Raw genomic sequence first — 72089 nt, forward strand, 5'->3', positions numbered from 1 at the left:
TTACTTAGTTATTCCAAAGGTCTGTATGATGGCACACCTATTGTTTTCTTCTTTAAATCATTTAGATCATAGATGTGGTCATTTATTTTGTAATCAATGCAGAAGTGATTTCTTCTGGTCTAGCTTGCTAAATATTTTCTCAAAACTTTTGCCCAGGTGTACCACTTCCATTCTTTACAAAAACATTGCGAGATATATGATTGTCATAGGAACTATATTGAGCAATAGCTAATTTGATTTATTTACCTCATTCCTCGACTAATAATGATATAAGATCTGCAGTGTATGTGTATATATATATATATATATATATATATATATATATATATATATATATATCAGTATCAAGGTGGCTAAACTTACCGGGTGTAACACGAGGGGGTCATTTCAACCTTGAAGTCAGAGTCAAGGACGCACGGTGGAGGAAAGAATTCTTCAGGGCGTGGCTCCGCCGCTGGTTCCTCGCCCGCGGGCCTCGATGAGGAAGCTTTTTTTCTTTTGAGGAATGGTTTTCGAAGTTTTAGCCATGTAATAGATGAAGAAAAGCGAAAGATGAGGAGAAATACTTGGTATTTTGCAATGGAACGAATAAAGAAACCACAAAAATTGGAAACACAAAGATCTAAAGAAGGTGAAGAAACTGAGAAAGTTGGAATGAGAAAGAGTTGAAGGTAAAGTTTGAAAGATGAAGAACGACACATTTATAGGTTGAAGGCAACAGTTCAGTACCAGTGGTGGCCGACCATCAACTAACAAGCATTAAATGCCTAGAGAACTGTACCGACGAGGCATTTTGGTCACCTCTGTCACTTACGTCACGATGATGATGTCATGACAAATTGGGTTAAAGATCGAGGACTCAATTCGTTTCTTGTCCTTTTACTCCAAAAAACGAGGGGGCTATCTGTATACGGTCAAAACCGGACCCACCCGATTTTACTGATTAACCGAGACTAGGGGATGAATCGAGGATCAACCCCATAGCATATCAAATCGAGACATGAGGATAGAGTACCAAGCTCGGGATTCAAGGTATTTGTTGAAATAGAGACCAGTAATGATCTAAGTCGAACGGTACAAGCATCGAACAAGGCCGAATAACGGAAAGGCGAAATATCCGTGACTGGTCGAAGATCATGGCGGAAATCTCGGAATAGATCAAATCAAGGGCGGTAGTTTAGCTAATCATGCGATTTCCTTCTGTAATTAGAATTGTACCATAAATATGATTCTTCTACTATATAAAGAGGGTTCTAATCATTTTGTAACCATCTGACATTCACGCATATCAAAGCAATATAATACTCTTTTTCTCTTATACTCTCTTGTTCATTAGTTTATTCCATAATTATACTCTCATTCACTCAGTTCGAGGGCGACCTAGCTCGATGGCTAAATTGCATTTCAATACTGGTTTGCTTTACTTTGTTGTTTATTTTTACTATTAATCATCGTATTTATCAACTGAAATTACGTATCCTTAAAATTAAACCACCTATAAATTTAATTGTTATCCGATTTTAAGGGTAAACAGAATCAAACTTGTAAATCTTTTCAAGAATAAATAAACAGTAGGACAAAAATAATTGTTAGTATTATTAAAATGGGGTTATACTACTATCGAGATACTAGGTAAATGAATAATCTGAAGAAAAAAAACTTGTAATTTGGGGTTTGAGAGTATTAGCATCATCTCTTGTCAGTCAAACCAATTATCGCGCGCGGCACTATTAATTAATACTCGTGCCATTTTAATTTGCTTGAATCTTTTCGGAGTACGAGAATCAAATTGATTTATTTTCGATGTGAATTCGGACGTAGGTTCTTTTAAGTTTTTTGAAATATAATTTCATATTTAAAAGTCACATAAAAGTACCATAAGTTACGATAGTTAATAATTCAAAATATCTTAAAATTATTTACAAAAAATATAGTCAAAGAGAATCTTATTTGCATCCCCACATAGTAATAAATTCATTTTTTTTTTAAACGGAGGAAGTATCATTTTAAAGTTGACATAAGTATGTTGTTTCGTAATTGAGTGGCTAAAATTCTTAACTTGCTATTCGTATATTGATTCAAATGAAAAACTCTGACTTGTATACACATTGTTTAAACTTAATTCAGAGCAGAGTGATGATAGTTGACTTGCTATAAGATTCAAAGCAGCAACTAAAGAGTACTAGTTACGTTATACGAAATACAATAATGGTTGTCGAATAATACTTTGGACGGAGGTGTTGGAACGACGTAATGGTAAAAAAGTTTCTTTTTTTTCAACAAGAAGCAAATTATTAGGAGAAAAAAAAAGACATAAAAAGTGTACGTGAACAACTTTTCTCGTATTCGTCTATCCCTTGTATAGTATTGTAAGGTAGAAGAAGTTAGCCATAATATAAGCAAGGATGCGATCAACAAATTAGAAAGAATGGACTATGCTCTGAACTCAATCTTAACTAATTTGCGTGTCAACACAACAACCAATTGAATGGAAGCCAAATATTTAAAGAGTAGTTGGATTCCAAATATGCAGCCAACTTTATATCGGAAAATAAAATAAAATCATACAACATGATATAATTCTTTGTTATTTTTAGTAAATACATGGCAATTTATTCGAAAACTATTAGTTCACCTGTTTTATTTTGTGTGTCATTCTTTTTTTATTTCCATTATTAAGACAATGACTTCTTTCTATTATTTAAAAATAGTTTAACCTTAAATTTTTCATTTACTATTAATAACATACTATACATCGATAAAAATATTGTTAGTTGTGACATATTCAAAACTACAATTTTTTAAAAGTACTTTTGATACTCCCTCCGGTCACTTTTACTTGGCACCTTTTGACTTTTCATGGCCCTTAAGAAATACTCCATAAATAAAATGTACAATTTACCATGATACTCATATTAATTGATGCATATTTTATTGGATTTGCGAAAATGATTTGAAATGAGTAATAAATACTATGGGTAAAACAGGAAAAAATTTATTGTCTTCTCCTAATATACGTAAAGTGTCAAGTAAAAGTGAACATCTATTTTTAGTATATATGCTAAGTAAAAGTGATCGGAGTGAGTATTTGCTAAAGTTCTTTCTTTACGTTTTGAACTCCGTATCCAATTAAATATTGCCCTATAAAATAAAACATAGAGCGTATGTAAAATTAACAACCCCTTTACTTTGCTTGTTTTGTTTTGGTAGTAGAGAAAGAATCAAAGTGGTAGTTGGAGTTTTGTTAAGATATTACTTTGATCGGTAAAGTACCAAATCATGGTTGTTAAACTTTGAGTTATTTAATGAGCTAGAGTCTAAAACTTTTATATAAAGTAGACTATCGTTTTCTTCCCTTTTTTTAGGAATACCGCAATAATTAGTAGACATCGTGACTTGTATAGCATTTTTGTTTGGTTTCAAAGATTCTTCAAAAATATTTAAGCAAAGGGAGAAACCTTGTATAATTTAGGAAGATGCATGTATTTCACGATCACTGTGTCTTTCCCTTAGCTTCAAAAAGGCCTCGAAGACCCGGGGGCGCAGCTCGAAGTTTCGGCCTCGAGGGTTCTCCACACTCGACCTTGATGCAGCACGAGTCGATGGTTATCAAGGATAAGCGGAAAGTTCCCTAGGCATGTGGTCCGAACTAACATCACCTACAAAATAGTACCAGTCTGCCCCAGACTGCTAGGTAGCTGTGCCAGCTACTTTGTAATAAATACATACGTACTATGATGGGGTTCCCTCCTCCTATATAAACGGGATCTTTACTGTTTTTTGCATAGATAGAAGATATCATTCTTACAACATTGAATATACAAGAATATTCTTTTTGCTCTCTAATACATTCTCTCTTGACCCCTTTATTTACATTTATTGCTAGAATTCATCATGTTCTATTTTATTGTTCTTCTGTTATTGCTCATTATTGGCCATAAAGAGCCGCCATCAAATTTATCACAACTGTTAACCCTTCATCGACTGCCCTTAGTCGGGCATCCGACTCAACCTCGAGGCCCAGAATACGCAAGCCCGAGGCCCCGATTTCCAGCCATTTGGTTTGCTTATTGCACTGTCCACGAGCTCTTGTCATATCTTTCGATCTTTCATTTAGCATCTATTGTCTAAGAAACTAGCATACAAATAGATCACGTATTTTTTGAACTATAAAATCAAATCTAATTGTTATTACCATTTTCACGGTAAACATTTTGGCGCACACCGTGGGGCTAAAAATAATAGTGATTGTTTTCTTGTTGGTTTACTACATAACGTAAGTTATCTTTCACATTTTTTCTTGTCCAAGATCTTTGATTTTAGGTCAAAATGTCTAACCCAGTAAACGCACTTGAAAATAATGGCCTTAAGGACTATGGAGAAGACGGTATGGTTACTCCAGGTATGGGTGTGCCACCGCAAAACCCTGAGAGTGTACCAGAACCGATTCCCAAGGGTACGGCCTCATGCAACGCCCAGTCCCCACATCAACGGGAGCGCATGCCACGAAATTCAGCGAGAAACTCGAAAAAATCCCACCCGGGAAAAAAAGAGAAATTCCTCAGCATGTCGTGACACGTAGTGACAAACAAAACCTGAACAGGTAATACCATTTAATTGTACAGAAAAGTAGGCATGCTTGCAGTTCAAGTAAAAACTCAACAGTAAATAAATACAGCTTGAACAGTACGGAGTATAAAACACAGGAACTCCCTATGTGCCAATGCACATCTAGCATGATCAATGTTCCATGTACTCCACTCACAAGTGCTCAACCACTCGGTACTGTATGTGGCCATCCAGCCTAGGGAAGATCCATCCCGGAATATATATGTCACTGAACGTAGTCATCCAGTACCGAGGAAGGCCATTCCAGTCCTATGGAGAAGATCCATCTCCAAGTATAAATACTTCCGACAAGATCCATGTCCAAGGAAGATCCATCCCTCAATATCATCAACTGCGCTCACTGGGAGTGTGTTACAGACTCTGGAGGGCCTTCTACAGCCCAAGCGCTATCATAATCATCAATATAACCGCTGCGGCGTGCAACCCGATCCCACAACTGTCACTCATAATCAGGCTCTCGGCCTCACTCAGTCATCACTCTCCAGTCTCACACTCACGGGCTCACAATATCATGAAACTAGCCCGAGACAAAAATATGACGTGCCAAATAACAATAATCGAGACTGAGGCATGATACAAAATGCATGAACATGACTGAGTACAGAATATCAATGAACCTAATGATATGAAAGCAAGAAACGACCTCTCAGGTCTCAACAGTATCGGCGTGAAGCCTTAACAGGATATCTAGCATGTTTTCACAACACATTTACTTAATCACATGATAGAAACATGGATATCAACAAGAAAGAGTTACTAAGTGGTGCCATGGAATGATCCAGGCTGCAATTCTCATGGTACACGCCCACACGCCTGTCACTTGGCATTTGCGTCACCTCAATAGTAATCATAGAACACATAGTTCGGAGTTTCGAACCCTCAGAACCAAGCTTGGAAGCGTTACTTACCTCAAGCAAAGCCAAACTCTAGCCCGCGATACCCTTGCCTCTCGATTCGGTCTCCAAATTCCTTGAATCTAACCAAAATCAGTATATAACCATCAATATAGGCTAACGGAATGAAACTCATACGAAAATTATCAAATTAACTAAAAAATCCCGAAATTGGCCAAACCCAACCTCCGGGCACACGTCTCGAAATTCGATAAAAATCACATCACAAGAATCATCATCCTCTCACGAGTTCATACATATCAAGAATATCAAAATCGGACCTCAAATGTCCCCTCAAATCCCCAATTTAAACTCTCTAATTCCAAGCCCTAATTCCCCAATTTTGACCCTTAAATTCCACTAATTTTATGCCTAATCAGTTAGAAAATGATCCTAGGATCGAGTATTGATTTCATGAATCTTACCTCCAAATGTTATACCTTGAATGCCTCTTCAAATCCTCTCAAAAAGCTCTCAACCCATCTCAAACATCGAGGAAATAAGCTGAAAATCGCGAAGATGACCTTTTATACTTTCTACTCAGGCATCTCGCACATGCGGCTCCAATTCCGCATCTGTGGACAGCTTCTGCAATCAAAATAGCCGCACCTGCGATTTTTCCCTTAAAGGACAAATGATCATCGGGGGGATCGACATTCCCCAAGGACCCGTGATCAAACAGATAAAAACGTCCGCTGCAACAGATGGACTGATCCAGGGCCGCATGACTGAAGACACCCTTGCATTCAGCAAAGAAGATTTCGAGACCTTGATGCAACCATACAACGATGCGCTGGTAATTTCATTTCTTTTAAGTAACGTTCAAATTAAATGTGTACTCGTGGATCTAGGTAGCTCGGCCAACGTAATCAGGTCAAACTCCTTAAAACACGCATCGACTAAGTGTCGACCCCAAGTTCAAACCGGTGAAGCAAAAAGAAAACCCAGTCCGAAGTAAACCACGTATAATCAAGGACGAGGTAACAAAACTCCTTAAAATAGGGTCTATTAGAGAGGTAAAATATTCTGAATGGCTGGCTAATGTGGTGGTAGTTCCCAAAAAGGGAAATAAGTTAAGAATGTGCGTAGATTATAAAGACTTAAATAAGGCATGCCCCAAGGATTCGTTCCCATTGCCTAACATCGATCGTTTGATCGATTCCATGGCCGGCCATGAGACCCTCACTTTTCTCGATGCCTACTCGGGGTATAATCAAATTCAGATGAACCCTGAGGATAGGGAAAAGACTTTGTTCATCACGAAGTACAGTACATACTGTTACAATGTAATGCCCTTTGGACTGAAAAATGCAGGAGCTAAGTACCAACGCCTAGTTAATAAAATGTTCGAGCATCAAATAGGCAAATCCATGGAAGTTTATATTGATGACATGCTCATTTGCAGGAGACATTCGACATCCTCAGAAGCTACAACATGAAGCTCAACCCCGAGAAATGTGCCTTCAAAGTGGGTTCGGGCAAATTCTTAGGCTTCATGGTGTCGAACATGGGAATCGAGATCAACCCCGACAAAATCAATGCCATCGAAGAAATCACGGTGATAAATAATGTAAAGGTCGTGAAACACTGATATGGCGGATAATGGCTTTGGGCCGATTCATATCGAGGTCATCTGACAGGAGTCATCATTTCTTCTTTTTATTAAAAAAACAACTTCGAATGGACTCTAGAATGTCAACGCGCCTTGTAGCAGTTGAAGCGATATCTGACTAACCCGCCTTTACTCCACATACCAAAGGAGGATGAAACACTGTATTTATACCTGGCTGTATCCGAGATAACGGTAAGTGGTGTGCTAGTTCGAGAAGAGCAAGGTACGCAATTCCCTATTTATTATGTAAGTCAGACCGTGGGAGATGCTGAAACTAGGTATCCGCACCTAGAAAAATTAGCTCTTGCATTAATAAGTACATCACGAAAATTGAAACCTTATTTTCAATGCCATCGTATTTGTGTTTTAACAACATATCCTCTCTGAAGCATATTGCATAAGCCCGAACTATCGGGCCGATTGGCCAAATGGTCCATCGAACTCGAAGGGTATGATATCGAGTATCAACCCCAAACGGCTATCAAGTCCCAAATTCTAGCGGACTTCATGGCCAACTTCTCGCCCTCCCTCGTGCCCGAGGTAGAAAAGGAACTTTTACTAAAAACGGGCACATCTTCCGGGGTGTGGACCATGTTCACTGATGGCACCTCGAACATGAGAGGATCTGGGCTCGATGTAGTTCTAAAGCCGCCTACGGGCGGCATAATCAGACAATCTATAAAAACTGCAAGATTGACTAACAACGAAGTTGAAGATGAGTCTATGATTGCAGGTCTGTAATTGGCCAAAAGCCTAGGAGCTGAAATCGTGGAAGCAAGATGCAATTCGCTCCTAGTAGTAAATGAGGTAAATGGGAGCTTCGAGGTCCGAGAAGACAAGATGCAAAGATACTTGGACAAAATTCAAGTCACATTACACCGTTTCAAAGAATGGACTCTGGTCCACATACCTCGAGAGCAGAATAGCGAGGCTAATGCCCTAGCAAACCTGTGATCGTCTGTCGAAGAAGATGACCTACTCCCCGGGGCTGTTGTTCAGCTATCCAAATCAGTGGTCGAGGAAGGTTATGCCAAGATCAACTCCACTAGCCTGACATGGTATTGAAGAAATAAATATATTGACTATTTGAAAGATGGGAAACTGCCCAAAGATCCAAAAGAATCGAGGACCCTACAAACCAAAGCAGCCTGATTCTCGCTCGACAAAAATGGGACTCTGTACAGAATAACCTTCGATGGCCCTCTAGCAGTATGTCTGGGGCCGGGAGACACAGATTATGTACTCCGAGAAATCCACGAGGGCACCTGCGGAAACCATTCCAGTGTCGATTCCTTAGTTCGAAAGGTGATCAAGGCAGGATACTATTGGGACAACATGGAAAAAGACACCAAGGAATTTGTTCGAAAGTGCGACAAATGCCAGAGATTTGCCCTTATGATTCACCAACCCGGTGAACAACTACATTCGGTCTTATCGCCATGGTCGTTCATCAAATGGGGGATAAACATCGTCGGACCTCTACCAACGGCACCAGGTAAAGCTAGATTTATTTTATTTATGACTGACTATTTCTCAAAATGGGTGGAAGTGCAGGCTTTCGAAAAGGTAAGAGAAAAAGAAGTCATTAACTTCATCTGGGACCATATTATGTGCCGATTCGGGATTCCTTCCGAGATATCATGCGATGACGGGAAGTAGTTCATCGGAAGCAAAGTAACATAGTTCCTCGAGGATCACAAAATCAAGAGAATCCTATCGACACCCTACCACTTGTGTACAAACGGTCAGGCCAAGTATACAAACAAAACCATCATTTAAAACTTAAAAAAGAAGTTGGAAAGCGCTAAGGGAAAGTGGAGAGAAATATTGCCCGAAGTGCTATGGGCATACTGAACAACTACAAAATCAAGCACATGAGAAACACCTTTCTCCCTAGTATATGGTGCCGAGGCTTTAATACCCGTGGAAGTTGGAGAGCTAAGCGCCAGATTCCAACACACCACCGAGAGCTCGAACAACAAGGCCACGACTATGGCCCTCTAACTATTGGATGAAAAGCGAGAAGCTTCACTGGTCCGAATGACCGCCCAAAAACAAAATATCGAAATGTATTATAACAGGAGAACAAATCTCCGACATCTCGGGGTCAGGGACTTGGTCCTAAGGAAATTAAGCCTCAACACCTGAAACCCTAATGAAGGAAAGTTAGGCCAAAACTGGGAAGGACCGTACCGCATCCTCGGAGTGATCGACAAAGGGTCCTACAAGATCGGTACCATAGAAGGCGAACAACTTCCAAGCAATTGGAACATATCAATGCTCAAACGATATTACTGCTAAGGTGTCCGATGGAAGACTCCGAAACACCCTCCAGCTCGAAGACCTTAAAGTTTCAAAGCATACGCTGCACTCTTTTCCTTCGACCGGGTTTTTATCGGCAAGGTTTTTAATGAGGCAACACCCATATGCTACCTAAGGAAGACTAAACAAGTATTCAAGGCTTCTCTTCAATCAACCTAGAATACTGGGGGGCATCCCCATGGAAGGTCACCTCCTCGGAGAAGCTAAGATGTGCTAAATAGGGTCTCGATAGGGAAATGATGTACCGGGCCAAACAGTCGAATGGACCGTGTCCGTATAGAATAACCGAGCACTTGATAGAAAAAACATGTATACTTGTACCAATGTTACTATTTCGAAGGAGTTCGGTATTTTTACAAAAATGGCTCCAGAGCCAAAAACATCCCGAACACTCGGGGACTGACGTCAAAAACCCGGAGCCGTATGACCACCGGATCAGAAGCTTTGAACTTGTAAGCCCTCAATGAGGCAACATCAAGGTTACAAAATGGCTCCAGAGCTAAAAATGTCCCGAACACTCGGGGACTAACGTCAAAAACTCGAAATCGTACGACCCCCGAGTCAGAAGCTTCAAACTCATAAGCCCTCAACGAGGCAATGCCAAGTCTACAATAACAGCTCCAGGGCCAACTAAACTTTCAATGTCCCGGGGACTGCCGAGGCCATAAGACCCCATATGGGCAACCTCAACCTCGTAAGACCTTTATAAGGCAACACTAAAACTGTAAGACCTCAAGCAAGGCATGAACCATACTTGTACCAAGTAACCAAAACTGTAAGACCTCAAAGGCATGTAAAAATTATAAGACCTTAAGAAAAGGCATTATCCTGACCTTAAAGTTAAGGCTATATATTTGAACTTGTAAGACCCCTAAAAATACATACCCTCGATATAGACGTCGAACTACTTCACTCGGGGACTGAAAGGTTCCGGCCAAACACAATGACTACGGTAACAAGGCTGTACAAGCCAAACTAACGCGATTCGGGGATGCCCAACTGTCGCTATAAAATCACAAGCCTTCAAATACTTCAAAAGTACTTCGAAAAGAACCGGTTAAACAGGCTACACTCGATATAGGCAAAAGAGCTTCGACCATGTCAGCTTCAAACTATAGGCTTCGAAACATTCAACCACCGAGCAAAACCTCCCGAGGTGCTCGTTCATTGCTACATAACGACTCACAATTGAGGATCTTAGAAAGCCATCGAAGATTTGGGCGAACACAAAAATTCAAAATCTTTGACGAGGGAAAGAAAAGCCTAAAGAGGTTATACTGACCATACACGTAAGAGCCACTATCGCCATCCCATATTAAAAGGTCGTATCGACCCTATGCGTAAGAGCCACTATCGCCAGCCCATATGAGAGGTCGTATCGACCTAACGCGTCAGTGCCTAAGGGCCAACTTTAAATTCAAAAACTTAAGGGCCAATGAGCTCGAGTCGAAACCCGACTTGGAGACCGAGCCCAAAATAGTTAACAAAAAAAGCCTACGGGCAAACGCGTAAGAGCCACTGTCGCCAGCCTAAAATCAAAGGTCGCACTGACCCAATGCATAAGAGCCACTATCGCCAGGACTGGTTTCTAGACCTAAGGGTCAGTAAACTTGCGTCGAGGTCCCGATACGGGGACTGGGCCCCCAACATTCGACCTTAAACCGTTACGAATCGCTCAGCAATAGCAAAAACCCAAGGGTCTCACCCAAGGTCTAAGACCTCGGATCGAGTATCAAAAAACATCACACATTATTCATGAAAGGCCAAGGAAAAAAGAAGTGATAAAAAACGAAAAGCCTTCTATATATATTGCTCACAAAGGTATGTTTACAAGGCCTTTAAAAGCCCTTACAATGAAGAATTCAAATAGAACCCTAATCTATCATCGGGTCTGCACCTTCGACGACTCCATCGGAGGTTGTGTCCCAACGGTTTCGGCCACGACCCCAGGACCTTCAACGACCTCTTTCCCTCTAGGGATTCCGCCTTCATTCTCATCGTCTCTTAAACCACTGCTTGACACACCTCTAGAAGCAAACATGGTAGCAGCCTTCTTCTCTAGGGTTTTCACCCTCTCGAGCTCGGCAGGCAGATCAATGCCCCTCGCGTGTATATCCTCAAGAGTCCACCTCCGAGATTCTAATCGAGCATGCTCCACGGCTCGAGTCAATTTCAGTTCGGCCCCCTCAGGAACTCTCCTAGCTTGAGCATTTATTACAACGACATCCTCTTTTTGCAAGGATAAAAGCTCTCAGCTTCAGTTTTGATCCCGGATAGCGCATCAATTAACTCAGTATGGAGACCTCTACACTTGTCTCTATCCGCGCTCGTATCATGAAGTTGGTTCCCGACTAAGGCCATCTCTCCTTGGAGGGTATCCCTCTCGGAAGTTATCTCTATCATATGCCATTTTAGTTCGAGAATTTCAGAGTCTCTGACTCAGAGCTCTTCCCTCAGTAGGGCATTTTTCTTCTCAAACTGCACAAATCAGATCAAAGCTGTCAAAACGCTGAGATCTGGCAAACATTCAAACAAAAGCAAACGGAAACTAGTTAACTTGTTCAACAAGATGAGTCTTCTCATGCTTGTGACGGGTCATCTCAGCTTGAAACCGGGCGAAGGTCTGATTATAAAGCGCCCTAGCCTAGAGCCATGAAAGAGACAAGTTAGAGAGACGAAGATCAGGACGACGAGCAGAATTTACAAAAACTACTTGCTCACAAAGCCTATTCATCTCACTGAAAATGAGTAAGGCATCGAGCTCGGGAATTTTCTCAGGTGCGGTTAAAGGCCTCTCAAATGCATCTCTACCTCCGAGGGGCACCCCTACATTGGAAGGTTCTTCATTCTAGGCATCTTGCGTTTCCTTAGGAGGTAAGGTCGTTCCCAGAGGAGAATCACTCACGTCAATAACACCAACGGGATCAATTAGGGTCGTCTCTTGTCCCCGCAGGGCTTTAGAACTGGTTTCCTCCGAACCACCTACCAAATGCGTCTTAGCTCGAGGAATATTTTGGCCATCACCCGGTTCGGGGACATTATTCAATACCTCTTCGGTGGCCTCTTTAGCCCGAGGTTGGACAACGACGGCACCAAGCTCCAACTTGGGAGCCACCGTCTCTGCGGTATAAGGGTCGATCAGGTTTTTCTTCCCTCGGATGCTATCGAGACATCATTTTTCCCCTCGCCTTCAGCTCGGGGACTCCCCGCTACTTCTGGAGTTAAGGCTGTTGGGTCAGCTTTAAGTTCTTCCACTTTGGTCTTCTTGGATTCCAAAGGCTCATTCGACGATTCGCTTTGTCTTTTCTTCCCTTCGTCGGGTTTCGAGGTATTCGTTTCACCAAGCGGAGTTTCCCTCATCAAGGGGACCTCCCCTAGACTTGCACAAATGCAAAAGGTAAACACAGGGGATAAGAACGCTATCAGCAACAGTTCTATTAAAGGGTACGACTACAGTAGGGGTAAAGGCTCACCGTGGTCCTTGGTTTCCCATAGAGCTTGGGATAGATCACGCCACACACGCTCAACGTATGGGTAAATTGAATCCAGCCGGTCAACCCAGCCCGAGAGGTCTTTAACCACGCCAGGGTAAACTACAATGGCTGCTTCAGTAGAGGAAGTTAGCACATAAGGAGATGCATCTAAAGAGAAGCAAGGGAACGTTAAATAATGTATCTACTTACGTTCCATGTTCCACCTTTCGGGGAACGACATCCTTTCCACCGGAATCAGGTCCAAAGTTCTAACTTGGACAAAACGGCTCATCCATCCTCGGTTCCCAACTTCGTCGGTACAAGCAAAAAGGGCCCTCGAAGCTCGACAGTGGAGCTTAATCAGGCCCCCATGGAAGAAGGTTTTTCGATTTTGAAGTCGGAAGCCGTTGCAAAGGACCCTGGAATACATTCCCCAATACGAGGGGGCAGTGCTGCTTTGCCTATAGACAAAAGTGAGGAAGAGGAGGCTACACTTTCCTAAGGGATAGAGGTGGAAGTTTTTGCCATTCTCAAAAGATTTCAGAGGGGAAAAGAAAATTGCGTTTCAAAAAGAAAACAAAAGGGAGAGGTAGAAAGAACTTTTTTGAGGGCTTGGTGGTGCCGAACAATAAAGAGCGAGAGAAGAAGTATTTATAGAGGCCTAACACACACGTTGGAGCAGGCCAAAGGACAACCAACCACTGTAATCAATTCGAAGGCTTTTAAGGGCTGTGTGTACGCGACCTTTTGGCGCCTCATTTTGTCGTACCAATCATTTGGCAGGGCGTGACTACTATCGTGAAGGAAGTATCGAAGTGGCAGGAATTCGAGATCGTTTCTTATCGTTTTATTCTAAAAAACGCGGGGACTATCTGTATACGGGTGAAATCGGGAGGCCTGATTTCACGATCACTGTGTCTTTCCCTTAGCTTCAAAAAGGACTCGAAGACCCGGGGGCGCAGCTCAAAGTTTCGGCCTCGAGGGTTCTCCACACTCGACCTCGATGCAGCACGAGTCGACGATTATCAAGGGTAAGCGGAAAGTTTCCTAGGCATGTGGTCCGAACTGACATCATCTACAAGAATAGTACCAGTCTGCCCCAGACTGCTAGGTAGCTGTGCCAGCTACTTTACTTTGTTATAAATACATACATACTATTATGGGGTTCCCTCCTCCTATATAAAGGGGACCTTTATTATTTTTTGCACATATAGAAGATATCATTCTTACAACATTGACTATACAAGAACATTCTCTTTGCTCTCTAACACATTCTCTCTTGACCCTTTTATTTACATTTATTGCTAGCATTCATCGTGTTCTATTTATTGTTCTTCTATTGTTGCTCATTATTGGACATAAAGAGCCGCCATCAAATTTATCACAACTGTTAATCCTTCATCGACTGCCCTTAGTCGGGCATCCGACTCGACCTCGAGGCCCCGATTTTCAGCCATTTGGTTTGCTTATTGCACTATCCACGAGCTCTTGTCTTATCTTTCGATCTTTCACTTAGCATCTATTGTCTAAGCAACTAACATATAAATAGATCATGTATTTTTAGAACTACAAAATCAAATCTAATTGTTATTACCATTTTTACGATAAAGAGTGCAGATACAATGTGGCTAAGGGTACAACAAGTTTTCTGTGGACTAGTAGGAAGGTGATAGCTCCACTCGAAGTTAATTGGCAAATGAGAGGATGTGGTGGTTTAATTTGTCTTTACATAATAATGAACTCTGAGCAAATAAATGGAAGAAAAATTCTCAAAGTGAAATCAGGAGAAAAATGTACCGTCAAATCTCTCTTTAACAACTTTATTTGTTCCGAATATTTTTGGATGTTATAGCGAAATACTGTTATAGAGAACATATGTTATAACATAACATGAAAATTCCGGAAAAACTTGACTTTTCTAATAAAATGTTGTTATATAGGGATGCTGTTATAAAGAGGTCTGTAATTGAAAGGTTAATAATGATTAAATAGTAACACTTCCATGCTTTGCTTTTTATTTTATAATAATAGTGAGCGTTATTTCACTGAACATGTATTATAAGACGGATGGAAAGAAATTATTTATTATCGTTTCCTAAAGAATACTTCCTACTCTTTCATCTTAAAAATGAAGTTCAATTTTGTACCGGCAATCTGGAACAATTTGATATAAACTTTAATGAAGTACATTGCAACATTTTTCAAACGCAGTATTTTTCAGGAGATTCAAATTATTGTTATTATAACTTTGAATTTAATAAACGCTTACTTATGGCAACTTAGTTGGATTCCTTGTTAATTCCATCGCACATCTATTAGCCATTGCTTCCCGAATTGTCAACCCCTCTAATTACGTTATCTATAACATGTTCCTTGAATTTATATTTTGTTTCCTCGAAAAAGTTGGACTGGTCAAGACATTACAAAGTTTTTTTTTTTTTTTAAATAAAGAAAAGGAGTAAAAGAAAGACCTTAAAAAGCAAGAAACCAATTGGAAACCAAACTCATTAATGGACCATTGACCATAAAGGGATCAGTCAACCTTCTTGGTTGTTCTCTCTACATAATTAATCATTATACTCTATTCTCTGTGTGTTTTAAATATCAAACACAGAAACCTATTTCTACCATTAGAAAAAGACATACACTGATTTTTCTAAAAGACAGAATTTTGAAGTGAATATTACTTCTCAATTTATGTATGCATTTTCATTTTTAGTCTATCCTAAAAGATATATATATATATATATATATTGAAAATAATGTTACTTTAATTTTTTAATTTACTCTCATTGAAATAATCTATTCACGCTAATACTTATGTTTTGCTTTAGACAATAAATTTCAAGAGTATTCTTATTTTTTACTTTGATTGTACCACATAAAATAGGATTGAGTAAGTAATTATTATAATAATTAAAATAATTCTGATACTTTTTCTATATTTTTATGTCTCAAAAGTCCAAATTTTTTGTTTAGTCAATTATTGTCATATATATATATAATAAAAACGAAGAAAGCATTTTTGGCGGATAAAGTTACCAATACCTACATTAATTAATATAATATGGCAATGTCCAAAAGAATAATTTAATTTGAACATCAATGTTATAAAATATTAAAAATAAAAGGAGGTGATATTCCGATCATATTCAAAATTTTCCAAAACCGCTTTTGACGTAAACCACAAAAACCATATACTTGCAAAAAGAAGTCATTCATTGTTGTTTTTGACCAATTTGTGACACGCTCTATCTCCTTCTCTCTCCCATTTAGTTTTTTTTTTTCATTTTAACAACAATTTCCCAGTATATTATTCAACACGTCTTTCCTTTTTGCATCTTCATGTTTATATTATTTGGTTCCACAACACTTGGTTTTCTCTAAAAAAAAATGAAGACATCGCTGAAGAAATTACGAGGATTGGCTAATCTTCGACATGATAAAAAAGAACGGAGGCTTCGCCAGCCATCTGACGAGCTCGCTTTGGCTGCTCAGGTTTTTTCCCCATTTGTTTCTTTATGTATTTATTTTCCCTGAATTGATTATTGATTTTGGTTAATAAATCCCAGATGCATTGAAAAAAAAGTCAACCCCATTAGTTTTCTTGTTGAATGATGTGGGTTCGAACAGAAATGAATGAATTTGGAGGATTTTTTTTATGATGGTTGTGTCCGAGCAGTTTGAGGATACTTTGACTATTCCGTTGGTACCTGCTATCTGCTATCGAACAAGTATAGGTACCGTGTAACTCTAGCCACCTCAAATATCGAAGATTTATATATAACGGACTCCAACTAGTTTGGAAGTGAGTTGCAGTTGATTAATTGATTGGTTTGTTATGAGAACGTTGATTAATTGATGATGTGCTAAGGTATTTTGTTCTAATGGAGGCATTATTTGGAACACGAACTTCACAATTGAGATTTGGATTTGTGCTATAAGGAAACGTTTGTTTCGAAACGAAGTGCATTCTTCCCATTTACCTAGGTCTTAGTGGAGAGAGTTACCGGGTAGATGGGTACCCATGTTGGTAGAAGCAGTAGGTACCCGTGGATTAGTTAAGGTTTCCTGAGGCTAGCCCTGACACCATTGTTATTAAAAATGTCTGTCGTGACTTTGCTTCTTCATAATATTTTCTGTGAACAAATTGTCATTCTTGTAAGAACATGGGAGACCCTGCTAATATAAAAGAATGTTACCTTTTGTTTGCATTACAATAACAACAAACCCAGTGAATTCCCACAAGTGGGGCCTGGGTAGGATAAAGATGTACGCAGCCTTACCCCTACCTTTGAAGGGCAGAGAAGCTGTTTCCGATAGACCCTCGGCTAAAGAAAGGATGAAAGGAAGTGAAGGCAGTAAGTAGTAACAACAAGAAGATAAAAGGAGAAGACCGAAGCCAAGATAACAATTATACGTTAGGTAGTAATAACAATCTACGAATAAAAAATAACATACTAATACTTTTGCATTAAAATAATTAATTTTGAGCCCCGGTATGTGTTACTAGTCTAGCTTAAAACAAGGTTCTCAGTGCAGTAATCTGAGGGGGTGTAAACTTGGGCATGTGTAGGTCCTATTCTCATAGTGAACCCTCAAGAAGTAATGAATTAATGTTCATCACATGCTGCAATGTTGCGAATTGTTTTAGGCTTTTAGCATACACTATAAGAAAAACATTGTATGTTGTAGTGAATGGTGGGATGTAAGTAAAACCTTCATTCTCTACCACTTGAGGTCTCCTTCAAAATGCCAGCACTGTTTGTAGGTCATTTGACTCGGGAATCAACTATAAATATTTGATGTCGTAACCCCCAGTTCTAATCTTCACTTATTTATCAAAGATCTTCACTTTATTTATCTATAGATGAGACTTGAGAGCTATGAGAAGTATCTTGTCAAATTTTCTGGTTAAATTTATTACAGTTTGGTCTTTAACAGCTGCTTTCTTCTCTTAGGATATGGAAGAAATGAAAGATTGCTACGATAGGTTACTTTCTGCAGCTGCTGCAACTGCAAATGGTGCATATGGTAATTTATCGCCATTTTCTTCCCTCTAGCTTCTGACTAGTGCATGTTATCTTTTGGAGTAACTTTACTATCAGATAGTATCTGAATTATCTTCTTGAAGTAGCTTCAACTTGTAGTACCTTTTTATGAATATTTTCATATTTTTTTTGATAATCGAGAAATCCCCGAAATAGCTAGTTGGCACATAGTCCGAAACTTGGTGGATAATGGGCCCACCCTCTACCCTTCTCCACTTATCTATGATGTTGTTGTCTATGTCAGCGTGCATATTTCCATCATTTGTACATTATCTTTAAACATTGTGGTGGTCATATAACATGACAATGGTCCCTGGCTCCCTGCCCTTCCTTTTTGATAAGAGGCCTTTGAGAATTTCTCCCCTTACGTGATTGATCTATATTATGACTCTTTTAAACTGAATAAAGTTAGTTAATGTTCTTCTTGTTAATAATTATGTTCTCTTTGGTACTTCTCGTAGCTGTTTGGGATAGTTGCACTTTGGGTTCCTCACATTTGACAAATTCCAATTCTGGTCCTTGTGATGTTTGACTAAGCTCAGTTTGTTAATGAATTGACTAGACAAAATTAACATTCAACTGATAGAAATGTATGCTTTTGATCTCACCAATCACGAATTCCCACAAACATGGTGATATTTTAACTGTTAAATCTTGTGACTACCCATGTGTTGGGCTAAGTGGAGTATAAGTATCAATATAACCTACACTTAGCATAACAGGTGTGTTCACTTTAGCTGTTAAAAAGTTTGTTAACTTTGTGAAATCAGGAGAACTAAACAGAAATTTTGGGAATAATTGATGGTCTAGAAGCATACTTATGCCTAACTTTTTTTCACCTCTTTATATGACCTAGATAGAGCCGCTGTAAACATAAAATACTCCAAGCAGAGACGTATGTTTCATTTTGCATCTGCGATAAGTTCAAGCATTTAGCTCCAGGGGAACACATTGGTGACCTCATCTTCCGTTTCGGCGCTCCTTGAAGTGTTATTGCAACTCATTCAGCCGAATTAGAAAAGAGTTATTGGTTAACAAAGTTACTTATAAAAAAAGAAGTTATTAGTTAACACAGGCTTTAATGAATCAAATAAAGAAGCAAGAGAATTACATATAAGAAATTGAAGACTTGAATGGCTAATGAGTTACTGCAAGGAGCCAAGGACGTGCAGGCCCTGAAAAATTATGAAATAACTTAGCAAAGGGAAGCCTAACTAAATGCCGTTTTATCCATCAAACCAATCTAATTTTAATCTTGCTTGGCTGAACTTTTCAAAAAACGGATTATACTTGCAAGCTTGAATGCATATTTTATTCTTTGGGCTGTCAAAAGAAAACAAATTAGCTTAAGAAGCTCAGTTTCTGTGTACTTCCATCAGTTATCACATTAACATTATAATGTGTTTTACACATGGAACTTTACTGGTTTAACGTAATATCCATGTTTATTGTAGCTTAGTGCGCATACAGATGTGTTTATTATTAATTAGCAAGGATTATCCTCGGCTTTCGATTTGTTTCTTACCCGTTGGATTTGGATAACTTTTTGGTTCAATTGTATTTAATTGAGAGTCTATTTTCAGAATTTTCTGAATCATTGCGAGAAATGGGCGATTGTCTTCTTGAGAAAACAGCATTGAATGATGATGAAGAAAGCGGTGAGTATGAAGCATTATTATGTTTATTGATCAATTGTATGACCAACTCGACTAATATTATTTTACAAGCATAACTCAACTAAGTTTTAAGCTGTTATAGAGAGGACATTTTTATTTATTTATGTTATGAATACAATCATTCACATGTGGTTGTAATTCTTTTCCTTAGGCCAAGCACGTTGAACAATTGAAGTATCTCTTTATTACGGATGTTGCTGAAACTTGAACCTAGAGTTGTTGCATGCATCAGTACCATGTTGAATTGTTAAATCGCCTCATCTAAAGCATAAACTATTAGACAGGGGATTCTTACTTATTTGAATCAGATCTACAAAATTAATAAATAGTTATCAAATAAAATACCCCAAAATAAAAGTTCTATGATGTCCGCTCTGTTGAAGGTCCTCATTGCATGATAGCTGATCTTGTTAGTTGCCAAATCAAAAGAAATAGATTTTGTTAATTGTGGTTTCTTTTGTTCTTAAATCATAATGTGCACATCTTTGGATTGTTAGAACTCATTATACTGTTACTTTAGTCTTTATACTGCCTTGCTAAGAGATCAGCTGCAATTCTCCTTAACACCTCCCCCCCCTCCCCTCCTTCTTTTTTCTATTTTCAATTTGGATTGTTAAAATTGAGCTTGTTTCATATGAACAGGTAAGGTATTGCTAATGCTGGGTAAAATGCAGTTTCAGCTTCAGAGACTTGTAGATAACTATGTGAGTGCTTAATTTGAATTGATTTTTTTTAAAGTTCTTGAAAGTACCCTATTTTGATGAGTATTTCTGTTCTCTTATCAGCGATCACATATTATCAGGACAATCGCAGTCCCCTCAGAATCCCTTCTCAACGAACTGCGCATAGTTGAGGTTAGTCATCTGGATAAAGCAACTCTAGCTATGGGCTACACCTGCAGATTGTGTTATTGACTGACAATGTATTATTCTTCTTATGCTTCTATCTGCATTTTTCTAGAGCTTCAGTGTTCTCTTAGAAAAGGAAAAAGTTTATGGTGCTTTGTTTTTAGTTTGCCGCACCTCCCCATTGTCTTGGTACTTTTGCTTGTCTGACCTCGGGTACCTGTTTTATGGAAATTTTATTTTACTAGATGAAAACAAAGTGCAAAACTCTTGCTACTTATACAGACTTCTACCCTGAATACATGCTTTCTGCAATATGAAGACTAGGGAGTCTGATGATTACCAAAATTCACAAGGATAAATTATCATTTTGTCTTCCCTTTGATGGTAGATAGTAACTACTGGGACTAGGCTTTCACAATTAGAAACATAATTTATCTGTTGAATAGATATTGTTGCATTTTTCTTATGCTTAAAAGTCTTCCGAACTTTGACTGTTGATGTTTTTTCCCCTCTTTGTGAAGGAGATGAAGCTGCAATGTGATAACAAGAGGTAAAACTAGATCACTTTTAATCTTATGTTTAGCTTTTCCCTTTGTGAGAGTGTCTTCTCACTCTCTCTTCTTCTTCAGAGAAGTTTATGAGCAGATGGTGCAAAAATACAGAGATAAAGGCAGGATAAAAGGCGCTAAAGGAGAATGTATTTCATCTCACCAGCTGCAAGCAGCTTATGAAGAATATGATGAGGGGGCCACTGTTTTTGTATTCCGTATGAAGTCCCTCAAGCAAGGACAATCCCGCAGCCTTTTAACACAGGCAGCTCGACACCATGCTGCTCAGGTTCTTTTTTCCTTTGGTGTTAATGAAATCCCTTGAGTTTCATAGTGAATCAAAGCATATGCTTGCCCCTTATTTAGGGTGGTTGTTCATGAGCTTTGGCTTGTTTGTTTAATCAGTTGTCTTTCTTCAAGAAAGCCGTCAAGTCTCTTGAGGAGATTGAGCCACATGTCAAATTGGTGACGGAACTGCATCATATTGATTATCACTTCCATGGGCTTGAAGAAGATGATGGAGATGATGCTGGCAATGATGATGATGATGATGAAAATGATTACGACGATGACTCTGATGACGGATCTGAGTCACTTGATGATGGTGAACTGAGTTTTGACTATGGACAGAATGACCAGGTTAATCCATCAACCCATTCAATGGAGGTATGTTTTTGTCCTTTTTTGGAATTGATGTGGAACTTCATGAAATTGTTCTCTTTATTTTAATAGTGGTAGTTATGAACTGTGGATGATCTGTGTACATGTCTCTCGGAGAGGGGGAGAAAATTGATTATACCCTTGCAGGTGAGTGATCATATTAATTGCCGTATCAGTAATTTTAAGATACATAGGAGGAAGAAATCTTGTTGGTTTCTGTCTGGATAGATTACCCCCATTACATTTTGTTAAACCTAATTTGAATTTTGATCTTCAATAACATTCCATTTGACTGTAAACTTTTAAAGGGTTTTCAAATAATATTTTAGTTCAAGAAATTAGTGTTCTGTAGTGATATTGATGCAGTATTGCATTTTTTAATAAATAAGTAAAATTCCTAGAGTAGATTATACATTTTTTGGAATGGGAGGTTGGAAACTACCAATAATCATTCGTCATGTAGAATATTTGATTCTTGTTGCTAGCTCTCAATCATATCTTGAAATCAATTTGTGGAGAGCCTCTTTTATGCACATTACTCGTATCAATTGAAGCCATACCAGGATTAAACCTCAGACACTGGTGTTGATGCGATGAATAAAGACTATTCTTCATTCTGTACAGTAGTTCATTGTTTGTATCATCTGCTTGTATACTATCCTCGTTGAATCATTTATTTTACATTTAGTTACTATAATGATACATGCACCGTGCAATACTTTCAATGATGAAGTGGTTGTTGACAACATGACGTTTATGCAGTTGGATAAGGTGGAGGTTACAGTTCCTGAAGCTGCTACAAAGGGTGCATCAAAGGTACTATACTTTATCTTCACTGACCTCCTTTATGAGATCATATCCTTTCTTGGAGCTCTGCATCGATCTATTCTCTTTCATCTTATCAAAAAATGAATTGGGGCCTTCATCTTTTTAGATAAAAACAAATGACGAATTCTGTCTTTCTCAGTTTAATTTATTATGGTTTCTCCTCTCGTATGAGATTGCTGAAGCCAACCTGTCACTTTCTGGAGATTAATAATATTTCTTCTATGGGTTTCTATAGGAAAATCTCAATAAGAGTCATGGTGGAAACTCTTTTTCCTTCTTCAGGGATGTTAACAGCACCAAGTCAGCACCACTTTTGTCTGGGAGGAAACAAGATCCTGCTGAGGGGGGTGCCACACGAATGACTTCGTCACTCTCAAACAAGTTTCAACCATATGTTTTACCCACACCAGTTGAGGCAAAAACTACAGATTCAGTAAAATCATATAGCGTACACCCTCAAACAAGGCGAACTGGCCAGACTGCTAGTGTACTTCACTCATGGCATTCGTCCCCTTTGGATCAGTTCAAACATGAAAAGCTTGTGGGATATGAGAAGTTATCTGGACCTATCACCTTGAATACACAATCAGTTCTCACAGAGAGCAACAATTATGCAAAATCTGGTCCGCTGCCCCCTCCACTGTCAGAAGGCCTCTCATCTTTGCAGCATGATTGGTCCAATGCTAAAAAGGTCAAGAGACAAGCTTTTTCTGGTCCTTTGACCGCGAAGCCGTGGCCAAAGAAGCCTGTTGTTTCTGCTGGTAGTCCAATTGCTTCAACTGGATACCCTCAGCATTTTTCTCTGCCTTTCTTGCATACTTCAACGCCTGAACCTTCATCGGCCCCTAAATTATCTTCACGTACTTCTCCTCCTCTCATGTCATCACCTAAAATAAGTGAGTTACATGAACTACCTAGACCACCAGCTAATTTAGCCTCCAAAAGACCCCCACGTCAGATTGCTCATTCAGGACCTTTGGTGTCAAAAGTCCAGGAGCTTTCTTCCACAAATAAAGCAGCAGTGTCTTCAGCTGCTTCTACACTACCAACACCTCCAGCTCTTCCTCGTAGTTACTCCATACCATCTAGGGGCCAGATAGAAACAGCTTTCCATGTTTCTAAGCCACTGGAAGATATGGCTTCACCTCCTTTAACGCCAATAGCCTTCGGGAACATCCAGCATTCTCCCCCTGCTTCATAGCCTCCAAACTAGCTAGTCAAATGGAAGGTGTAACTACGCGAGCTGCCAGTAATTTTCTGACTTTCCAGAGGAGCTTAATTGTTCTATCAGTGCAACTCAGATAGGGTGAAAGGCAACATTTTGCTAGGGTATCCTAATGTACAGCAATTGAGTCTTCTGTTGCTTCTGATGTATGATGGCATTTTTGTATTCGCCGTAAGTATATCTATTTTGCTTTTCTCATTAGATGCAGGCTTCTTCACCTTGTAACTATTTAAAGCTTCTATAAGACCACAACAAGTGGCTTAGATAGTTCTATATTAAAATCTTTCTGTAAATATCCCAAAAGTAACCTATCCGTAGGGAGAAAGGAGTACAAAATTGTGGAGAATATCAAAGTCCATGGAAAGCATGCATTTTCGTTTACTTCTTGGTAGTTGGTAGTTAGCGGATAATTACAGTTAAATTGACATATGCTAATAACTTTGTGAGAGAAGTAGAACATGTAGAACTCACTTTTTATGGAGCTTAATGTAACACAAGTGAGCTGTTCTAGCATATTGAAATTTAATAGATTGATTTGATGCTCACTTCAGAAGGAAGATGCTGATATAAAATTATGCATCAATGAGATAGTTGTAGATTCACACTGTTGTTATAAGTTTCTGTATTTATAATGAGATTTGGTAATTCCCTAACATCTAGAAGTTTGAGGAAGTAGTTCTATTTCGTTGCATGTGTTGAAAGTACAAATTGTGCAGCTTGAAGTACAAGATGTGCTTGTACAGCTGAAGATATTTTAGGGGGGGTGTTACTAAATGAATTACTTGGTTAGAAGTTAGTTACAGATTAGTTAGGAGAAAAATCTTAGTCAGTAGTATAAATGGCTCAATTAGATTGCTTGGGTTAGTGAAATTTGCAATACAGAAACAAATTTCTTCTCTGAATATCTCACAGCTCTCTCTGATGTCTGCATCTTGATTCTTCATTCTAGATTTGAACAGCGTGTTTGTTTGCCATACAACACTGTAACCTGATCTCAAGTCTGTAGGCTAATGTGAATGCTTGAAAAGAGAACACACACACACACAGAATATGAGCTTGTTTGTTTTGATCATATCTTTTTTTGGGTGTTTGCTCTACGATGGTATTGGATCATTTTTGTATGAATGAGACATCCTTTGTTTCTGCTTGTTTATTGTAAGACTTGAAGCTCATTGAAGAAGGAATATTTCGGAGTTTCTATACTATAATGGAAGTTTAAAACCATAGGAACTAGCAGTTTTTATTTTATTTTTTCTGCAACAGTGTCAGAATCGCACTTATATTACCAAAACATTAAGCGCTTAACTTACAAAACTCAGTGATGATTTTAATTTTAAAACAAAGTACATAAAGAACAAGTAATGAGTGAACCTGAGGAAAATAGAAGAAGTCCAACATTGGGCTATACTCGGTGGATGCACTATCCACTTGCAGTCAGGGGCGGATCTACGTAGAGAAGAGGGGGTGTCACGCTGTTAGCCCCTTGACAAAGTTCCACGGCAGGTGTGGGTTGTGACAAGGATTTTTATGATGGCTTGGTAAACAATCTGAAAAATGGGGCAACATAATGATAGGCAGCTCGGCATGACGGACTATGCGGGGTTGACAAACGCACCTTAAACGGAGGCAAGACGCATTTCACTTGGACGTGCAGGTTGGCATAACAATGATAAGGCAAAACCATGTCAAAGCAGGGGCAAAGACATGGCAATACAAGGCAAGGCAATGCGGGACAAGCAATGACAATTGATGCGGGCAGATTTGATCAAGCTGAGGGCGGCTTTGTCACGACCCAAACCTATGGGCCGCAACGGGCCCCGGTACCCTACTTAACCGAGTACCAACATAACATATCTTTCTTATTGTACTTTCATTGGCAAATGGGCCAAACGGGTCGTCATGGGCTAGCCAGAATAAACATTGGGGAATACTTAATATAGGACGAACCAACCTGATATAAAAACTTATACATGTGACGTACGGGCCTATAAGGCCAACATGATTATTTGTAAACTCAAAACATAGGCCGGTGTCACGACTCAAACCAATAGGCCCGACGGGCACCCGGTACCTTACTCAACCGAGTACCTACATAACGCATCTTTCATATCATTCTATCATAAGTAAATGAACCGGAGTAAAGCATGAGGGAATAAAAACTTATACATATGAAGTACGTGCCAATAAGGCCGGCATGACTTTTTTTGTATACTCGAAACATAGGCCGACAAGGCGATACAACTATCCGTATACCTGACATCTGTCTACAAGCCTATAAGAATACATAATATCATAAAGGTCGCGATAGGGTCCCGCCATACCAATCAATACATGTACTAATCATACTGAGCAAAGAAGCAACTCCGGAGCAAATGGAGCGCACCAACACCTTCCACTGAGCTGATAGCCTACTTGGAGGACTCTCGACCTATCTATCAGGACCTGCGGGCATGAAACGCAGCATCCCCAAGCAAAAGGGACGTCAATACAAATAATGTACCGAGTATGTAAGGAATGAAAATCAGTAACTAGTAGACATGAGAGAAACATGGAGTAAAAAACTCAACATGTATATGTGAATAACTCTGTGAATCGTTTAATATTATAATATCGTGCATATGCGTATAAATGTCATACCATGCATGGTATATGCGTTCATAACATCATCAAGCCTTTGAGGACATCCCATAATATCATCTCAGCCACTGTGGGCAAATCATCAATGTATACCAGTTGATCAGGTGATGGTGCGTATATAACGCCATAACCTTTTTCCATATCCCATATACATATAATATACATATATACGCATATATAACACCATCTGGTCACGGGTCAATGTAAATGAATGCAATGCATGAAAAGTACGTCAATAAAATCTTTTGGAATGTCACAAGACCATTATGCATTGAGTAGTATCATGAAGTAAACTTTTTTTTTCAACTTACGTATTTTTCTGAGACCCATGAATAGATGATAGAATCATATGACACATGAGGAATCAAGAACATATGCATCTCTGATATTTCTATGAATAGAGTCATGTATGGAAATTGTGCATTTGCACATTTCGTTTGTGTCGTATGGATCATGCCAAAAGAAAGAAGGGATAGCCTTAACATACCTGAGCCGATCCTCTTGACGATTCCTCTAACACACGTCACTTGCGACAACATATAACGACAGATCGAAGTAGGGAAAAATCCATATGATATTCTTGAGAACGATTGCACCGTACTCCTTTAGAATCGCAAAATCCTATTGCTATAACATTACGTAATCTCGTATGGAATTTTGTTGTAGCTTCGCACTTTGTCATAATCTTCATCCGCATTTTTGTACTACTAAATCTTTGGCTCCACAAGTAAAGCTCCAAATAACCATGAAAGAATACTTGAAAGTGCAAAGCTCCTTGCAATTAAATCACCTATGCCCTCTTTGCCGTGACCACTAGTAAGATAACAATCACCTTATTAATTGTTGCAAGGTTTCACGGCAGTCCCATCCATAAGCTTTTTTCTCTTGAATTGTGTCTAATAATCTCTTTATCTTGGAGATTTGTGGGCCCCCCACTTGTGGATGAGTTGACCAACTATTATTCTAAATGTGCCACCTATATGTGGACTTTAAGAGTCACATTTTTGTGACTTTGTTGGCTTTGATGTGCAGCCACGTTGGTGGATGTAATTCTTATCCAATATATCCCCAAATAATTAGGTAATGTTCCATTACCCGGTAATTAACCAATTACCCTCATAATTAAGAATTATCTCAATTTACTTAAAATACTACTCGCTTTTAACATACCTTGTACACCTTACTATCATGGTCATGTAGTACCTTGTATGACACTAGTCCATAAATATCGGGTATTAACGCTCAACCTGTATTTTATCCCAATATGCCGAACTTGGACGAAAAATTTATTTTCTTTGACTTGCTTCCCCTCTCACCTTCACGAATTTACTCATCATTTATTTAAAATAACACAATCCTTATAATCTCCAAATAATCTTTTTTCTTGGACTAATGTCAATTACCTTATGACAAATTCAACGTATAATACTACATGGTGCAACATCATCGTAATTTAATACTTCGAAGCGTAACATCATCATAATATAATACCTCAAGACGTAATATTGACGTAATATTGCGGGGCGTAATATCCGGCAAGGCCATACAAGCATCCGTATATATGATATCTGTCTACAAGCCTGTAAGAGTACATACTTATCATAAAGGTCGGGACAGGACCCCGCCATACTAAACAATACACGTCTAGATCATATTGACCAAACAAGCAACTCCGGAGCAAACAGAGCGCACCAACATCTTTTGCTGAGCTGATAGCCTACTTGGAAAATTCTCGACCTGTCTATCGGGACTTGCGGGCATGAAGCATAGTATCCCCAAGTAAAAGGGACGTCTGTACAAATAATGTACCGAGTATATAAGGAATGAAAATAAGTAAATATAGACACGAGAGAAACATGGAGTAAAAGACTCGACATGTAAGTCTGAGTAACTCTGTAAATCATGAAATACTCATAGTGTCATGCATATGCGTATGAATGTCATGTCGTGCATAGGTACATGTTTTCATAACATGATCAAGCCTCTGAGGGCATCCCATCACATGATCTCGGTCACTGTAGGCAAAATCATCAACGTATACCAGTTGATTAGGTGGTGGTGCATATATAATGTCGTAACCTTTTCCCATATCCCATATATATACACACACACACACACGTATATAACGCCATCTGGTCATGGGTCAATGTACATGAATGCAATGCATGAGAAGTACGTCAATAAAATCTTTTGGAGTGTAATACGACAATTATGCCTTTGAGTAATATCATAAAGTAAACTTTTTTTTTCAACTTACATATTTTTGTGAGACCCATGAATAGATGATAAATAATATGACACATGGAGAATCAAGAACATAAGCATCTCTAATATTTCTATGAATAGAGTCATTTATGAAAATTGCGCATTTGCTCATTTCTTTTGTCGTATAAATCATGCCAAAAAGAAATAAGGGATATGCTTAGCATACCTAAGCCAATTCTCTTGAAAATACCTCTAACACACATCAATTGCAACAAATCACATAACGGCGGATCGAACTAGGGAAGAATCCGTATGATATTCTTGAGAAAGATTGTACCGTACTCTCTTAGAATCGCAAAATCCCGTTGTTATAAAATTACATAGTCTCGTAAGATTTTTGGCTGCAAAGTCACGTTGCTAATATTTTTGACTGAGTTGCTGAACTTCCTTTCTCATTTTAGAGATTCAAAAATTATTTAGAAAGGTTTTCTTAAGCTTTGGGAGTCGGCCCCACTTCATGGCTTAGTTGTCCACCCAACTCTATAAGAATGACACCTTGAATAATAATATAAGAGTCATATGTTGTGGTCTGTCATGTTTTGGTGATTAATTCTTATCCAGTAGTATCTTAATTAATTCCTTAATTAATTTGCTAATCTTTCATTAACCAATAATTACCCAATTGTCCACATAATTAGGAATTATCTCAAATTACTTAAAATACTACTTACTTTTAATACACTTTATACCCCTTACTATCATAGTCATGTGGTACCTTGTATGACACTAGTTCATATATACAGGGTATTATAGCTTGGACCGTATTTTACCTCAAAATGTCAACTTTGACGAAACTCATTTTCTTTGATTTGCTTACCCTTGTACCTTCACGAATTTACTTATCACTTGTTTGAAATAGCGAAATACTAATAATCTCAAAATAATCTCATTTCCGAGCTTACGTCGATTAACTTACGACGAAACTTTAGCATACGAAAATGCGGGATGTAACATCATTCCTCCCTTTGGAATATTCATCCTCGAATGTTGACTGATACACTTATCATTTTCATAACTTATAGCTCTTTTGAATACCTTAATACTCTCCTTGCCATTTAGGCAATTGTTCTGTGAATAAATCCAAAGGCCAGGGCATTCCCCCCTTTAGGACTCTTTCTCATGCCACGACTTGTGGCCGGAATTCTTCCAATCTCGTAACTGTTGCTACCTTCTTTCATGCAGCCTGTACGATTCTAACCTTGTAAGTGCACCTATGCAACTCTTCTCTCCTTTTTCCTCCAGCGTTTAGCCAATCTCTATGCCTTACTTTATGAATATATACAGAGCTTGACAGGATGTCCCTCTAAGCATCTATAGGTATGCTGAAGTTCTTCGCTCGGTAATTTGTTGAACTTACGAGTATTGCTATATCTTATTTCGTCGATCCGTTTATCCATCCATATGACTTTACTACATCCGGGTAGGTCATATTATACCATAAATTTTACTTTGATTTATCGTTACTAAGGTCTTATGTAACACTGCCGCTAGGGCTCACGTCGCATTGAGGAACATTCGAAATGATTAGACTGATCCACCTGGGGGCGATACTATGCTTCCATAATCATATTTCATAGCATCCCAATGTGATTCACCTTACATGGGTATTTTAATCCCGTGCAATTCATGAAATCCCTTCAAATAATCACTCAATCAAAGGTCCTAACGTCATCCTTCATTTATCACAATTATACCCTCATTCTACTATCAGTGCAACATTCCATCTTTTTTTAAATGCTATTATTCTTAAAGTCCTTTGGTTTCATTCAAGCTATACTGAGCTTTCTGTAATTTAGGGAAACCACCAGCTCTCATGTTTTCATGGGCTTAATCCTAAGGACTTATCTATTTTTATCACCTTCTCACTTGACCTTTCTTACCCTTACTCATGTCTTCCTAAAACCTTGTCGCTTTACCATACTTTAGCTTGTGACCTACACATTTTCATTTATACTACTCACAACCTTCTTTCAACTTGCTTGGACCACATATTTCCTTATGTGATTTTGGAACATCACATCCTCTCAAACTCTTCTTTACTCTTTTAACTAGATCTCTCTATACCTAGAAACCATAGGCTTGAAGATATGCCGCTGACGATGCTGTTATCATTCTTAGATATTGAATCCCCGTGCTTCTAGCCTTCTATCCGAAGTACGGACTATTCACAACCTTTTGCATTTGAGTATCCCGTACGTTGTTCACCTTTACCTTACTTACTTTAAAGTCTCGCATCATATCTTCTATCTCTTTCATGGCCTCCCTTCCATATAGGTATAATTCACATCCATAAGTTGAGCTTCTATTATAATACTTACACCTCTTTACATGATTCGGTGAGAGCTTCATACAGACTTCTTATGAGGTTGGTACTCTTCTAACTTACTTTATCGTAGAGCCATCATACAATATGGCTACTATACTATCTCTCTTGCACCTCTGATATTAAGAGTGATTCTACAATGTTCTTAATCACGATGTCCATAATTTCCTGGGTCCAATAATCAACTCCTGATTTATTTGGGTGATGTAATTCTTTAGTTTCCTCTTTCCTCTAATCAACCTTTATGTAGACTTAAGCTATCTTCCGATCTGCAGCTCCTGTGTTAGTTATTACTTTAGCCCTTCAAGGACGCTATGGAATATCCATGATTCAATCTTCTAATGATTTGATCTTTTGTCTATGACCTGGACTCAATTCTTTCATTTAATTTATACCACAATCTTCTACGACTGTATGATTGTCAACATATATGTTGTATGGTAATACTCCGAACTCTTAAGTGCGTTCATAACGTAACTAACTCTAGATCATTGATCGAATAATTCCTTTCATTCCTTCTCAGCTTTCTTTAAACATAAGATATTACTTTTCATGGTCTTTTTGCCCCCTTGTTATGTGCATACTTAGCTTATCTTAGTGCCCACGCATATTGGATTTCCCAAACAACTTATATGATCTTGGATATCACTTTTCATTTTACTTTCCGTTCACTAGCCATGATAGGTGCCATTTTCTTATGGAGTGCATACAATGTTATTGTGAGACTGTTGTTATAAGACCATTCCCTCCTTAGGTCACTGAGCTTAGGTTGAAGCCTTCTTCCTTACTTTCTCAGCTAGTCTTTTATTGTAGTATTTAGGGAGGACCCTCTGACTCTTGTAAAGCTGTGAGCTTATTACGAACCTTTTGATGTCCTTCCTTGCCTATAATTATTCGTAGTTACTTATCTCCACGCCCTTATGCTTGTAGGGTTGCCTCAGAACTAATATTTTGATTGTCTTTCCAGTGGCACTCTCTTTTATTCTTGTAACATTCATACGGTACCTTTAACTACCCCAATTCCTAAAAGAATTTATCTCAAGTATTACAATGACATTACTACGAGGTTGAATTCACTATATTGGGTTTTACTATGCTTATCTTGCATGATCTGCTGATTCGTCTGTATCCTCTTGTCTAGCCATACCTAGGCTCTTCCTTAATCAACTACTAACTACTCATTGGCCCCTTCTCATATTAATATTCCACGTAATCTTGTTTGGGTTATTTCCTTTGTCTTAACTTATGTCTCGCACTAACTCCTTATCTATCAATAACATCTCGGGCAGAGACCCTTACTTCCTTTCCTTGACGTCGTGTTTGCATAATGTTCTGGAATCGTAGCATATCTGCAGGCTTTCAATAAGTGCAACCTCGTCCCTTTTTCATTTTTATCACATTCTTCCTTTACCATTCCATAATTACTAGAAATCACTTAATTTTGACTTAATGCCACATCACTCCATATTCCCCCCTTTAGGGGAGTACTAAGAGTTGGAGCTACGATGACCTACCAATAGATGTTTTACCTCTTCATCTTTGGCATCCTTTCACATCATCTATGACCCTTACTCGCCTTGTAGTAATTTTTCTGTACCAAGGATAACAAATTTCCTTACTCACGAGGGAAACACCTAGTGTAACTGGCACCTACAGTCCTTTAAGCTTAACTTTGCCCACATTGCTTGCTTTAGGGAAGCCTCTTCCTGAATGACCATTCTTTGAATTTCTCATGAATCTTCTTCTGTGGTCCATTCTATTATTGCCGGAACGCAATCTAAAATCCTCATGATGCTGACTATTATCAAATCACATAGCCCCTAATTCATGTTTACTTTATCTTTTTCACCAGCCCATACCGATTTCTATTACTCTGGGGATTAACTCTCCATTCTGGTAGTTGCATTGGAGTCAAGAACTTATTTCTCGAAATGAGGATATGACTTTATGGTCTATACTCTTTTGTTGTCTCATGGTCTGGCTCCTCTCGTCTTTTTCTTAACTTGACTATATATTCTATAATACCATCAGTTTTTTTCTACTGTTGTCCTCCATGTATCACATCTTACGCATAACGCTTCATTAACTCTCTTCTCATTTCCTGTTAATATTTTTGTCTGTCACTTTATTTTGAAAATTTCAACAGGAAATTCTTTTGCTTTTAGCTCCCCTTGCTCTATCTACTGGCTCTTCGGGTTGCCTACAATTTTTCTTTACTAGGGACGGGAGCCATACAAAGGTAATATTTATCTCTTCCAGGCTTCCAGTGCCTATCTTGGTAATACTCATATCTAGCTGTACTATTTTAGAGTGCACCATCAGGGTGTCTCACAAGGAGATCTATCAGCACATTCACAATATTCTTTGAAAATGTCAACTAACACAAACAATCCATCCACCATTTTGGATCACTCTAACCCCAGTCGGATCCTAATATTCGTCATTTTATTATACTACTTTTGTTAGCCCCCATAGGGCATAAATGAGATGGGTGTGGCCGATTGTACATATGTCTTGTCACTGTTGAGGGTAACTCAAAATGCTTATATCTCTTTTCCTGAAAAATAAATAATGATCATTTCACTAACTGGGTACCTCGTACCCTTTTTCATCTTGCTTCTTTTACTTGTTGAAATTTGTATCTGTCTTCCGATTCTCTCATTCTTTTTTTTACCGTAAGAGCGGATATACATTCTTGCCTAAGGGATTCTTATCTAGAAACTTACATGTCTTAGTACACACATGATCTGCTGAATACCTCATATTTATCCATCATAAGCATGATGTAAAAGTCGAGTTCCTCAGACTTAACTCTTCCACAGCTATATCTCTTACCAACCGTCTTTTTGGATGTAGGCATCATCATATTATGAATAAGATAGAGTTAGGAAATTGAGGTCTTACAATTGAGCTCTATCACACGATCTAGAGTAAGAAAAAAGAGTGACAGTCCTAAATGCCCTGTAGCCTCCTACTTATGAGTGCGATGCACAACAGACCCATAAATAAGACTCTACTAGACACGACTTATAGACTCCCTAGGACAGAACTACTCTGATACCACTTTTCTCACGACCCAAACCTATGGGCAGGCAACGATAACCCGGTACCTTACTTAACCGAGTACCAACATAACATATCTTTCTTATTGTACTTTCATTGGCAAATGGGCCAAATAGGCCAACATGGGCTAGCCAAAATAAACATTGGGGAATGCTCAATATAGGACGACCCAACCTGATATAAAACTTATACATGTGACATACGGGCCTATAAGGCCAACATGATCATTTGTAAACTCAAAACATAGGCCGGCAAGGCCATACAAGCATCTGTATAGATGACATCTATCTACAAGCCTCTAAGATTACATACTTATCATAAAGGTCGGGACATGGCCCCGCCATACCAAACAATACACGTCTAAATCATACTGACCAAACAAGTAACTCCAGAACAAACTGAGCGCACCAACATCTTCCGCTAAACTGATAGCCTACTTGGAGGATTTTCGACCTGTCTATCGGGACCTACGAGCATGAAGCGCAATATCCCAAGGCAAAAGGGACGTTAGTAGAAATAATGTACTGAGTCTATAAGGAATGAAAATAAGTACATAATAGACATGAAAAAAACATGGAGTAAAAGACTCGACATGTAAGTCTGAGTAACTCTGTAAATCATGAAATACTCATAGTGTCATGCATATGTGTATGAATGTCATGTCGTGCATAGGTACATATGTTCATAACATTGTCAAGCCTCTGAGGGCATTCCATTATATCATCTCAGCCACTGTGGGCAAAATCATCAACGTATACCAGCTGATCAGGTGGTGGTGCGTATATAACGCCGTAACCTCTTCCCATATCCCATATACATATAATATACATATATACACGTATATAACACCATCTGGTCATGGGTCAATACCCATGAATGCAATGCATGAGAAGTACGTCAATAAAATATATTGGAGTGTCATAAGACCATTATGACTTTGAGTAATATCATAAAGTAAACTTTTTTTTCAACTTACATATTTTTCTGAGACCCATGAATAGATGATAGAATAATATGACACATAGGGAATCAAGAACATAAGCATCTCTAGTATATTTATGAATAGAGTCATTTATGAAAATTGCGCATTTGCTCGTTTCGTTTGTCGTATAGATCATGCCAAAAAGAAATAAGGGATAGATTTAACATACCTGAGCCGATTCTCTTGAAAATCCCTCTAACACACATCAATTGCGACAAATCACATAACGGCAGATCGAAGTAGGGAAGAATCCATATGATATTCTTGAGAAATATTGTACCGTACTCTCTAAATCGCAAAATCCCTTTGCAATAAAATTACGTAGTCTCGTATAATTTTTGGTTGCAAAGTCACGTTGCTAATATTTTTGAATGAGTTGCTGAACTTCCTTTCTCATTGTAGAGATTCAAAAATGATTTAGAAAGGATTTCTTAAGCTTTGGGAGTAGGCCCCACTTCATGGCTTAGTTAGCCACCCAACTCTCTAAGAATGACCTTGAATAGTGATATAAGAGTCATATGTTGTGGGCTATCACGTTTTGGTGATAAATTTTTATCCAATAGTGTCTGAATTAATTTCTTAATTAATTTGCTAATCCCCCATTAACCAATAATAACCCAATTATCTACATAATTAGGAATCATCTCAAACTTCTTAAAATACTAATTACTTTTAACACACTTTATACCCCTTATTATCATAGTCATGTGGTACCTTGTATGGAACTAGTCCGTAAATGCGGGGTATTATAGCTTGGATCGTATTTTGCCTCAAAATGTGAACTTTGACGAAACTCATTTTCTTTGATTTGTTTACCCTTGTACCTTCACGAATTTACTTATCACTTGTTTGAAATAGCGAAATACTGATAATCTCAAAATAATTTTATTTTCTAGCTTACGTTGATTAACTTACGACGAAACTTTAGCATACGAAAATGTGGGATGTAATAGACTTGACATAAGCGGGCAATTGTGGCAATGGGCGTGTGCGGCTAAGTCAGTGGATGACAAGCTGTGGCCATGACACTGGGGCAGAGCAGTGTCAAAGGGCAAGGCTGGGCGTAATTTCAGCCTTGGGTGTGTAGAAGCTGGGCAAAACAGGCACATGCAGTGCAAAAGCAACAATTACAAAACGTGTGCTGGGCACATGACAAGAAGTTGGCGGTTACAACCACATTAAAACCATGGCTGATCATGAGCTAAAGTGTTGGCACATTTTTATATCATGTCTTAGCATGTTTGCCCATCAGTTGAGGCTTGTCAACTGATTGTTTAAATTATTACAAAGTGTAATTGGGCAGCCTGCACTATAAATATGTGCATAAGGCTATCCCAAAAGGCAGAACTTAGTCTTGTGGCATGTGTTAGCCAAATTTTGTCTTAGTATATTTCTAAGGGTGGGAAATCGTTTTGGGGCAGGTAACTAGGGAGTTATTTGTCTTGGCCATAGGGTTGGCTTATTGTGTTCTTGTATTCACATATTAATACGAGCTGGGAAGAGATTGCTGTAAATTCGTGTGTGCCTTTACTTTTTTTGCTTCCTAAAATCTGTCTAAGTCCAAAAACGTTCCTAAATTTATTCTAAGTGTTGGAAGGCTGAAGTCAAGGCTGGGCCTGACTGCCGCGTAGTGGTGAACCTCGGGCAAAATTCGAGTGACATAAATCACCCATGTGTCAACTGGTATTGGAGCTTGGCTGGATTAGGGTGAAGACACAACGTTTATTAGTTGAAATTTGTGAAAGATGGCTGGTGGCAACGCAAAACTGAGGGAAAAAGTTACTACATTGGAGGCACTCGTCGAAACTGTTGATGGTGATCAATTGACTATTGTGACTAGTCTTGCCTATCTTGAGGCCAAGATGAATAAGCTGAGCCAGGAGTGCACAGATCTGAAAGCGGAAAATGGGTTGCTACGTCGTGCTGTTGGCAATGATGAAGCACAACATGGGGCAGATTGTACTAAGGTCAAAATTCCGGAGCCTAAAGAATTTAATGGTGCAAGGAGTGCCAAGAAACTCGAAAATTTCCTGTGGGATATGGAGCAAAACTTTCAGGTAGCCCATGTGCGAGATGAAGTCAATGTCACCATTACAACTATGTAATTGGTGGTCGATGCAAATCTTTGGTGGAGGACGCGCATGGCAGACGATGTAAGTGCTGGTAGGTAAGAAATTGGCTCTTGAGAAGGACTGAAAAAAGAGTTGAAGGATCAATTTTTTCCTAGCAATGTGGGCTGGATTGCTAGAGATCGTTTGAAGAAGTTGAAGCAAACTGGAATGGTCAGGGATTATGTTAAAGATTTCAGTTCTTTGATGCTGGATATAAGCAACATGTCTGAGGAAGACAACCTACACAATTTCCTTTACGGGTTGCAGTCATGGGCGCAGATGGAATTGCGAAGGCAGAACGTGAAAGACCTTCCTAGTACCATAGCTGCTGCGGATGCATTGGGTGATTTTCGGTTGGGACAAGATGGTTTTGATTTCTCTACTACTTCAAAGTCTAAAAATGAGAACAAGTACAAGGCAAAAGAGTGGAGAAAAAATGCAAATGACAAGGGAAATGCTGTTGAGGGCAATGAAAATGGAAAGGAAAAACAATATGTTGGACCTTCGACAAACAAGGGACAAAACAACAAGTTTGATGACTGTTTTATTTGCAAAGGACCACACATGGCGAGGGACTGTCCAAAACTTGAACGACTTACAACTTTGTTTACTGAAGAAAAAGGTGAAGATGAGCCAAACGAGGAAGAACATGAGTAGCAAGCAGCATACTTAGGGCCTATGGTGGTGCTGAAAAAATGCGAAAATTATTTCGTCGAGGACGACGAATTCTTCGGGTGGGGGTGGTTTGTTAGCCCCTTAACAAAGTTCCTCGGCAGGTGTGGGTTGTGACAAGGATTTTCATGATGGCCTTGGCACACAACTTGAAAAATAGGGCAACATCATGATTGGCAGCTCAGCATGACGGACTATGCGGGGTTGACAAACGCACCTTGAACGGAGGCAAGACGCATTTCACTTGGACGTACGGGTTGGCATAACAATGATAAGGCAAAATCATGTCAAAGCAGGGACAAAGACATGTCAAGATAAGGTAAGACAATGCGGGATAAGTAATGATAATTGATGCGGGCAGATTTGATCAAGTTGAGGGTGACTTTCTCCAAACGTAATTGCCAGTCTGCCATTCGTCAAGCAATTAATTTTATTCAAGCAAGTAATTTTATTTTTAATAGACACAACTCTTTGCCCTCTCTACAAAAAATTGTAACTGCTCTTGCTCTTTAATCAACCAATTTGTCTTAAGATCTCATTTGGAGCATGTGATAGGATCTATTTTTAGCCTTCTGGATCAGAAATACCTCAGCTAAGTATTGTCTTTTCTTTTTTATGTATATATTGGTTATGTGCCTTTGCAACAGTATTTTAAGAAAAAACTCCTTTTGTATTTGAACCCACACAATGTTGTAGTTTTATTGTGTAATCTTATTTTTAAAAGAACGTGTAAACTAAAACGTTAGCAAGTATAAACGAACCTAAAAAATAAGTAATACTACAAATCACTTTGAGATTATTTTGTATTTTCTTCTTCTTGCACTAGAAAGAGACAATTTTATCATAACATAACATACTGAATATATGTTGTTAAAACGCTGCAATTTTTGTGAATAGAGGAACTAATATTTTATGTAGTATTTTGGAATGTTTGTGTGATAGATTGGAAGAGGAGAAAAAAGAAGAGTAAAAAAGGAAAGCGTAAATGGTGAAAATAAATGACTAAACAATATATAAAAAGAAAGAGTTTGCTTTTATAAAATTGCGTGTACTTGGTCCTTGATTTACAACGGTTTCATATTTTTGATTATATTGTGTCCATTAGTGCAATAAGCTTTTAGGATTTTTAAACACTTCTCTATTTTGATTATTTCGATTTTTTTTTTACCAATATCTTCCATTGTATAGACAGTCCTTTTTAATTATCACCAATAAGATGGGCGTCTTTCTTTAGCATGAGTTTCACTATTTTTATGTATATTTGGTTCGTGAAAGTCGTGAGTTATTTCTGAACCCGTCAAATTCGTTTTGGATCCACGTTTCATATTAGCGAAGTTGCAGCAAAAGCTGGTTGAAGAACACCAAGACACAATAATATGCTTGCCAACGCTCTTCTATATCTATTGAATGATATGATATGATATTGTATGCTTTTAATTCATCTAAAAGTTTGTATATAAGAAAAACTGACACTGAATTACGAGAGAAAAAAATTAAATTTAAGAAAATTAATAATTTTTTTACGAGATGTTTTGAGGGAGGAGCTCAATAAACTGCCCTTTTCAGCATAAAGCTTCTACTATAAACTGCCCTTTTTAGCATGAAACTTCTCCTATCGAAGAAATTACGCTTAAGCTTAGTGAATATATGATAATATTTTAAGGATTTTAGGAAATTAGCTTTGATTCATTTTATTTAAAATCTTTTTCTTAAATGATTTTCAATTTGAATCTTCTATTGAAGAGTTAGTGAAGTGCACGAATAACTTTTGGAATTGGTAATATTGTGAGTTTTAAAGTTAATAGGAGAAAATATTTATATTCTTGTCTAATGCATGAAATTTGTATTTCTTCTATCTCTATTAAATTTATAACAAGACATATGGTAACCGCGCGAAGCGCTGGCAATTTGACTAGTTCAAAATATAACGAATCGACCAAATATCACTCTTTTTCAATATCCTTGACTGATGCTAGTTTGGCATTAAAATTTAAACTGAGCGGCACCCGCAACCATGAAATCTTTGATCCGTAGACTGATAATAGGCTATATTCATGTAGTTTAACGACCATTTACGCCCCAAATTAGCTATACTTTATTGCTATATGAAGGTTAAAATGACAACAAATGGCTCTAATTATGAATTTTGTGCTTTGCAGGAGCAAGTCCTGATTATGAGGACATTAAACAGTGTTTGGAGTTAATTTGGAGCAAGGAAGGCCAATCGAAGGTGAGTGCGCGTGAAAGAAGAAGGAAAAAATGAAAGACAGTTGAGTTCCATGAGCACGGGCCAACCGTGACCGCGCTCAGGCTCATGCATAAAAGAATGCAATATGCGCGGTCTGACCGCGGTCCGAGCGCGGCCGCGCTCGTCACTCCGAGAAACTTTATTTCAGGGGTAAATTTGTAAGTTCGGGGGCAACTCTCCTTAACCTATAAGAAGCCCAACTCACCCAAAAAGAAGGTATCAAGGTTTTTGAAGGATTATTGAAGGCAAGAAGAGGAAAGAGGCAAGGCGGAAGATTCGGCATAGAGTTTTACCTTTCTTCCTCTTGTTTTAATCACTAATGATGAATTCTATTGTTATGATTGTGAAAAAGATTATGCGTAGCTAAACTCTTAATCTAGGATTTTGATGGAACGTCTTGGAGGATGAATTTCTTGATATGTTAATATAAATTTGCCATAGTATTTTATCTGTTTGTTCAACTATATTGTGATTGCTGTTGATTGAAGGACTCTCAATCGGCTGTGCCTATTTAGTATGCACTACTCGAGAGAGATTGTATATTTATGTAGTTTTTGAATAACACCACTCCTAACGTATATTAAGGATCAATACGAAGGGTTTAAAGGTGAGATTAGAGATAACGATACCTTGGGTGCGATCTAAGTGAGTTGTAACTAAGGCCAGCTAGCGTAATTCGGGAGAATATATCTGGTATATTGTTGTAATTACTCGGGAGAGAGTTACTACAGTTAGAGTGCTCATGATCGATAGAGAAGACTTAGGCAAATTTATAGCAAACATAGCGAAAAGGATTCCGACAAAAGGGAAAGTCATAACCTTAGACCATTCTCATTCTTGTGTACAACCAGTTTATAGCTAGTTCTTAATTACTGCATTTTTATTACATAATATTTAGTTAATAAACACCCAATTTGTTACTCAAATATCTCTAAAGATTGAATACGTGAATTTCTGTGAGTCCAATAGCTGTGATCGATAGGTTAATTCCCTGTGGAATTCAACTACGGACTTGTTAATCGGAATATATTTGCAGTGACTGCTTTGTCTTTTTTATAAGGTATAGTTGGGCATTATCAAATTTTGGCGCCGTTGCCGGAGAGTTAACGGTGTTATTGATTGCAGTTACAAAGAAGTGCAAAAAAAAAAATCTTAGTATAGTCAATTTTCTTCAATTTAAACTGATCATTGAAATTCTAACGTTTATAGTCGTGGTTGTTACAGGTGCACGCCTAGAAACTCCTCAAGAACTAGAGAATTGCTCGAAGCATTATCAAACAACAACAAAACACAACCAAAAACCTTGAACCAGACATGGAAGACGATAATCTAAACAACAGAAACAACGTGAATGACCCAAACGATCGGGGTGTGGCACCTCTTGTGCCAGAAGCAACACTATATGATTGGGCACAACCCACCACTGACAACTTGGCAGCTGCCATTGTAGTCTCTCAGATACAAGCAGATTCATTCCAGATTACAAACAACATGCTACATCTGTTGTAGAACAAGGGACTATTCTCTAGGTCATATGTTGAAGATCCTTAGTAGCATCTAAAGAACTTCCTGTCAGTCTGTTCCATGCAGAGACAACACAATGTGACACCGGAAGCAATACGTTTGTTGTTGTTTCCATCCTCAGTGATAGGAGCAGCCCAGACTTGGCTTAATTCACTCCCTATTAACTCCATCACTTCTTGGGAGGAATTAGTCAAGCAATATTTGAGCAAATTTTATCCACCCAACAAGACTGCTCAGCAAATTGATGAGATATTGATCTTTAATCAAAAACCAACTAAGACGCTACACGAAATATGGGAGAGATTCAAGGGTCTGCTGGTTACATGTCCACATCATGGTATTCCGGAGCAGATGTTGGGGCAGAGATTTTACATGGGTTTAGTAGATAGTTTGAAAGCCAATGTTGATGTTTCAGCAGGTGAAGCATTTTTGAGAAAAAACATTCAGAGAGAGCAAGATTCTACTTGACAAGATGGCACAAAACTCAGGATGGACAACAAGAAATGCTCGAATCACTCTTGTGGTTCACTTAGTAGCTCTAGACCCGACTAACTCCATGGCTGAAAATATGGTCACTCTATTGACACAAATGAGCATCCTCACCAAGAAGGTTGAAGAATCAAGCCAGAAGCAGTAGGTACACATAGTTGATGCAACCAATGGGGGTCTATGTACAACATGCATTAATCAACCATATGTCTGCTCATAGAGTGCTGAAGGTGATAATCAACAATATCAGGAGAACATGAATTATGTGTCCAAGTACGGGGGACCAAGACCAGGTGGTCAGAATTGGGGTCAGCAGAATCAATAAAACAGACCAGCTCAGCAATAGTACAATAACAACAACAATCATGGGGCTATGCGACCACATGGGAAAATGGTACCTTACCAAAGGCAACAAGGGTACATCAACAAAATCAGTAGCAAGCTTACCAACAACCTCCACAACAATAGATTGTGAGGCATGAAGATGAGTTTGCTAAACTTGAGGGGATGATGCAACAAGTGATTGGGTCCACTAGAAAACTAGCTGACAGAGTAGACTCATATGAGTCAGCAATTAAGAATATTAAGATCCAGTTAGGACAAATTTCCATGGCCTTAAATAATCGTCTTCATGGGACGTTACCTGCAAACACCCAAATCAATCCAAAAGAGAAGGGCCCAAAGCAACTGATGGTAGTGAGTCTCTAAAATGGTAGAGACCTAGATCTGGAGCAAGAAATTTCTCGCAAAAGCAGACCGACTGAGACACTGGTGCCAGTACCCATTGAGATAGATGATTCAGTAGGTTTAACTGAGGTGACGATTTAAAATGCACAAGAGAACACCAATAAAGAAGAAGAGGTTGTGAAAGAGATTGAGGCTGCACCGGAACCGATAGTAGAAGCAGTGCCCGAACAAGAGAGGAACCAAATCATAGGGAAGAAGCAACCTCCAGCACCATTCCCACAGAGATTGGCCAAGTATCAGAAAGATGAGCAGTACAAGAAATTTTTTGTGATGTTGAAGCAGATTCAGGTAAACATTCCATTGATTGATGCTTTAAAGGAGATGCCTGGTTATGCAAAGATGATGAAGGACTTGATATCCCATAAGTTCGACTTTCAAGACCATGGTTACGCTAACTCAGACCTGTAGTGCTATTGTTACAAGACCCATAGCTGAGAAGCTGTCTGATCTAGGGCGTTTCACAATCCCTTGCACAATAGGCAACTTTGCTTTTGCTAAGGCATTGTGTGATCTAGGAGCAAACATAAACCTTATGTCCCTAGCTATCTACAAAAGGCTAGGCACTGGAAGAGATAGACCCACGTCTATGCTATTACAGCTGGCTGACCGAACAGTGAAGAGGCCCTCTGGGATTCTAGATGATGTATTGGTGCATGTTGGGAAGTTTGTGTTCCCAGCAGATTTTGTCATCCTTGACTGTCGGGTTGACGAGGAAATTCCCATAATTTTGGGAAGACCATTCTTGGCAACTGGGAGAGATTTAATTTCTTGTGAAACTGGAGAACTCAAGATGAGATTAAACAATGAAGAGATAACATTCAACGTGCAGAAATCTATGCGCAGACCCAATGAATTTGCCAATTGCTCTCTAATAGATACGGTGGATGTAGTATTGGAGAAGGACGATGGAGCATTGAGCATTAAAGACCTTCTAGCAGCTTGTCATGAACTTATACGAAGCTAATGGTGAAGACTTGGCAGAGTGGGTACTTGCTCTTGAAGGCCAAGGTTTTTGGAAAAAAGGGAGCTTGAATTTGAGCCTTTACACTTGGAGGAAAGAAAAACTCCTCCAGCTAAGCCGTCAATAGAAAAGCCACTAAAGTTGGAACTGAAGCCACTGCCATCCCATCTCTGGTATGCATTCTTAGGACCTGACTCAAATTTACCTGTTATTATCTCAGCTAGTTTGTTAGATGTGCAGGCACAATAACTGTTACAGGTACTAACTGAGTGCAAGACTGCAATTAGGTGGACCATTGCAGACATTAAGGGGATCAACCCAGCCTTTTGTATGCATAAGATTATATTTGAATATGGGCACAAACCATCCAGAGAACATCAAAAAGGTTAAACCCCAACATGAAAGAATTGGTAAAAATGGAAGTGATTAAATGGTTAGATGAGGGAATCATATTCCCTATATATGAAAGCAACTAGGTTAGCCCAGTGTAGTGTGTATCGAAAAAGGGAGGTATGATGGTAGTGAAAAATGAGAAGAACAAGTTGATCTCTACACGAACAGTCACAGGTTGGCGAATCTGTATGGATTATAGGAAGTTGAACTTGGCTACCAGGAAGGACCATTTCCCACTGCCATTCATTGATTAAATGCTAGATAGACTGGCAGGAAGGTCTCACTTTTGCTTCCTAGATGAGTATTAGGGGTATAATCAGATTTCCATTGCCTTAGAGGATAGAGAGAAAATGTCGTTCACCTGCCCTTATGGAATCTATGCTTTTCGGTGAATTCCCTTTGGCCTATGCAACGCACCCGCCACATTCCAAAGGTACATGGTGGCCATCTTCATATATATGGTAGAAGAGATAATAGAGGTTTTCATGGATGACTTCTCAGTGGTGGGTAATTCATTTGATAATTGCCTTGTGAACTTGAGGTGAGTTTTGAAAAGGTGTATCAAGACTAATCTGGTACTCAACTGGGAAAAGTGCCATTTCATGGTACAAGATGGTATGTCTTGGGGCACCTAGTGTCAAGTAAAGGTATTGAGGTGGATCGTGCAAAAGTTGATGTCATAGAAAAGCTTCCACCACCCATCTTCGTCAAAGCAATCAGAAGTTTTCTTGGGCACGTCGGTTTCTATAGGAGATATATAAAAGATTTTTCCAAAATTGCTAACCCCTTGTGTAAATTGCTTGAAAAAGATCACCCTTTTGTGTTTTTTAATGACTGCAGTATAGCTTTTGAGGAATTAAAGAAGAGACTGGTAACAACACCTATCATAGTTTCCACTAATTGGGAGCAACCATTTGAGCTGATGTGTGATGCTAGTGACTATGCTGTGGGAACAGTTTTTGGGCAGCAAAAAGATAAAATCATGCATCCAATATACTACACAAGTAGAACGTTAAGTGGAGCCAAGCTAAATTACACTGTGACCGAGAAGGAGATACTGGCAGCGGTGTTCGCATTTGACAAGTTCAGGTCTTACCTGATAGGCTCAAAGGTAATTGTTTATACTGACCTTGTTGCTATCAGGTACTTAATTGAAAAGAAGGAGTCAAAATCGCGCCTGATTCGATAGGTGCTACTGCTGCAAGAATTTGATTTGGAGATCCATGACCGAAAGGGAATGGAGAACCAAGTAGCTGAACATTTATCCAGGCTAGAATGAGTTGAAAAGAAGGTTGAGGTAGAAAAGATTCTGGAAACTTTTCCAGATGAACAACTACTAGCCACGAGTCTCGAGGAAGCGCCATTGTATGCAGACATTGTAAACTACATAGCGAGCGGTATTGTTCCTTATGAACTTTCCTCTGTTCAAAAGAAAAAGTTCTTTCATGATTGTTGCATGTATTATTGGGATGAGCCTTATCTATTCAGGATTTGTATTGATAACATGATCCTAAGATGTATCCCCGAGATAGAACAGTCTTCTATTTTGCAGGCATGTCACGTATCACTATATAGTGGGCACTTCGAGGGAGTAAGAATGGCTGTGAAAGTCTTGGAATCAGGTTTCTACTGGCCAACACTATTCAAAGATGCACATGTATGGATAAAGGGCTGTGATGAATGCCAATGAATCAGAAACACTTCCCACAGACATGAGATGCCCATGAACCCAATTTAGGAGGTAGAAGTGTTTGATGTATGGGGGATCGACTTCATGGCACCGTTCGTCAGCTTATATGGAAACAAGTACATACTCGTCGTTGTGGACTACGTGTCCAAATGGGTGGAAGCTACAGCATCCCTACAAATGATGCAAAAGGGGTAATTGGTTTTCTGAGAAAGTACATTTTCACCCGATTTGGCACCCTAAGGGCAATAATCAGTGACGGAGGCACTCACTTTTGCAATCAAGCCTTTACAAAGTTGTTGGAGAAGTATGATGTACGCCACAAGGTTGCCACCCCATATCATCCACAAACAAGCGGGTAAGTGGAAGTCCCGAATAGAGAAATAAAGAGTGTGCTAACTAAAACTGTGAATGCAACTAGAACAGATTGGGCAAGGAAGTTAGATGAAGCACTTTGGGTGTATCAAACCGCTTTCAAAACTCCAATTGGCATGTCGCCATACAAGTTGGTGTTTGGAAAGTCATGTCATTTACCCGTAGAGTTGGAGCATCGAGCTTGGTGGGCATTGAGGCAGTTGAATCTTGATAGTGAAGCGGCATGAACAAGTAGAGTAACAGAATTACACAAGCTTGATGAGTTTAGATATCACGCTTTTGAGAGCACAAGATTATACAAGGAGAGAATGAAGATGATATATGATAGGAATATTATTGAGCAGAATTTTAAACCTGGAGATACGATATTGCTATACAACTCCCGCCTGAGGTTGTTCCCGGGCAAATTGAAATCATGATGGCCAGGACCTTTTTGTGTGGTTGAAATTCACCCTACAGGTGTTGTAGAGATTGCTGCAAGTAATGACTCTCGTAAATTAAAGTCAATGGGCATAGGTTGAAATATTATGTGGGCATGGAGGAAGCAAAGGAAGTGTCAGTGACCCACTTGATCGATCCTCCAAAGTTGAGTAGACTTTAAATGCGCTTATCTGCGTCGTGCCGCGACGTTAAATCACGTGCTTCATGGGACACAACCCATGCGTAATGATTTTTAGGGTAGTTAGAATTTATTATTTTAATTTTTGTAAGTACTAATAAGTTCAGGTGAGCTTCGGTGAGTGATAAGTCCATCAGGTGCTGAAGGGATAGGTAAAGAATTGAGAAATATCGAAGCCCAAGTGCGTGGCCGCGCTCAGACCATGCAAAACACCAACTATTCTGCGTTAGGTGTTCCTCCTCGTGCGTGGCCGTGCTCAGACCGCGCAAAATGCCAAATATTCTGCCTTACGTGCGTGGCCGCACTCGGACCGCGGTTAGACCGCGCACGTATCTCCGCCTGCCACTTTAGTTAAAGTTATTTTTTTATTTGTTTTGTTCTTTTAATTCTAATATTCTAACTTAACCCCCCTCCCCAACCTGATATCCCTTACCTCTCTCTCTCTTAATCTATTCATGCCTAGCACCTAAACCCTCCCTTACAAATCAAAACTCACAACCCTTCCCCTTCTTCCCAAAGAACCTCAACCCTCATACTCCCCATTCATGATCAAATCACATCCACTCCACCCTCTTCTCTCTTCTAACAGTCCCCTCACCTACCCTAACTACAACTCTACCAGGTAAGATCATTTGTTTCAATTATTGTTGGGATATTTGAGTTCTTAGTTATGTAGTAGTTTTCTTTTTTTTTTCTTTAGTAGATTTCTTTTGTATTGTGATCTTGTATGCTAGTGGGTTTGTTGAGGTTGTTGTAGACGTGTCTCTTGACATGTGTGGTTGACATTGGGGTAATTGTGGTTGAGTTTGGCCTATCACCTTGTTAATTAGGGCCTCCGGTGAATGGTGCATATAATGTGTTTGGTAAATTACCACAGTGAGTAGTTAATGTAAATTGTGACCAATTGTGTGGATGAAGTCTGAGTAACCGCCTTTGGTTCACATCTCGTGTGTTTCGATGTTGATGTTCTTTATTTCAGGTAGTATGGCACCCTCCAAGAAATGCCGGACCATCGGTGCTTCATCCAGTGGCCAAGCTGGATCCTCTAGAGCACGCGCTTCAACTTGTGCTCGTCCGTATGATAGTTACAGGTTCATCTCTAGCGTAGCTCAGGACCGTTTTGGTGACAAGGCATCCAAGAAGTCCATACCGGAGAAGGGTATTGATATAGGGCCTCTCTAATTTGGCTGTCCCAACTTGTACAATGAGTTGGTCTGGCGCGGGCTGGATATTTTCTTTGAAGAACAGGATGAAGCATATTTCATGGTTGTGCGCGAATTTTACGCCAACATGAAAGAACATGTTAATGGTATGTACACAGTGTGCAAGAAGAATATGGACGCCTCTATTGAGGCCATTTCATAGAGCATACCGGCTGCCCGCACCTGTGGTGGAGGTAGAAGACTACTATGAAGCCCATGGCAGACGATACACCATGTGGGATTTGTTCTTTGAAATAATATATGTGCCTGGAAAGGAAATTGTGTGGATGATACATGGGTATAAGTTCCATTCGGCGGCACTAACCTTTGAAGACAAGTGTTGGATGTATGTCATCAATAACCATTTGCTCCCATCCTCCAACACCACTAAAGTGAATGGTCCTCGAGCTGCATTGATTTGGTGTTTCATGAATGGCCACAATTTGACATGGCCAAGATTATTCATGAGGAGATTTTTACTCGTTGTCCGGTGAAGCGGTATGGTTTCTTATTCCCTTCCCTAGTCACTAGGCTATGCAGGGCAACACGGGTATCGGAGAACTTGAGCGTGGATGGAAAAGTGCAGAAAGAGGCAAAGTTTCGAGCAGATAAGGTGACTAGTGGGAAGGACCCCATGACACCTGGAGGTGCTAATAGTGATGACTCGGATGCACCTGAGGAGAGAGATGATGAGCAGGAGGAAATGGGAGCTGAGTCGCCCACCCATGAGCATGTTGCGGAAGCCGCAGGACCGTCTAGGTCAGTCGGGTTACTCGGTTAGCGGCCTTAGAGCTGGAAATGGCAGGGCTGTGTACCAGTGTCACAGACTTGGGGACTAGAGTTGATGCCTTGGCCTCCCAAAATGCTAAATCAGAGAAGAAAATCATGGCTGGATGCGTGCGTTGGGGCGGGCATGTCACCTTAACCCTGGCACTGTCTCCAATAAAGACTGATTTGTCAGGGAAGTTCCTTTACCTCGTATTGCTTTATTTTGTATGACATGGGGACATGCCATCTTTTTAAGCGTGGGGTGGGGGATACATCATTTGTATGTTGTATATATATATATATATAGGAACATAGCTTGATTTTGATTTTTAGTTAGTTGTCTAACTGGATGGTTCGACTTGTCCCGACGATGGATATCACTCGATGGGTTTCTTGAGGGTCTAAGTCGATATAAAAAAAACAAGAAAAAGAGAAGAAAAGATTTTTTTTGTAGGTAGTGTATCAATCCCCCCTTGATTTTTCTTTGCACCGCGGTTCTTTTCCAAGGATTTTGTTTGAACTGGGTGTAGTTGGTTTATTTTTTATTTTTTAGGTACTTATGGGCTATGATCTGAGATGGAAAGAGGATCTCTTAACATTGTTATGCCTTGAATACAGTAGATACTTTAGTGTGACGCTCAGTCTCAGTTGTTGATTCGTGTTAGAGTGCCTTAAATTGTATGTTCTTAACTTGACTTAAGTACTCAGACGAGAGTGTTTTGATAATTCAATCTGGAGTGAGTCATGTGCCATGTGTGTGAGATTTATTGTATTCTGTGCACTGCATTTGATGCCTAGAACTTGCACTGTGTGTTTGCAAAGCGAAATAGTAGTTTTGTTCAATCTTGGAAGTGGTATAGACATTTCTTTGTTGAACCAGATATGTATATGTTACCCGCCTAATTGTTATGTACCATAGTTAACCCCTTTGAGCCAGTAATCCTGATTCATTGGCAACCACATTACAAGCCTTACCCAATTGTTTGAATGAACCATCTGTTTGAACCTTTTCACCTTCCATAAGTACTTGAATTGTGATGAACTGGTAAAACTTAAAGTGTGGGGTGGTTGGTTTCACTTTTGAGTGGAACTAATGAAATCAGGAGAAAGGTGCACGGTTTTGAATAAGTAAGAACCACTTGGATGGAAAAAAATAAAAATAAAATAGTTATATTGTTGTGAAAAATATTCTTTGATAAGTAGTGGCTCTTGATTAAGTGTGCCTAAAGAAGCAGGGAGTTAATATATGTTGATGTAAAGGTGGATTCATGGTTCGACATAAGTGTGGGGTTCTAAATGTGAAAGTATATGTATTAAAGTGCTTAGGGAGGTGTAGTCACTCTTATATCCAAATGTATCCTACCCGTCCCTTAGCCTACGTTACAATCAAATAAAGTTCTATTTGATCCTAGACTGAATGAGCTCGATTAGTAGAGTAGTACACTACGGGCAAGCCATTGGTGCATTGTTTGTGGCATATGAATGTTCTTTCTGAGAGTGAGTGAATTTTATCTATTTGAGTTCCTAATTGTTCTGAATGTTTATTGCTTGTGGAACTACTCTCGGTTGCGATGTGAGAGCACTTGATTCATGAAGGAAAGGTACATTTTGACCTCTGTGTAGAGTAAGTGAGTAAGTTAGGAATATTGCGCGGCATGTGAGAGTCAACTCTTGAGGCAAAGATGTTACACTACTGGACTCAATCCATGTGATATGTTCTTGGTGTGATGAGTTAGAAAAGTTGCTTAGTGAAGGAACCTCTGTAGAGTATAGTTGATTTCTCAGAGACGAGCAATGATTTAAGTGTGGGGTGTTGATAATAGGCTATATTCATGTAGTTTAACGACCATTTACGCCCCAACTTAGCTATACTTTATTGCTATATGAAGGTTAAAATGACAACAAATGACTCTAATTATGAATTTTGTACTTTGGAGGAGCAAGTCCTAATTATGAGGACATTAAACAATGTTTGGAGTTAATTTGGAGCAAGGAAGACCAATCGGAGGTGAGTGCGCATGAAAGAAGAAGGAAAAAATGGAAAACAATTGAGTTCCATGAGCGCGGGCCAACCGCGGCCGCACTCAGGCCGCGCTCGTCAGGCAGAAAAGAATGCAATATGCGCGGTCTGACCGCGGTCCGAGTGCGGCCGCACTCGTCACTTCGAGGAACTTTATTTCAGGGATAAATTCGTAAGTTCGGGGGCAAGTCTCCTTAACCTATAAGAAGCCCAACTCTCCCAAAAAGAAGGTATCAAGGTTTTTGAAGGATTAGAAGAGGCAAGAGGCAAGGCGGAAGATTATGCATAGAGTTTTACCTTTCTTCCTCTTGTTTTGATCACTAATGATGAATTCTACTGTTATAATTGTGAAAACGGTTATGTGTAGCTAAACTCTTAATCTAGGGTTTTGATGGAACATCTTGGAGGATGAATTTCTTGATATGTTAATATAGATTTGTCATAGTATTTTCTTTGTTTGTTCAACTATATTGTGATTGTTGTTGATTAAAGGGCCGTCAATCGACTGTGCCAATTTAGTATACATTACTCGGGAGAAGTGTATATTTAGGTAGTTGTTGAACATCACCACTCCTAACGTATATGAGAGATCAATACGAAGGGTTTAAAGGTGGAATTAGGGATAATGAAACCTTGGGTGCGATCTAAGTGAGTTGTAACTAAGGTCAGCTAGCATAATTCGGGAGAATATGTCTAGTATATTATTGTAATTACTCGGGAGAGAGTTACGACAGTCAAAGTGCTCATGATCGATAGAGAAGGCTAAGACAAATTTATAGAAAACATAGTGGAAAAGATTCCGACAAGAGGGAAAATCAGAACCTTAGACCATTCTCATTCTTGTGTACAACCAGTTTATAGCTAGTTCTTAATTACTGTATTTTTATTACATAGAATTTAGCTAATAAACACCCAATTTGTTACTCAAATATCTCTGAAGATTGAATACGTGAATTTCTGTGAGTCCAATAGCTGTGATCGATAGGTTAATTCCCTGTGGGATTCGACTCCGGACTTGTTAACCGGAATATATTTGCAACGACCGCTTTATCCATTTTATAAGGCATAGTTGGACGTGATCACAGACGTTTACAATTTATTTTAACCAGCAGAGCAAAGCTTGTAAGCTTGCTTAAAAAAGGTCAAGCCCCTGCATCTTCTACATAAAACGGGTATAATATAGTGATCATTTCGCGAGCTACATTCCTCATGTCTCTTTAATTGAATTCTCTTTCCCCTTCCAAGACTTCTGTATCTTCTGCTATCTTCGGAACAAGATTGGATCTATATGTCAAGATTCATGAGATCGAGCCTTGGCATAATGATAGATATGCTTCTTTCTGACATGTAGGTAACGGGTTGAAGACTTGGAAAATTTCTCTTGGTAGAAATGCCAAAGAATTCTGCATACAATGCGTGTCAATATTTTCCCAAGCCAAATTCCTGCAAGATCTATGTGCAACCTGTCTTTTCCTTGTTTCCTTTTTGTTTTTTGGATCAAAATCTTTAGCATATGATATACCTTCTAGCACTACTATTTAACTATACTCAATGATATGTACTTTTCAGATCATTTACTAAAGATCATTGACAAGTAAATAGGGAAAACGGCCATGTTTGAAGCTTCAAATTTCAGTTTAAAAAATTACCCTGGCAACATGAATAGCTGTAAATTACAGCCAGTAGTAAACGTTTCTTTCTCTACTTAATTCCCCCCCCCCCCCCCCCCCCCCCGGTTGAAAGTTAAGTCGTGGGAATTTCATTTTGTCGAAGAAGAAAGGTTAAGCCAATCAATCAAGTCAAATACAAGTACTACTATTATTATTACAGAGAATTCTTCTTCTCAAGTATTCCAATCACATTTTGATTATTGAAAATCATAAATATAAAATCTTGAGTTGACTTGACTTGACACATTTTAATATAGAAAAGCAACTTTGCAGGACAATCCAATTCCAAAGGTTGATGATCTTAGGCCTTGACGTCTTGAACTATTGTTGTAATTGCAAATCCTACATAAGATAATAACACCCTCTCATTTCCAAGTTACATATATAAACCGTCAGTTGTAATCTCAAAAAATGTATAATTGGCTCTTTATTTATACCTGTTTGGTTAGCACGATGGACCGTCCCTGCTAGTTTATTGTCTGAAACATTCCTGTTCAAAAAAAGAATATCATAAAATTCCTATGGTCTGCAGTTCGGTATTGGAAACTAAATTAAATGAATATGTAGCGGCTCACAGTAGCTGCAAATTTCCCCAGTAGATGAGCTTCAAGACTGTGATTGGAATTTTCCCTGATAATTTATTACCGTTCAATCTCCTGCAACGAAAAATTACACCAAATTATACACTCTAGTTAGGACCTTTTTTTTTTTCTTGAAGAAAAAATGGAACAAGCAATGACTTACATCCATCGCAATGATTTTAAATTGCCAAGAGAAGATGGGATAGGGCCACTCAGCTTGTTATTCTCTAATCCCAAGCTCAATAGCCTTGTCAAGTTGCCTAATTGGCTTGGAATTGCTCCGCTAAATGAATTATTTTCAAGTTGCCTGCCCGTGTATTAAACAAGAAAAACATTTACATCTCAATTAAATAGATATTCATCAAAATGCAACAAGACGTGCTAAATCATTAATTGATCTTACAAGTATTGAAGATTGGCTAACATTCCCAACTCAGGTACCAGTGTCCCAGTAAGATTAGCAGCACCTAGGTCCCTTCATTGGTATATCAATGTTAATGCCAATATTAACAAGAAAATAACATATAAATCCGATTACAGTACAGATGAAACCAAGATATGTGGTGCGAACAAATTCTATAACTGAACCTAACTCTAGATTAGTTAATTAAATGGTGACTTACACTCTTACAACACTATTTTCGCCATTGCAGGTGACATGAAACCATGTGCAAGGATTGATTAACGTCGGATACCAGCTCTGAAGAACATTGTTTGGGTCTATCACATTAACTTTCAATGCATTAAGAGCATCCCCTGCTCATTACATACACAATAACAATAGGCAAATTAAAGAGCACATCTACCAAATAAATATGTTTGAAGTTTAATTATTTGATTTGATACTTAACCTTCAGAGTTGCATTCTGCACCTATAATGACCAGGGCACCAACTAGCAACACCATGCCAAAGAACCTCATTTTCCTTTAACGGGATATTATCAAGGTCGCTGCACTACTCTTATATATATATATAATATATATATGCATTTCTCATCGAGGTCCTCGGTCTAAACAGACAAAGACTTTACAAGTACTAAAAGCAGTTGGAAATTTAAGGTGTTTGACCGGACTTGGTAAACACTACTCCAACTTTTTCTTTTACAACATGCCAAAGGGTGTTTAATATAAAAAACCATGTCTTTCTTTGGTCTAAAAATGGACTTTGAAGAGGAGAATCAAGATGGAATTGCATTGACAAGTCAACTATATATATTAGTGTTTGTAATAACTTATTAATAGTATTTTTTTTTAGTGTAAGTGCATATACAAACTAACAATAAAGATTTTTTTTACACTATTAGATCAATCAAAAGTTATTTAAAGGTAATCATTAATTGACTTGATAGTGTAACAATTATTTATACTGTAAATTAAACTCTATTTTTTTCTTCTATTGTCAGAACTTACTATCAAATGAAATTACATCAACTTGTGAAAAGGAAAGACCATGGGAATGAATCTAGCTAATTTTCAAAGATGGCGGCTCATCTGGCGCTCAAATTTCTGCATAGTTGCCTTCGCTTTTTATAATTGAAAATAGGAAGATGTAAGCCAATTTAAAGTTATAGATGAACGACCTCTAGAAGATTTCTTAAATTATTCTCGCTCAATTATGCCTTATAAAAAGGACACGCGGACGTTGCAAATATAATCTGAGTATTTATCCCAGAGTCGAACCCACAAAGAATTAACCTATCAATTACTCTTGTTAGATTTACTAAATTCTACGGAATCAACTTCCCAAACGTTGTAAATAACAGTTGATGGTATTTCTACTAACTATGAATGAATGTGAATAAGCAACTCAAAACTAACTATGATTGAGTTGTAAACAATTAAGAGAAGGTTCTAAAGTTATGATTTACCCTATTGATGGAATCCCTTCCGGTTATGTTTCACATAGATTCACCCAATAATGTCTATCAATCATGAGCACTCTTATTACCGTAAATCTCTCCCGAGTAACCACGACAATTTACTAGACGCACTCTCCCGAGTTACGCTAGCTAGCTTTATTTATTACAACTCACTTTAGATATCACCCAAGGCTTTGTTATCCCTAATTCCACCTTTAAACCCTCAATTATTGATCCCTCATATACTTTGGGAGTGGTGTTGTTCAACAATTACCTAAATATGCACTCTCTCTCGAGTTATGCATACTAAATAGGTACAACTAATTGAGGATCCTGTCAATTAACTACAACAAGCACATAGTTGAATAAATAGAGATTAAACTGGGCAAACTATATTAACATAACAAGAAGTTCATCCTTCAATAGGTTCCATTAAAACCCTAGACTAGGAAATTAGCTACTCATGACAAAACAAGATAAAACTACTAAATTATTCATAATGGGTAATCGCAATAATCAAGAGAAGAGAGAAGAATTCTAATATTTTGTTACTCTTCTCACACTTGTTCTTGCCTCCAAAGTAGTCTAAAAACAAGCTTAAACATGTCTTGGGCGAGCTTCTAAAGTTTATAAGGGTTTGGAGCAAATTTTCCCCGATTTACACTTTGGTCCCCAAACTATCTGTCATGTGAACAGTTCATCGCGGTCGCAACAAGACCGCGGCTCGACCGCGGTGAACGCTGAACATTCTGCCTCGAACACTTTATCTGCTGCGGTTCCACCGCGGTCGCGGTAAATTTTACTCAGTCCATTTTTGCTTCTTTGTGCTCGGGTACTTCTTGATTTGGGCGTTTTCTACACATTATTTCCTCCAAAACACTCCGTAGTGCTTCCTCGCTTAGAATATTCCCTGCGAAGCAAAAGAACACCATTTAGAGCATTTTGTTATCAATTTGCCTATAAAACAACAATAAAGCATGGTAATATTAAGGTGTAAATATCATCTTTATAGCCTAATATCAATACCCCACACTTAAATCATTGCTAGTCTTCTAGCAATCCACCACACTATATCAACGTTCCTTCCCTAAGCTTTTCTCTTAACGACTCATACCTTGAACAATTTATCAAAGTTGCACCTAGTAGTGAACAACCTTTGCCTCAAAAGTCGAATCTCTTGTACCATGCAACATTCACACTTACTCAAACTACTCTATACAAGAGTCAAGACTTACCTTTTCTTTATGAATCACATGCCCTCACATCACACAAGAGAGTAGTTCCACACTTAATATGATTAAAACACTTAGGAACTCAAATGGACAAAAATTCGCTCACTCTCCAAAAGAACATTCACATGCCACAAAGATGCACCATAGGCTTGCCCGTAGTGTACTACTCTACTAATTGAGCCCACTCAATCTAAGATCAATAGGACTTCACTTGGTTGTACTGTAGGCTAAAGGACGGGTAAGATATATTTGGATATAGTGACTAACCTCCCTAAGCACTTTTAATACAATTACATTAACCTTCAAACCATACTTATGTCAACCAAACACTCCACTACTTTTTATTTACAACATCCCCATCCATTAGGTGCAATTGTAACAAACTACTACTTATCGATTACTACATTTACTCATTTTTTCCTTTTTTTTCCTGTGGTTCTTATTCTTTTAATCTTCAAAACTCTGCACCTTTTCTCTACTTTGATGGTTCCACTCAAAAACCAAACCACCACCCCACACTTTTGCTTTTGCATAATTTTAATACCATTCAAGTGCTTATGGGAGGTAAAAGGGTTCAAACAGAAGGCTATTCAAATAATTGGGTAAGGTTCGCAATGGGTTGCAAAAGAAACAGGCTTATAGGCTCAACGGGGTTAACTAAGATGTATTACATTTAGGTGAGTTTACGTTATATATATCTGGCTTAACAAAGAAATGCCTATATCACTTCTAAGACTGAATAAAGCTACTATTTCGCTTTGCAAACACACAAGGCAAATTCTAGGCATCAAATGTAAATTATAGAATACAGTATGCCTCAAACACACATGGCACATGACTCACTCCGGATTGATTTATCAAGACATTCTCTTTTGAGTGTTCAAGTTAGCTACAAACATACAACTTTAAGGCATTTTAGCAAGATTCAACCATTGACACTAGGCGTTACACTCTAGTGTCGATTGTGTTCAGGTTACCAACGCCAAGGGACTCTCTTACTATTTCATCTCTTAGCCCATCAATGATAACTAAAACAAACAAACAAAATAAACAAAAATTACCTACACTTGGTTCAAGCTTAACCCTTGCAAAAGAACCGTGGCCCAAAAAAAACCAAGGGGGAGTTACTACACTACCTAAAAATAATAAAAAAAGATCTTTTTGGTCTTTTCTCTAGACTTACTTCCCTCAAGAAAATTGTCTAATGGATCCGTCATTAGGAAGAGTCTCCATATTCCCTTTTTTTCTCGACTTAGTCCCTCAAGAACCCCGTCGAAAGAGATCCGTCGTTGGGACAAGTCACTTACCTACTTTAACTTACCTAATGAGACTATTACTCAAAACACCAAAAACAATTAAAGCAAAACACAAAAAGAATTCAAACGGCCAAACTGTTACAAATATATACATACATTAAAGTATCCCCACCCCACACTTAAAATGTAGACATGTCCTCATGGCATAAAAAATTAAAGAACAGTGAGGTAAATGAACTTCTCTGAAAGATCACTCCTGATCGGAGATGGTATCTGGGTTCACATTGCAAGCACGACCCAGAGCTCTCAGCCAGCCTAAGAATTTCTTCTCCGACTTCACCTGTCGGTCAGCCACCGCATCTACGCGGTCACCCAAATCAGTAACTGAGGTATGCAACCCAGCCATCTCCTGCTCCAAAGCTATCATGCTGGTACTCCGACGGGGCTGTGAGGGGCCTGCCTCTTTAACTCTCGGAGGTGGTGGGACATCAGCTGCCTCAGCATCATCATCATCATCATCATCAGATTCATCAACATTCACCACCGGCTCTTTCCCAATTCTGATTTTTCTTGCAAGGAACGGGGCTTTCAGTGGCAATTTCCCATCAACCCTAAGGTCTTCAGGGACTTTAGCTAGACGGCACAACCTAGTGAATAGAGAAGGGAAGTAGAAGCCTTTAAGTAACTCAGGTGATCTAATGAGCATCTCATCATGGAGGAGCCTGGCCACATCAAAATCCCTGTGGGCCATGAAATAGTAGATCGCTAACGCCCGTGGTAGATTGAAATCAGTCGTGTTGCTGGAGAGCAATAATAAACTGTTGATAATAGTTAGCCAACACTTAGCCTCCCAATTTAGAGACTGGGAGTTAAGTGTGATCCTGGGCTTTATCCATATGTATTCTCTGTCTGGCACATAGATAGTTTCAAGAAGAGTTCCCCACAAGGCACTTGTTTGGCTAAAAGTATGATAATCATCAGCTTCTCCCCTGAACACTAGCAGCCGGTATACCCTGCGGATGGTCTCGAGGGATGCATTTACCCGGGTATTGCACACAGTAACAACCCCATTCTCATATTCCGGGCAGTTAGCATAGAACTCCCTTACCATCTGAATATTGGCCTCCTCCGGTACCTCAAAGAAGAAGTCCAGCTGACACCTCCTCAACTCATTGAAGATATTTGGGCATTCCACCACCAAGGCTTCTCGGTCAATATGCATCTCATGTAGCAATTTCTTAGCTACTTTTGCATTGTACCTATCCTCCGCCGGTTTGGAGACAAACCTAGTGCTGTCAAACTGTGGCGCACTGGCTTGCCCCTAGCTCTCAAGGAGCTTCCTGATCCACTAGCAAAGGACCCGGTGTTGCGTCTCTTCCTAGATGGATTCATTATACCTATCAAACAGAGAAATGCCTATCAGTGAGTGTGTGAAATGTGACTATGGGTGGTCACTCAGACTTTACCACAATCAAGTCACCTTAGCCCTTATAACTCCATTGGGGCAATTCCACAAACACATTGTGGGCAAAACAATTTCCACACACATATAGCCCATATGGATACAACCATGCTACCCTCAAATAACAAGTGGTACTACATCAGTACACCCCACTACAATTAGTTCAACACCGACAACATACATCTCTCCACCACATTATACACATAATTCCTTAACAAGCACCCCCAAGACAAAATTCAAAAGAAAAAGAACAAAAAAAATCTACTGGAAATACTACACCATTACACCATTAAACTATATAAAACTAAAATAAAATGCAAAAGATGAGGGAAGGGAGAAGAGACATACCTTAATGGAAGAAGGAGTGGGAGGAATAGAGATGGGAGAAGTAGGATGAGTGAAGAAGAAGAAGAAGAAGAAGAAGAAGAAGAGAGGAGGGATTTGGGGGGTTAGGGTTTAGAGAGAGATGAATTAGAAAATAAAGAAATGGGTGGGGTCGGATGGGTTTAGTTTATTGGGGGGGGGGAGGTTTTAAAAAAATATAAATTAGAAGAAGAAGAAAGGAAAGAAATAAAAAATAAAATAAAAAACTGACCTGGTACCCACCGTGGCCGCGGTGGGTTGCATATCCCAAAACAGTGTAGTAGTCTTTCACCGCGGTTCTACCGTGGTCCTACCGCGGTCACGGTGGGTTAGAAAAAGTTGAGGCAGAATATTCGCCTCTCACCGCGGTCCTGTCGCAGTCGCGGTGCTGCCCATTTTTTTCATAGGAAGTTACATAAGAAAACAAACAACAACGTTCATGGATTTCCTCCCACGCAGCGCCTAATTTAACTCCACGGCACGATGCAGACAAGCGCATTTAAGGCTCGTTCGACCTCTGAGGTTCCGTCAGGTGGATCTCTGACACTTCCTTTGGTTCTTTCATGCCTATGTATAGATTCAATCTCTGTCCATTGACTCTAAATGTGTGAGAGTCTTTCTCCGAGGCAATCTCCACAGCCCCTAAAGGGAATACTTCGACCACCCAAAATGGACTAGACCATTGTGACTTGAGCTTTCCTGGGAATAACCTTAATCTTGAGTTATAAAGCAATACCTTGTCCCCGGGGTTGAAATGTTGCTCAACAATGTTCTAGTCGTGCAACCTTTTCCTTCTTTCCTTGTACAACCTTGTGCTCTCAAAAGCAAGATGTCGGAACTCGTCAAGCTCATGTAATTCAGTGATTCTAGTTGTGCCCGCAGCCTCAATGTCTAGGTTCAGCTGTTTTAGTGCCCACCAAGCTTTATGTTCAAGTTCCACTGGCAAGTGACAGGCCTTCCCGAATACCAACTTATATGGTGACATACCAATTGGTGTTTTAAAAGCAGTTCTATAAGCCCAGAGTGCATCATCTATATTTTTTGCCCAATCAGTTCTTGTGGCGTTTACAGTCTTGGTCAATACACTCTTTATCTCTCTATTAGACACTTCAACATGTCCACTAGTCTGCGGGTGATAAGAGGTAGCCACCTTGTGGCTTACATCATACTTCGCTAGCAACTTCTCGAAGGCTCTATGACAGAAGTGGGTGCCTTCGTCACTGATAATTGCTCTCGGGGTCCCAAAACGGGTGAATATGTTCTTCTTCAAAAATCTCACCACCACTCTTGCATCATTAGTGGGCAACGCTGCAGCTTCTACCCATTTGGACACGTAATCCACAACAACAAGTATGTACTTATTGCTAAAGGAGCTGACGAAGGGTCCCATGAAGTCAATCCCCCAGACATCAAACACTTCCACCTCTTGAATCGGGTTCATGGGCATCTCATGGCGACGGAACATATTCCCGGTTCGCTGACATTCATTGCAGTCCTTCACCTATTGGTGCGCATATTTAAACACTGTTGGCCAAAAGAAACCGGCCTCTAGCACTTTCGCAGCTGTCCTAACTCCTCCAAAATTCCCTCCATACGCTGATGCTTGACATGCCTGCAAAATAGAAGATTGTTCTATCTCGGGGACGAACCTTCGGATCATATTGTCAACATATATTCAAAACAGGTAAGGTTCGTCCCAATAATACATGCGGCAGTCACGATAAAACTTTTTCTTTATACAGAGAAAATGTCATAGGGAACTATACCGCTGGCCAGGTAATTTGCAAAGTCTGCATACCATGGCACTTCCTCAAGACTAGTAGCAAGCAACTGCTTGTCTGGAAAGGTTTCCAGAATATGCTCAACCTCAACTGAGTTTTTAGCTCCCTCAAGTCGTGATAGATGGTCAGCGACTTGGTTTTCTGTGCCATCTTGTCAAGCAGACTCTGGCCTTCTCTCCATGTTTTGCTCAAAATGCTCCACCAGCTGAAACATCAACAATGTTCTTCACGCTATCTGACAATACCATGTAAAATCACTATCCCAACATCAGATCTAGAATACCATGGTGCGGACATAAAAAACCAGCATCCCATTTGAATCGTTCCCATGTTTCATGCAATGTCTTCATTGGTCTCTGTTTGAAACTCAAAATTTCATCAATTTGTTGAACAGTCTTGTTGGGTATGTGGAACTTGTTCACGAATTGCTTGACTAAGTCCTCCCAAGTTGTTATGGAATTAATGGAGAGTGAGTTTAGTCAGGTCTGGGCAGCTCCTATAACTGAGAATGGAAAAAATAACAGTTGGATTGCTTCCGGAGTTACGTTGGGTTGCCTTTGGGTTTTGCAGATTGACAGGAAATTCTTCAAGTGCTGTTGAGGATCTTTGACTTGTGTTGTTGTTCGTGATTTGGAATGATTTAGCCTGTATCTGCGGGACTAAAATCGCTGTGGCCAGATTTTCAGCTGTGGGTTGTACCCAGTCATAGAGAGCAGCCTCTGGCACAAGAGGTGCCACTGGCGCTATTGGTACAGTTAGGTCTACTTCGTGATCCCCTATGTCTGGTTCGAATTTTTCAGTTGTTTGTTGTAGTTTGTTTTTCTGGTTGGCCTGATTCAAGGCCTTGAAAACTCTTTCGGGATTTGATAATGCTTCAAATACTTCACCAGTTCTCGATGAATTTCTAGGCATGCACCTTTACAACCAAGTCAACAAACGTTAAAATTTCAATGTAAAGATTGGGTATAGAGAAAACTGACTACACTAAGAATTTTTGTACTTTTTTCAACTGTAACTGATAACACCGTTAATTCCCCGATAACGACACCAAAATTTGATCTCGCCCAACTATGCCTCATAAGAAGGACACGCGGACGTTGCAAATATAATCTGAGTATTTATCCCAGGGTCGAACCCACAAGGAATTAACCTATCAATTACTCTTGTTAGACTTACTAAATTCTACGGAATCAACTTTCCAAACGTTGTAAATAACAGTTGATGGTATTTCTACTAACTATGAATGAATGTAAATAAACAACTGAAAACTAACTATGATTGTGTTGTAAACAATTAAGAGAAGGTTCTAAAGTTATGATTTCCCCTATTGATGGAATCCCTTCCGGTTATGTTTCACATAGATTCACCCAATAATGTCTATCAATCATGAGCACTCTTATTACCGTAAATCTCTCCCGAGTAATCACGACAATTTACTAGACACACTCTCCCAAGTTACGTTAGCTAGCTTTATTTATTACATCGCACTTTAGATTGCACCCAAAGCTTCGTTATCCCTAACCCCACCTTTAAACCCTCAATTATTGATCCCTCATATACTTTGGGAGTGGTGTTGTTCAACAATTACCTAAATATGCACTCTCTCCCGAGTTATGCATACTAAATAGGCACAACTAATTGATGATCCTGTCAATTAACTACAACAAGCACATAGTTGAACAAATAGAGATTAAACTGGGCAAACTATATTAACATAACAAGAAGTTTATCCTTCAATAGGTTCCATCAAAACTCTAGACTAGGAAATTAGCTACTCATGACAAAACAAGATAAAACTACTAAATTATTCATAATGGGTAATCACAATAATCAAGAGAAGATAGAAGAATTCTAATGTTTTGTTACTCTTCTCACACTTGTTCTTGCCTCCAAAGTAGTCTAAAGACAAGCTTAAACATGTCTTGGGCGAGCTTCTAAAGTTTATAAGGGTTTGGAGCAAATTTTCCCCGATTTACACTTTGGTCCCCAAACTATCTGTCATGTGATCAGTTTATCGCGGTCGCAGCAAGACCGCGGCTCGACCGCGGTGAACGCTGAACATTCTGCCTCAAACACTTTATCTACTGCGGTTCCACCACGGTCGCGGTAAATTTTACTCAGTCCATTTTTGCTTCTTTGTGCTCCGGTACTTCTTGATTTGGGCGTTTTCTTCACATTATTGCCTCCAAAACACTCCATAGTGCTTCCTCACTTAGAATATTCCCTGCGAAGCAAAAGAACACCAATTAGAGCATTTTGTTATCAATTTGCCTATAAAACAACAATAAAGCATGGTAATATTAAAGTGTAAATATCATCTATATAGCCTAATATCACTCAACAAATTAGATTAATTTCAAACTATGATTCACATACGATGTATAGTCTTATTAGAAATGATCAAACCATGGGAATGAATCTAGCTAAATGTATATCAATCTAAAGGTGTTAATCAGGACAAACCGATCCACTAACAACCCGGTTCGACCCGGCACAGTCCGGATCATCCCAGTCTGGTAAGGGGTGGGACGGGTTGTCTAGGGTAGGGAGGGGTTGTTCCGATCAGGGTCAGGCTCTTTTTGGCTAGCCCGGTAATCCTTTAACAGGTTTTAACTGAGTTCTAGTCCAGTCCAACTCGGTAGCCGTTAGGATTTTAAAAAAAATCCTGACCATTTCCAACGGTCAAAATCTAAAATGACCGTGGGCCAATGGTTGTTGTTGCAAAAAAGGCCATTTCGGCCTACCCCTAAATAAAATAGCCCCTTCTCTCCGCCCCCCCCCCACTTAATAATTGATAAATTATATTTTTTGCCTTTTAAAAATTATATATAGCCCCTCTATTTTTTAATTTTTCTCACAACTTGCTCTCTTCTTCTACTCTAATTCTCTTTCAATTCCCTCTTGATTATTGAATTGCGTATTTCTTTCAAGTTCTCAGTAATTATTATTTCAAGTTTTATCAATTATTTATGATAGCCACTATAAAATTACAATTATCAAGTGAAGTATGGTATCATCACATATCAATTGAAATATCATACCAAATTTAGTGCGGCATTCGGACTCCTGGTACACTCATTCCATATATTTCTATTCTTTGGTGTTTATTTTAATTTTATTATTTAGAATTATTAATTTAATTTACATAATGAATATATTTAGAGCAACCAAAAAAAACGTGTACTAGTAGGGGTGGTAGTGGTACTAGTAAGAGTAAAAATACCCAAAAAATAAGAGGTGATGGTTCTTCTAGTAGCTTTACACATATTTCTGAAAGTTCACCTGAAAATATAAATGTAGACTCTGAGCAACTACATGAAGATTATGGTATAGATGCTAATTTAGATGATATTGAGTTACCTGATAATCTTGAAACACCACCACCTACACCTGGTACTTCTAGTAAAAATACAAGGGGTAGCAGTTGTGGTAACAATAATATAGGTAGGCCTCCTCTCAAGTTCACATATTGGGTAAATACGATATATTCAGCATGATGAATAATCTGGCCAACAAAAACTTAACCTGGGTACTGGCAGTTTATTGGGTAAATACGATATATTGAAAGATCGAAAAGAATTAGCTAAAATGATTATTTTAGACTGTTTACCTTTTAGCTTTGCTGCTTCACCATATCTTTTTACTTATATTCAAAGAATTTATGATCATTTATTTAAAGGTATCCCTAGAAGTACTTGTAGAACTGATATCATTAGGCTTTTTGGACAATATCTGTAAAGCCTCGTAAATTTTTACCTAAAATCCAAAATTTGGCGATGCCAAGTTATATTTATGTGTTGATGATTGTATCCGTGGTACGGACTTTTTGGGTTGAACAACGCGTTAGGAATTTGAAGAAAAATTATTGGCAGAGTAGGGCGTTTTTTGCGGTCCATTATGCGGTCGCAGAACTGATCTGCGGACCGTAAATCTGCCGCAGAGTGAAGCAAGAACTGGGCAAATTCTAAATGATATTTTACGGTCAATTATGTGACCGCATAATCTTTTCGCAGGCCTTACATCCATCGCATATCCAGCCTGATTTATGTGGCGCATTATGTGACCATCGAACTGGTCTGCGGACCGTATACCTGCTGCATACCCAGACCAAACAACCCAGTTTTAGGACACCTTTCTGCGGTTCCTCTGTAGGCCGCATACCTATTTTGCAGTTCGGTCTATGACCGCAAACCCGGCATCATGGAGTTTAAGTTTGAATATTTTTACTCGATCTCATTTTTATAAAAATGACTTATTGCTCATTTTGGCTGGTCCTAAATGATATTTAGAGAGAGGGAAGTGGTCTAGAGTGAGAGGAGAAGTTACTAAGATTATTGTCCATCAATTCTTGCTCAATGTTGGGGAATCACAAGGAGAAACTTGTAAGTTCTTCATCCAAGAGGTAATGTCCCATGTCCTAGTTTAAATTTTGAATTTGGGATAAAAGAGGGTTAATTTGGGGGGGGGGAGTGGGGTGATTCTTGGGTATGAAAGTATATCTATGTATGCATGTACAACCAAAGTGATTGAAAAGTTATTGAGCTAAAAAGAGTAGATATTGGGTTGGGTATGAAGGAATCCACCATATGAGGACCTTGAAACCTTACTAGTGTTTGATAAAATGCTCAAATGAGCTGGAACCATGAAATCCTTCCTAATTTGTATTCAATTTTGCTATATCTCTAAATAGATCAAAGTGGCTAAGATTTTTGGAACACTGTAGTAATTTAAGGAAAGCTCAAGGCAGGGTATGTTTGCTAAACTCCTCTTTTTGAATTGAACTTCACAATGTCCTTGTAAGTCCTGAGTTGCTCATTATAAATTGATTATTCCGAATAAATCTTGTGCCAAAAGATGTATGTGTTCAATATGTATTCCGAATGCTTTTATCTTATTGTGTTATCCTTTAGAAATGTGATTTAAGTATTGGCTGTGTGTTAATATGCTATGACTTCAAAACGTGATTCTAATGAAAGCTATCATGTCGAATTGTGTAAAAAATCGCATATTCCTAAGATCCTTATTTGCTCAAATGTGTGCTTAAAGTCTTGATATAAATGTTTGTTGTTGGGGATCCTTGATGATGTTTGAAAGTGAAACAGTAAGCATGAAATATGAAATACGGCCAACATGCCAAGAACGACATTAAAATTACGACCGCTAGTGCTAATGGAATATAAAGAGTTGTAAAAGATGTTGAAATGAGTTGTAAATCTTTTAATAATAAACACCTAGGGAGTATCGTTAGCCACCGAGGAAGGGTAGGTTGAAATAGCCTAATCTCGAAACTACACATGCCGGTGTAGGAGTGAATTGTAATTACTCTCCTTATTTGGGATGAGATTGATGTGATGAGAATATTCCCCTTTATATGGATGAGATGATTGATAGAAAAGGGTTATGTCGATCCACACAGCATTGTGGTGAGACGGCCTAGCCGGTCGGGCCGTGATCGAATGCCATGCCGCACACATGGTGGTGATTGTGCTTGAAATTGTGATTGAGATAATGATTGAGATAGAGATAATGATTGTGATTGTGGTTGATGTCTTTGGGTCCTCCGTGTAAAATCACGGTGGTATATCAGTGCTAAGATCTCCTAATTAAATTTACTTGAAAAATTACCTTGCTCATAACATGATGTTTATTATTGTTTGAGACTTCCATCGATTCTTTGACTGTTCTTTCGTGTATTGCTACCTATTCTAATGAAAGGGTGTTTAGTCAAATATACTAGTACTATTCCATATGTACCAACATCCCTTTTGCCGGAGGAGATGCATATTTAATGGATACAGGTGGTTCCATAGCAGGTGGCATTGATCATTGATAGCATCATACCCTCTTCCCATCAGATTTGGTAAGACCCACTTTATTTCGAGGTCTTCTATCTTTTGTTCCCGTGTATTGTGTTTGAGGTATAGCAGAGGCCTTGTTTCCGGCATTATCATAGTATTCTCTTGTATCTATTAGAGGCTTCGTAGATACAGTGTGGGTTGCATATGGGTGTTGGGAAAGTCAAACTAGTCTTGTTGTATTTGAATCACTTATTTCACTTCAACTACAAAAGTGTATGTATTTTGAGACTTAAAAAAATGAAGTAATTAATGATGATGGAATTAGTGTTGTTCATGAATTCTCTTGTTGTTAATTAATAAAGTTTATCTCCTCTTTATTTATGGGTGAGTTGGGTAGAAGGCAATCTAGCAGGCTTGCTCGGCCGAGTTATCTCGGTTGAGTGCCGGTCGCGCTCCCCGAGGTCGGGGCGTGACAATATCAGACATATATTCATTATTTGTTCGCTAGTCTTCCTTGTAGAGATTCTCTTACTTATGATATTGATCGTTCTGTTAATGAAAATGATTATTTGGTTGTTACAAGCCAATAGATTGATGATAACTCTACCGCTGGCTTGGTGGAAGACAAACTCAAATCAATTTCCTGTTCTTTTGGCCATGGCTCAAGACGTGCTAAATGAGCCGATTTCAATAGTTGCATCTGAGAGCGTATTTAGTCAATCAAGGTAGTAACTAGGAGATACCCATAACCATTGGGTAGCAATGTTTTGGAAGTTGTAGTGTGCTTCAAAGATTGGATAAGATCAGAAAGACAAAATCAAGGACGTGAAGAGATTGATGAACTTGGTAGGTAAGCAAGCGGGAACGGGTCAACTTTGTAGGCACATGGTAGATAACCACCATATTGTATGGAGTGTTGATAAACAATCTGGCCAACAAATACTTAACATGGGTACTGGCGGTTTATTGGATAAATACGATATATTGAAAGATCGGGAAGAATTAGTTAAAATGATTATTTTAGGTTGTTTAACTTTTAGCTTTGTTGCTTCACCATATTTTGTTACTTATATTCAAAAAATTTATAATCCTTTATTTAAAGGTATTCCTACAAGTACTTGTAGAACTGATATCTTCAAGCTTTTTAGATATATCTATTATTTTTTTGCTAGTCTTCCTTGTAGATCTTCTCTTACTTATGATATTGGCCGTGTTGTTAATGGAAATGATTATTTGACTTTTACATGCCAGTAGATTGATGATAATCTTTGTATGCAAAAATATATTGCTGCTTTTAAATATGATAAAGATCAAAATCATACTGGTGTATTTATAAGTAATACTATCCATGACGTTACTATATTTTATGTTGATATTGACACTTGCATTTCTGGTCTACACAAATATTTACAGGCTTTATATAATTATTATGCTAATATTGTTGATGCTTCTTCTGCTGCAGATGCAAATGCAAATATTCCTTCAAATTTAGTTTCTACATCGACATCCGATGCTATGGAGGATGATAATAATGTTGAAGATTATTTAATTTAGTCTACGCTAGGGAGCATCAACAACCCAATAGCAAGAATATTGATGAACTCCAATTCTACTTGCAAAAGGCAATTATCCGCACAAAGGAATTTCTACCGCTGGCTTGGTGGAAGACCAACTGAAATCAATTTCTTGTTCTTTCGGTCATGACTTGAGACGTACTAAATGTGCCTATTTCAACAGTTGCATCAGAGAGTAGCCAAGTAAGACAACAACTAGGAGATACCCATCACTCATTGGGTAGAAATGCTTTGAAAGTTCTAGTGTGCTTCAAAGATTGGATAAGATCAGAAAGATGAAATCAAGGATGTGAAGAGGTAGATGAACTGAGGACCAAGAAATTAGAGATATAATAGTTTAAGATTCCGATTCAAGCAATGCCAAAATCCTAGAACCTCATGGAAGACTTTACAAAAATGATGCAAAGCATGTGATGTACTCTTTCTTATTTTTTATAATTACTGTGAACTTCTAATTTGCAAGTTCAAAATAAAAATTCAAAATAGAACTTGCAAGTTAATTTGAAGTATTATTATGCAATGCAAATATGAAATAAAAGCTTTTGAAATTTTATCCTTATATATTGGTCTTATTATATATTTAAATAATACCACTTAATTTCAAATTTTAAATTTAACACTTTAAACTGTAAAGTTTAAAAGTTTAATTTTATATCTTAAAATATTTATTTTATAATTTAGAAGTTTGTAAACACTCAAGTATCAATTATATTGAACAAGAAATTATAATACACATAAAACAACTCGGCCGGTTTGAAAGGGATCGGCCCGAATCCGGACGAATATAACGACCCGACCGGTTATTTTACTTTTTAGATCTATGTTACCATATAAGACTTTCCATATATGATTTTATTATTTTATGAATTCCGGGGATGATTGGTTTGATTTTAGAAGGGTTCGGGTTGAATTCAGAATACGTAGTTCCTTAATAGTGGCCTAAGGTGGACAAGTACATTTGTAGTAAACGACCTCGGAATCAGAATTTGAAAGTTCTAATAGGTTTGTATGATGATTTTGGACTTGGGCGTTTGTTCGGATCAAGTTTCGGGCGATCCGTGAGTATTTTCGGTGCTTATTGTTGAAAGTTGGCGGTGCCTTGAAGGTTTTAGAGTTTCTTAAATTTGGTTTGAAGTAGAATTTAGTATTATCGATGTCCATTTAGGATTTAGAGCCGAGAAATAGGTTCGTATGGTGATTTGTGACTTGTGCGTAAAATTTGACATCATTCCGAGCTGTCTAAGTATGATTCGTCGCGTTTGGAGCTAGTTGAAGATGTTTGAAGTTCATACGTTGAATAGTTTAATTTTAGGGTGCGATTCTTAGTTTTGATGTTGCTTTATGTGTTCCGAGGCTTCGAGCAGGTCCGTATCATATTTATGAAATTGTTGATGCATTTGGACGGGGTCTCAAGTGTCGGGTGTGTTTCGAACTACTCGGAGTTAAGTCCAAAAATGCAGAAATTGCTAGTTTTAGTTTTCTTATTTGCGAACGCGGAGGTTGTCTCGCATTCACGATGAAGGATTTGGGGGTTGGGTCATTTTGTGTTTCGTATTCTCATATATTGGGTCGCGTTCGCGAAGGCCTGGGACCAAAGGCCTCCGTGTTCGCGATGGTAGTTCCGCGTTCGCTATGGTAGTCCCGCATTCGCCTAGAAGGAATTAGGTCTGGGGAGTCAGCTGGTCATTGCCCTTCTCGTTTGCGACTTAAGAGAAGCGGGCATAGCAATCTGAAGAGAGGTTAAAGAGAAAGAGCTTCGATATAAACTAAGAAAAGAAGAGTCTATAGTGAGGCAGATGAAATGAGAAGACTTAATCCTAAAATGTAAGTCTAATATTTATACATGTCTGTATAACTTGGATTTCGGGTCGGATTGGATTAAAATTATGCCAATCCGAATATCCGAACTTTTAAAAAACTCAACCCATATCCGATCTGAATATCCGAAATTCAAAAATCCAAATAGAGTGGATCGGTTTGGATTCTCGGATATCCGATCCAAATGCACAACCCTAATCTGCAGTACCCGAAATCTCCTTTCCATTTGCATTTTTATAACTATCTATTTCATTTCAGACAGTAGTTGTAGTGGTTTGTATGTTCTGCTAGATTGCTCGTGGATTTGTGATACCGGGTTTGAGAATTTTTAGTAAATGTTTATGGTTTTTGCCTATTAATATCACCATTTCATTCTTATATTTTATTTATGTTTTATATCACCATGGCCTTCTATACTTAGTTTCTTTATTAAATAAAATTCATGATTTTAATTGGTAATAAAATGAATAACTAATTGGATAGTTAACCGTTGGCTTGCCTAATGTGCGCTATCACGACCTATAGTGGGAATTTGGTCGTGATAACGAGCATACTTAAACCCAAAAATTTTCAGCCTATTACCAGCCCAGAATTCCAGCCCACTATCCAACCTGGCGCACTAGCCGGATGGGCTGTTTTTCCCCTGACCAGCTCGATCCAGCCCATCCGATAAACACGATTTATCATCTTCTTTCACCAAATGCTCTAATCCTTTTTACAGTTAAAGTTCACTATGATAATATCAGCTAAATGCTCTAATAAACTATGGTAGTCTTTTTATATCAATTCATTCTCGTTAGGAAATTTTTTTTTGGAAAGAAATTTAAAATCAACCCCGTGTTTCTATTAATTAAGATAAGTGACCAAATAAGCACTTCCAAAGTTTAATGGGCCAAAATCTAATAAAACTTAATATTCACTAATTGAATGGAGATTTCGTAAATGAAGTGTTAAAGAAGAGGAGGTTAATTAGTGTCATTTTCAAACGAGAGATTTTGAATTATGACAAATTAGGTGCTTCTAGTGCGATCTTATTCAGCAAGACTTTACGTTGATCTCCCCAACTTATGCTAACTCTTCCTTGTGTCAACAATTCCACTGGACGAGTCCAAAGTTATGAAGCTATCAGTTGTTATTTTCTCTGGGGAATTTTTTTTTAGTTTGATGTTAAAAAACCGATCCAAGATTCTGTTTCGCTGATGTGACGACTCGGCCAATCGTCTTATGAGTTACCATTCCGTTTCCCCCATTTCTGCTTTTTTTATGCTTCGTTATTCGTATTTTATGGTATCGGATTGGTCGGATCGAGTCCGGAATGATTTTGTAAGGTTTGAGACACTTAGTCTCTTTTAAGGAAGTTTGAGTTGGAAAAGTCAACCAAATGTTGACTTATGTGTTAGAGGGCTCAGATGTGAGTTCCGATGATTCGGTTAGCTTCGGGAGGTGATTTATGGCTTAAGAGTGTGATCGGAATGGGTTTTGGAGGGTTGGAGTAGTTTTAGGCTTGAATTGACGAAGTTGATATTTTGGGGATTTCCGGTTGATAGGCGAGATTTTGATATAGGGGTCGGAATAGAATTCCGAGAGTTACAATAGTTCCATTGTGAGCACGTGATTTTTGTTTACGCAACAAATACTCCAAAAGAAATTGAAAAATAAAACAAATGGTTTTGTTGTACAATTTTGGATTTTACGTGGCATTTGGCAGTTATTTGTAATTCTGTTTGTGATTGTTTAGTTCCGTCAAATAAAAACACAAAATATATGTCGCATATAAATTTGGGATCTTGTTCTACTACTAGGAATTAATTAACCATTATTTGGTTTTAAAAGGCGAAGATCCC

General features: G+C 38.7%; 2 protein-coding genes and 1 long non-coding RNA gene across 3 annotated transcripts; 2 read left to right on the forward strand and 1 right to left on the reverse strand.

Moving 5' to 3' along the window:
- The first annotated feature begins 16151 nt into the window (after nucleotides 1-16151).
- On the forward strand, nucleotides 16152-24310 carry LOC104239291 (uncharacterized protein At2g33490). The gene is made up of 10 exons (XM_009793895.2): nucleotides 16152-16427; nucleotides 17891-17963; nucleotides 19564-19638; nucleotides 20299-20360; nucleotides 20442-20510; nucleotides 21026-21054; nucleotides 21134-21341; nucleotides 21458-21718; nucleotides 22475-22528; nucleotides 22776-24310. Exons 1-10 carry the CDS (start codon nucleotides 16323-16325, stop codon nucleotides 23739-23741), a joined length of 1902 nt encoding a protein of 633 aa, XP_009792197.1. The 5' UTR covers nucleotides 16152-16322; the 3' UTR covers nucleotides 23742-24310.
- Nucleotides 24311-38280: 13970 nt separating this feature from the next.
- Nucleotides 38281-40553, forward strand: LOC104239290 (uncharacterized). Its single transcript, XR_714095.2, has 2 exons — nucleotides 38281-38409; nucleotides 39978-40553. It is a non-coding gene; the product is annotated as an uncharacterized lncRNA (long non-coding RNA).
- Nucleotides 40554-52650: 12097 nt separating this feature from the next.
- LOC104239289 (leucine-rich repeat protein 1-like) lies at nucleotides 52651-54042 on the reverse strand. The gene is made up of 7 exons (XM_009793894.2): nucleotides 53954-54042; nucleotides 53726-53858; nucleotides 53506-53577; nucleotides 53266-53409; nucleotides 53097-53177; nucleotides 52959-53011; nucleotides 52651-52863 (listed from the first exon to the last, which is right to left on the reverse strand). Exons 1-7 carry the CDS (start codon nucleotides 54021-54023, stop codon nucleotides 52823-52825), a joined length of 594 nt encoding a protein of 197 aa, XP_009792196.1. The 5' UTR covers nucleotides 54024-54042; the 3' UTR covers nucleotides 52651-52822.
- Nucleotides 54043-72089: the final 18047 nt, after the last annotated feature.

The sequence above is a fragment of the Nicotiana sylvestris genome, chromosome 11 (genome assembly GCF_000393655.2).
Source record: "Nicotiana sylvestris chromosome 11, ASM39365v2, whole genome shotgun sequence".
NCBI lineage: Eukaryota > Viridiplantae > Streptophyta > Magnoliopsida > Solanales > Solanaceae > Nicotiana > Nicotiana sylvestris.

Excerpts from the sequence above, each read along its gene's own strand:
- LOC104239291 (XM_009793895.2), top strand. The coding sequence starts at position 16,323 with ATGAAGACATCGCTGAAGAAATTACGAGGATTGGCTAATCTTCGACAT. Across the intron at positions 17,964-19,563 it reads AACTGCAAATGGTGCATATG|AATTTTCTGAATCATTGCGA; the intron begins GTAATTTATCGC and ends GTCTATTTTCAG. Across the intron at positions 21,055-21,133 it reads CTGCAATGTGATAACAAGAG|AGAAGTTTATGAGCAGATGG; the intron begins GTAAAACTAGAT and ends CTTCTTCTTCAG.
- LOC104239289 (XM_009793894.2), bottom strand. The coding sequence starts at position 54,023 with ATGAGGTTCTTTGGCATGGTGTTGCTAGTTGGTGCCCTGGTCATTATA. Across the intron at positions 53,578-53,725 it reads GAAAATAGTGTTGTAAGAGT|GGACCTAGGTGCTGCTAATC; the intron begins GTAAGTCACCAT and ends ATACCAATGAAG. Across the intron at positions 52,864-52,958 it reads CCATCGTGCTAACCAAACAG|GATTTGCAATTACAACAATA; the intron begins GTATAAATAAAG and ends TATCTTATGTAG.